Source organism: Lutjanus erythropterus, chromosome 5 (genome assembly GCF_056507025.1).
Source record: "Lutjanus erythropterus isolate fLutEry1 chromosome 5, fLutEry1.hap2, whole genome shotgun sequence".
Lineage (NCBI taxonomy): Eukaryota > Metazoa > Chordata > Actinopteri > Lutjaniformes > Lutjanidae > Lutjanus > Lutjanus erythropterus.
In genome coordinates this window covers 3,743,803-3,814,519 of record NC_139321.1, presented here as the reverse complement: position 1 = coordinate 3,814,519, position 70,717 = coordinate 3,743,803, and the positions used below count along the sequence as shown (strand labels likewise).

Below are 70,717 nucleotides of genomic sequence, written 5' to 3'. Positions count from 1 at the left end.
TGAGTACTTCTGGCCATCATTTCTTCAAGAAAAGTCAACATCAGGAGAAGGAACAAGGGAATTTACGGGCCATGTCAGTATATCTTTTCCTCTCTGGCAGATATAGAATGTTAAAAAATAATCCTCTCACATGCTGAAATCTATTGTTTTTAGCTAGCTATAGTCACTTTGTCACCCTTTCAGCCCTTGGTTGTATATGTGCCACTGATCATTTTTCTCCCTGTCGCGCTCTGTCTCTTTAAAAAAAAAGACACTGCAGAACCTGCCTGAGATCATCATGGTTTTAATAGCCTGTTTATGTTTGGCATTAACATGTGTCTTGGATAATCCATTCACAGGTGGGCATCTCTCTACATGGCCCAGTGGTGGTCCACAAAGCCCATGTACACTCTGCCCAAATACAGCAGTGAGTGCAGATCTAGTAGCCACATGGCCACCTTCTTCTCATCTTATCCTCTAATCCTCCCCTGTCAGAATTTCATGTGCAGGTGTCCTGGTAGCTCAGTTGGTAGAGAGTTTGTCCTGTGTACAGATGCTGTGAGTCCTCTGCAGCGAAACTGTGTTTGACTCCCACCGATGCCACTTTGCTACACGTCACCCCCCCGCCTTTCCATTTCCAAAAAATGTTTAAAATAAAGAACTGCATGTGCTGTAAAAAAAATAAAAATAAATAAATCATTGAAAAAGCCCAGATATGATCTTGGCTGAGATATGATTGTGTCATGGGCCGTAGGTGGCTACCAGATTTGGACCTGTGTCCCATAATTCATTGCTGTATTTGGCCAGCGTGTCAATGGGCCACACCAATTTCCTTTGGTTGTTTAATAGATCATCAATGTGAAAATTTACCTTTTCTTTCACGTTCTTCCGTCAATGGTTTGAATTCTCTGAAATTACACGACCACTCACACAGTCACACACACACAAACACACACTAGAGGAGGTTTAACGGTGATTTACACCACTGCACTCTGCAAATTGTAAGCAAAGAGGAGGCTGAGCCTTTAAGCTCAGTCGATTATATTCTCCCAGATATGGCTGTCAGTCTCCAGGTGTTTACCAACAGGGCTGATTAGTCACCTCCATCCTTCTTCTCACATCCATACACACACATGCAAATATAAGCTACACACACAGAGAGAACTTCTGAATCAATTTCCATTAGGTACAAACATCTGTCTGGAATCAGCAGTGTTTGTTTGTCCTTCTTCATTTGTCACTTTATATTCCCAACTTCACTTCTTTTCTAATCACTTTCTTTCCTTTCTCAGACTTCTCATTAACTGCCCTTCTTCACCTGTTACCTCATCCTGAAGAGGCTGCTCCTCCCCATGCCAAATCTTGTTGTCTCCATGCTTTTCTCTTCCAGTCTCTATTATTATGACAGATTTTTCAAATACTTTATTGTTATATGCACAACAGTTACAGTGAAGCAGTCAACGGCAGTGAAATTCTTAAGTCTCCAACAATGCTCAAACAGTAAAAATGAGAATCTAGGACATAAAATACCACCAGAGTTAAATATAGGAATAAAATATGATATATATGTGCACTTATTGCAAGGTTTCATATGGTAGCAAACTCTAATGAGTGCAATCGATCTACAAAAAAAGTACAACTTTAATCTATAATGAAAGGATCATATGCCATAAAGATGGAAAGAAGGGCGTGTGCATGAGGAGGTGTGTTTCTTTTCCTGGTAAATGACTCATTCTGACCACAGAGCCTTTCAGGGAGCCTACCTGGGCTCTTTCGGTTCATTAATTTAGAGTATGTGTCAGAATGCATACTGCTTTCACTGAACTTTAACAGAGTGATCCTCGCTCGCTCATTAACTGGTGTGAACGAGCTGGAGGTCCCAGCTGAGGCCTTGAAGTTATAGCAGAGGTGGATGAAGATGTAGGCCAATCTATATCACATATTCTCTGCTTACGCTAATGAATGTGTGCAGACTGCTGGTTGTTGGAGCTGCTCAGCATATAAGCAAGTTCATGTACCATGACCAAACTTTTGGTGAAAATGGTGAATTTCTTTAATGTCTTAAAAAGTAACTTCAAATTAAATGCACTTTTTGAGATGTTAAATTCAGTTCTGCATTTTAAACCTTAAAAACATCAAATTATGAAGCAAAATGTGCTTTAAATAGTCGTGCAATTAAATGTTCTCCACTGTGTTTTTACTATTATATGTGATGTCTTTGGATTAATAGTAGTGTCACAATGGATACTAAAAGACAACACCCGCCACAGCCTGTTCACCCTGCTGCTGTTTGTCAGGAGGAACAGAGGTATCTGCTGCTGTACCACTAGACTGAAGAGCAGCTTCTTTCCTCAGGCTGAGAAACATAAGAGAGAGAGTCATGTTAAATACCTTCATTTTAATGTTATCTCTTCAACCAGTCTGCTGTCTATAATTTTAAATGTTCTTTAAGAGGACACTAACATCGAAGTCCCACCATTCACTGTCATATAATGATAAATCTGTCATCAATCTGGTATCTTGTATGAATAAAATTGACTTGATATTTCAGAGCTTTTATTAGCTTGCAATAAATAAAATAATACTAATAATACAGATGCAATGACATATAGAATTTGCAGAAGGAAAATACCTTTCTCTTTAGAGTTTAGACGTGATAGTTTAGTTTAACTTACATCAATGCATCAAGAACCAAATCTCTGGTACCCTCACCTTTAAAGGAGCAGCATCAGGACTTCAGAGGCCCCGGGCTCCTCTACGTAGCTCTTTCTACATTATTTAGAAGAAGAGATTGCTCCTAAAATCATACATAAGAAATGCATGAAAAGCATTTTCAGCCAGCTGTTTCTGCAACAGGACATATTCCCTCTGGAGTTTACACTGAGAGCATTCAGAGTCAGACACTGAGAACGGTGACATCTTCTGGTCATGTGGCATTAGATGACCTCTCTTAAGTCATTCTGTTGTCTCTCTACTTTGGTGTGTGTGTGTGTGCGTGTGTGTGTGTGTGTGTGTGTGTGTGTGTGTGTGTGTGTGTGTGTGTGTGTGTAAGAGCTGTATCCCTGCCATTAAAAGCTCCAGAATTTAAAAATGATAAGCAGAACATTCACAGAAAATAACTTAAACTTATATTAATGATGAATCTCAATCAGCTATATTTGAAAACGATGCCTGTTTCACAGACTCCCACTGAAGAGCGAGGGCTGAGGAGGAAGTGAGTCACTAAAATCTGATTAGAGGCTGTTAATTTTTTTTTTTTAATATAAAATTTAATAACAGCAGTTGGCTGTATGTGAGCAGTGGCCCTGCAAAGCTCAGGTTGATTTAAAACAGTAGGTAGTGTCTTGCAATTTCCCAGGTGGGATCAATAAAGTACTATCTATCTATCTATCTATCTATCTATCTCTCTATCTATCTATCTATCTATCTATCTATCTATCTATAGTTTAATGTATTTCATCAGAGGACAGTGATATAATTTAGTTTACAGCTCAAAACTTTATGCAGTACCTCTTTTGTAGGGCTTACCTCATTTTTAAATAGCGAATGTAAAGCTTCGTGTGTTGTTCCGTGACCTTTGTCTTATTTAAATAGATATTATAAAATTTCTTGTGTTGTCCTGTGACCTTTGTTTTTTTGTTTGTGTGCAACTCAAACACTGAAACAGCTCAAAGTGAACCACAACACAACAGGAGGGTTAAGTAGGACTATGATTTCCTCCAGACATATGAGTTTACATGGATACAGGATAACATTAACACAGTGACTTCCATATATTACTTCCCTCTCAGTTCTTTTGTGTGTGTGTGTGTGTGTGTGTGTGTGTGTGTGTGTGTGTGTGTGTGTGTGTGTGTGTGTGTGTGTGTGTGTCTAAACAGTGGACGGAAACAACCTGATTCTACCCTGAAGGTCTATTAATGATCTCATTAGGCACACGCTGTCACAATCTATGTGCCCCGTCACTTCAACAGCTGCATCGGAGCAATAGGTAGAAAATTGACCATTTGCATTTCCCCCAGCGTTGGTTAAATCTGGTTAAGGTTCCTCTGCATGCTTGACCAGAGCTGATCGCAGTCGCTGCTCTGCATGTGTTTGTGAGCTCCGTCTGGGTCCCGGGCTGCGTTCGCTCCCTCTACCCTTTTCACAGGGCTTCACAATCAAACGCCATATGGCTGAATACACCCATCAGATGCTCTCACATCCCAGAGTGTTGGTGAAAAGTGCATGGCCCGGTGACGGGAACAAGCTCCGACAGTGTGGGGTCACATGGTCCCATGTGTGAATTAGGGGTTTGTGCATTTCACAAGATTAAATAGATTAGATAGCTCATTCTCATACGGGCTGTTGGCCACTGTTTACATGATCTCACAACACACACACACACACACACACACACACAGAGAGAGAGAGAGAGAGAGAGAGAGGTGTCTGATCGAACAGAAAATCATTCCACTCAAAAATAGATCCTCAGCCAACCGACACAGATAATAATCTTCAGCAGAAAGTGTGTAAACAGAGAGAGAAAAATGACAGTGTTGATACTAACTTCAGTGCCTGTTGGGGCTCCATTCAAACAGAATGATACTTTCACTTTCTACTCGATGAACCGAGTTTTTGTCTACATATTCCAGAGTATCATATTTTTGTAACATCATACATGAGCCTGACAGTTCATTTTCAACTATGGAAAAAAAGCAGTTGAGAAAAGAATCTCAATTTAAAGGGATAGTTCAGGTTTTCCGAGGATAGTGGGGTTGTATGAGGTATTTAATAGCCAGTATGTTACTTTTGCCCACCTAAAAACAATTAGTATCAGTTTACACTAGAATATTTTTACCACTTTGCCTCACTGTTAGTCTGGCACACCGGATGCACACTTCAGGTATAAGTCCTGTCATGTTAGGTTGACCACTTTAAGAATGTTTAAGATTTACCATCTGCAATCCATAATATCATTAAATGATATTATTGATTGAAATATTTAGAGAATCCAGAAAAATTCAAGTTTGGTTTTCAGAACCAACATTGAATGTTTGTGACCTTTGACCCCTCAGATGCACTTCATAACACATCGAGGCAAATGACTGACTTCAGTCCACCATTTCCACCTGTTATTATAGTAGTATGTCTATATATATATATATATATATATATAGACATAATAAAAACTGAGCAAATTTCATCTGCAAACGATGAAAAATCTTTCCAGAAAAATATTCTAAATGGGCCAAGAGTTAATTAATTGAATCATACTGCTGTTTCCAGGGAAACCTTTATTTTCAACAAATTTAGTTTAAGACACTGTAAGTGTTGTGTGGCCTTGGTTTTTGTTCAATTAACAGACAGACAGAAATGACTGTAACTACTTATAAACGGCCCGATGACTTGACAGTGTCAAAGAGCAATTCTGCTTTTGGTACAAAACAGGAATAAGGGGCTTTTTTCAGTGTAAGAGGCAAATGCTTTCAGAACCCCATGAGATAATAACAGAAATATGTCCAACCATATAATGTCTGTTAGGTTTTAGGGGACGGGAAGCATTTGGAAAAACACAAGCGCTAAATAAAGCACTGCAGTGTGAGAATGAGGCTACCAGCCACGTCCACCATCATCTTATTTGTATACAGTAATTACGCCAAGATAGTTCAGTTAATCTGATGATGATATATTGGTTTATGCAGCACCTCCTGTATAATGAATAAGCCTCTAACTCTTCACTGGCAGTATAGAATTATTCAGATAGAGCTTATCTATTCCCCTCCACAGCCCTGCTCTGCACTCCCCCATCTGCATGCCTCTCTTTTTCTTACTATTTAATTAATCATTTTTTAAAATAGATCGCGGCCACCGAAGATAAGAGTGCAAATGTTATTCTGTGTAACAGCTAAGTTATGACTTTCTCTGACATTTTTTAGAGAAAATTATTAAAAACCCTAGACAGATGGCCCCTTTCTTATGTAAAACTATGCAGATAAATGTCTTTTCTATTAGCATATATTAAAGTGTCGAAGACGGTGTCAGTGTGCCTCTCTGTGTGCTTCACCTGGCTCTGCATCCCTTTACTTTGCAGGCAGAGACAGACCTAATTACCTGCAACATTAGGCCGCACATAATAAGGTGACAACTTCTACTCCCAAAAAAGGAGGGAGGAGGAGGAGAGGTGGAATACTAAAGAGAGAGTTAGAGACAGATAATGGGGGTGATTTGATGGAGGAAATCCCCAAGTCGCTCCTCTCGTCTGAACAATGCTTGGTGCTTTAGAATCTGTTACTGAACATCTCCACACAGAGAGCACATCCCCTGACCTGCAGTACCTTTCATATTCATAGTTTTATACGCTACAGGTTATATATACGCTGATATACATCCTCAACACTCAAGCATGTCATACTCACCACTCTGCTGCTCTGATACTGAAATATGCTCAATGTAGTTTTGTTCACTTCTTATTTCCAGTTGCTTCTACTGTGTTCGGCAGTGTTTCTGATCCGTGCACACATGGTCCACTTGAAAAGTGGCTCAAATGACTTAATTCCTCTTTTCATTGATGGTGACTTTACAGCAGGGGTGGAAAAAACAAATTACAATGACTCACGTTACTGTAATAAAAGCATTTTTTGCAGTGTTGAGAAGTTTGTTAGAAGTTAGAAGTTAGAGGTGTGTCTGGTTACCTTTCAAATTCAATAAAGCTGTTACAATTACTGAATTGAAAAGGGCTTATTACTCTTTATGGGAGAAAGCTGAACACTTTAGAGGATTCTGGGTGGTTTTTTTTTTCTTATCCGACCTTTAATATCCTACCTTTATCAAGACTGTGCTCGCTGTGGCATTTGTCACAACCTTTGGCTGTAATAATGTCACACATGGCCCAAAAAAGAAAAATCACTAAATGTAATGTCTGCAGGGATAACGGACGCTGATCCTCCTTATCAAACTTTATCAGACACCTGACCGTGCACCTGGATGGTGAGTCAGTTTGTTAAGTTAATGTGAAAGTAATGTTAATGCGCCTGTGGATGGTTAGCAAACGTGTTTGGCTCAGTATGATCATCTGTATGATGTTAGTGTCCTATTTTGCAAAGTTGGAGAGTGTTTGTTTGGCACACCTGCGCACACAGAGGAATGGCGGTGGCTTTTTGGTCTTCTCCTGCTCTTTCATTTGGTTTTATCTGTAGGATGTCTCTGTTTTTCTGTGACTTAATCTGTACAAAGTGTTTTGTGATTGATATCAGGTCACTTTGTTGTGCACTCTGCTCTCCCTCCGCTCTGCTGGTGCATGGAGAGCTTGGTTTGTCCCAGTCTTATCTTCGCTGAACTGTTACAGTGCGTAACCTTTGTCTGCGCTTTCTCAGTCCAATCGGCTTTATTTGTTCCCAGTTCGTTAGATATTCTGCTGTGCTATACGACTTGGGCGCATATGGGGTTCTGTGATGCATCGTTGCATGATTTCATACTGCACTGCACTCGCCTGTTTAAATTTCAACTGGAACAGCCTCTGAAATCAGAGATCAGACTCAGAAAATTTAGGAACCTCTCCAACCCCCAACCTCAAAATCCAATATGGCTGCTCTGCACATTAACAGTAGTTAATCCGTTTATTCACACTTGTGTCTGATTAAATTAATTGTTCACATAATGTGGTCTGTTGACATGTTACTACACTGTTTGTGTGCACAAAATGCTGTGAAATGTGTTTTTATCAAGCTCAAAAAAGTTTTTTCCGACTTCTTGTACTGGGACGCAGTCCAACGTCTGACCTTCAAAGAAAATGGAACATACCATAAGTCCTTTTTTGAGACAGACTCATTAAAGACAGGCCTTGATGTCTGACTCATTTTTTTCTGCTTTACATTTGACTGTCTTAATAAAAGGTCTCCATGTTTTCTGCTCCACTCCTGTTTGAATTTGCTGTTGTTGCTGTTTGACGTTAACACAAACTTCTTCTTTGTTTACCTGTTGTCTATAAAAATAAATCTCAGTAATGTACATCTCCACAGCACTAATTAAGCAGTACAACAGCAGAATCAAGTCATGCTCACCACTCTGCTGCTCCCGCTGTCTCTTCTCTTTTCTCTCTGTTCTCTCACTTCACTACACATCTGTACAGATGTCTCACATTAAAAGCTTTCCAGCAGCTCTAACGACATAATCCCTCTGTTTTTTGTGCTAAATATATTCAATTATGAAGCACTTTGCAACTGTTGTGTTACATAATGTCTTATGTGTTACATAAATCCTTATTTTGGTACTTTATTTCATGTTTCCCTCCTAATAATTGTATCACAATACAGGAGAGAAGTCATAAGCCTACGTCACTTTCCTGCTGTCAGAAGGACCACGCCTCGTTTTACATGAAAACTGCTGCTAAATTAAAAAAAACTAGTGACACCATGCCTTTCTTAGCAGATCAGACAATCAAAATTGGAAAAAAAAAAAAAAAGTTTGCTATATTCTTCTTCCCCGTAGAGCGAAGGACAGTAAAAGACGAGATCTGTGGTCTCAGGACCTGCAGACAGGATGAAAATGTTAAACTGTGGGACCAGTCAGTCAATATATGTACGTCTGTGTCAAACACTTCATCACAGGTTAGTTAATGATGTTACTAATGTGAAATGATGTGTGCTGATTGTGCCTGTAGATCAGTAAAGTTTTTACTGTGAAAACATAAGGCCTTACCATAAGACACCTGCTTGCACATGTCTGTCTGGAGCCCGTCGGGAGCAGAGGGAATTATTCACATTAGTTGAGTTGTCTTACCTTCTAATAACGAACCTTGTAAACAGCAGGACGAAATGTAGGAGGAGCTAAAATTAACGTTTTTCTACTTTTCTCTGCTTGTAATGAAAGGTTGCCCACATAAACACAGACTTCTGTCACAGACAAACACAGTAAAGTGTCTTTTATGCTTTCACTAAAAAAAGGAGGCGGAGCATGAAACAAGGGCAAAGTTCTAAGTTGGGCTGCTCTGAACTTTTCTTTGATGGACTACAGTAAGGTTTTCCTATCTAACCAGTTACCCAGCTTGATTACCAGTACCACTGTTCCCACTTCGAATCAACTGCAAAGACAGTCTGCAGGTATGTGGCAGCACATTGTTGGAGTAGATCAACCTGAAAGGGAAAATGAAGAGCACGATGGAAAAACAGTAAAAAGAAAATGCATTGACAAGTGGCACTTCTCAGTTAAAGGACATGAGGAGAGATTAGCTTTTTTATGGGCTGCAACAAGAACTCAACTGACAGGAGCTGCTCATTTGTGTTTCTGTTTTTAATGACTGTATCTTATTCACTTTTATGGTCAGTTGAGAAATATTTTGAATGGTGAAAGTTTTTGGTTTAGACCTGAAAGTTAATTTTGGACCCTGACACTTCAACCCTATGATTAGATGACCTTCCACCTCCTAAGCCCCAATAAACCTGAAAAAGCTTTTATATGGCTCCACGCTGGTGACGGTTTTCAGGTGATATATCTCAAGAATACCTTGAGGGAATTTCTTCAAACTTGGCACAAACTCCGCTTGGAGTCAAGGATGAACTGATTAGATTTTGGTGGTCAAAGTTCAAAGGTCAAAGTCACAGTGACCTCACTACACACATTCTGGGTTTAGTGTCGGATTACTTCTACAGTACATATAGTGGTAAGTCCCATATCAGTCTTCACTACATACATCGTATGAGTCTGAACAGACATGGATGGAAACATGGCAGTTGTGGTGGCATCGCAGTAGGTGCTTCACCATCTGTTGCCCGGCAGGATCTGTGCTCCACTGTGTGACCTCTTCTACTTTATTCTTTAATTTAATTTTTGCTTTTTTTATTCCAGATTAATTTTTTTTTCACATTTTGTCCAATGACAGGCACTCTAAAGGACACTTTCTCCACATTTTGTTGACTGAAAGGCACTTTTTCACATTTTGTTCACTGAAGTGTCCACTGAAGGACAAAATAAAAGGTCTTTATCATGTTTCATCTACTATAGTGGCATCCAAGAGGGACTGGTGCTAAAATGAACAGAGATCACACTGAAGCTGTTTGACAGAACTACCTGCAATTAACGAAGGCTCTTGTTGTAACTTGGACCCGGTGTGTAATCCTCTCTGTGTGCTTTCAAGGCCTTTCCTTAAAAAGGGAAACAAACCTCTCTAGTCACCAGCAGCAGACAGCAGAGAAAAGAGCTGTGAAACTTTCCCTCCTGCTATCAGCTACAGCTAGAAGCGCACCCAATTCCGCCCGCTCTGTTTTCCTGCTGTCCCTGCTCAGTGCAGAGATGTGTGCTGTAAACAGTGGGAGGATGGAGGCAAGAGAGGAAAAGCCATTAGATGAGCCGTTTGTGTTTTTTGAGGTAGTGAAAGAAGGTTAAAGTGTCAGCTTCCTTGATGTGTTGCGGAAAAAGAAGCACAGCAGTGTAACGAGCTTGTAAAGAAGTTGTCTATAGGAAGCTGTTTAGAAGCGCCGCTCTGTAGCTGCACATGTGCTTTCAATGAACACACGGTGGAAAAACACTCCTTTGTGCTGTACACCACCCTGAAACATCTGCGGGATCAGGATTACATGATTCCTCTCAGCCTTACAGAGCAGCCAGCAACACTGGTGTATGAAAAGTCTGCTGCAGAGCCATGTCATGCTCACACCTCACCAGCTGAATGGCTCTGTGGAGAACTATCACTCAAGGTTGCATGAAGAACCGAAGTGGAGATTAACCAGTGGAGGAATGTAACAGAGTACATTTACTCAAGTACTACACTTGTGTCACAGTCTGCATTCAGCTCCTCTCCTCTTTTTCACCCACTCAGCCTCTGCCTCACTCCACCTGCCAGCCACTCCCACCTGATCACCCCACTCCACCCACCTGGTCTCACAGCTGTAGCTCATCAGCAATCAACCCACTATATAACCCACTCCAGTTCACTCACTTGTTATTTGATTGTTCTTTGTTTCCATGCAAGACTTTCCAGTGGTCATCTCCTGACTGATACCCTGTTGCCACCTCTGACTTGCCTGCTTCCTCCGTCTCCCCATAAACTTAACAGCATTTTCCTGCATTTTAAAAGGACCAGTGCATGGCACATAGTTCTGTGCAAACATCTTGTCTCACTTTCCCCTTCCAGCATGTAGGAATGTTTGCATAAAAGTTATTTTCATGCCTTTATTAGAACGGCTGAAGTTATGACAGGAACACTGAACCTTTAAACTAGATAGTCTTTAAAAACCCTCTTTGATTAACTGGAAGCTGCGTCGTCACAAAGCTGAAAACACAGAATATGATGCATTACTGCAGATTAAACTCTCCAACAGTATTTAAAGTAGTTAAAATAAGCTCGACCTCAGATTGATGCAGCGGTAATATTAAACTAAATACATAATTTTTCTGCACAGTGACTGTTTTTACTCATATTAAACTAATCTGTAATGGTTACTTTTATTCACTGACTCAATTCTGTACCAATGAATGAGTTATGACACTGTGAAAAGTGAGAGTGCAGAGGTTGGAGCGGCGAGTGGGGATAAAAGGCACTTGTGTTTGATAGCCTGTTTCTGTATCCTGTCTTTCATCACTTTTTTAAAAAGCTAACAGTGACTGTGATCTTTCCCTTATCTCTACCACATCTCTCTATATTTTTCTTACTGCCTATAAATCTAATGGAAAAGAGACGATGTCTTTTTCTTTGTATGGGCTCTGTATTATTATACTAGTGGTGGAAAGAGTACTGAAAATCTGCACTCGAGTACAAGTACTGTTAGATTACTGAAATATTACTCATTATGAGTAAAACAACTGGTGCTAAAAATACTTAAATACAAGTACAAAGTATTAATCTCAAAAACTACTCAGTTTCTTTTTGTTTAACGCATTATTAACAACAGCATTCAATCAAAGGAGTTTTTGTTCTCCAAATCTTAAATCTTACTGATTCCCAACTCTTCTGCTCTGTTCTGCTCAGTTGTCACACTCACCTCTCCAAACCTGAGCCTCCTGCAGCCTCTGTTTGTCCTGGTTTCTTTGGTCCATTTGTGATCTCACAGCCTTATTAACTAAAATGCAGATAAAAGGTTTGGATATTAATTCAAACCGCCTTCTCAGTGCTCACTTATGATTTTAAAAATACCTATGTAGATTATGTAGGGTCATGCACACTTAAGTACGAGTAAAATGACTTAATTACAGTAACATCACTACTTGTAATTATTTACTTCCACCCCTGCATTTATATTAAAAGTATAATTACGTATTAAAGTGCACTGTGTTGTGCACCTGGATGTGCATGTGCCCCTTTTCAGAATTAGCAGCAGAGTGCAAGTAGGAAAAGTCTTTTTAATGATATCTTAGTATCACAGTGAAAATATAATAGCTGTGTGAGCTGTCAGTGACTCTGTCCTCCTCCTCCATGTGGCCATGTGGGAGGCTTTTCTTTGCCTGTTTAATCTTGTTCATATCAGGACTTGAAAGAAGCGAGGGGGCACAGGACATGCCTCAGACAGCCAGTTCAGTTGAACAGGGCAGAAAGCTTCCTTCCCCTGGATCAGGAAACATCTCTTGTCCGCGCACGCCTCACAGAGCCACTGATAGGAGTGCTGAAGCATGCTAAGGCTGGACTCTGTGAGACTGTCAAGCATGAAACTGGATTATTAGCATTTTGGCACTGTGTGTACACACTGGCTTTTTGGCCGTATCAGCGCTGGAGCAGAGAGGTTAACAACGTGGCGAGGGAGACAGACTGAGGGCCAATGAAGCATCATCCATACCTCCCCCCTTTCACTGAGTCCATCTATCTGTCCAGATACCAACCATCTGCCCATGATGCATCGCTCCATGTCGCTGCTTCGCCTCCTCCATCTGCTCGTAGTCATCAGCATGTCTGCATTCTTTCACTGGGCTTTATCTGTTTAAATCAAAGCTTCCAGTGTTACACTGACAGGTCATATGTTCACGTTGTCTTGGACGAGAAAATGTACAGAATAACAGAGATCAATTATTGAAACATCACATTTCCTGCACCTTATTAGATAAGTAGGGGAGACCGGGGCTTGGTGAGCCAGAGGTTTTACAGTCGTACCAGAATGCACTGTTTCAACTCTTGTACCTGAACACTGTGTGTCACTCATTATAAAATGACCAAAAAATCACTAACAGGAAGCGTTATGTACCACTGTCATCTCTGAAGCAGCCTGTCGTATGTATTGAGTAATTCCAGGTGCATAAAATGAAACTAAAGTAATTCTAGTGATGCAAAACAAAACTATACATATTAAACTGATGATACCCAGTGCACCGTGATGAGCTTCTCTCCCGGGTGCCAGCTGCTGCACAGTAAACAAAAAAGTCAAAGTTCCAGGGCACACCATGACATTGAAAACAATAAAGGTGCTAATTTAAGTGTTTTGCATGCTGCTTCATCAGATTCGCTCTGTGCTTGATTGTCATCAGGTGTGCCTTTAAATAATCAAGTGCTGATTGACGGAGAATCCAACAGGTTCAAATCCTCCAAGATAAATGCACTTTAAAATTCAACAATAAAGGGTAATTCTACTGTGAAAAATATCAATATGACACATTTCCAAAGATTTATATCAGAGTACAAAACCTGGCTATTTAATATCCAATCTTACAGAAGATGAGTAGATCCAAAATACATACTTCTCCACAAGATACCATAAATATAAAGTAGCAGCACATGAATAGACTCATACTATGATTTATATTAAACACATTAATGTTAAAAGTACACTATCTGACTATTCCACCTCCAATACTACTAAGGATAAGCAGATCCAGGATGTTTATATTTACATTAAAAAACATAAATATGAATACCCATATAATAAGGCACATATAAAAAAAATAGTAGAAAAGACTGGAAAAAATGGACTGTATACATAAAGAAAGAAGCTCATATATAAAGTACCTAATACATGATCATACATAACAAAAGAGAAATAAATAAAATACTAAATAAAAATTCTAAAATATGACTTACAGAGGAGATACTAAATATGTTACTGGGTTATAATGACTTAACGTTACCTACATACCTTTGTTCATGTCTCATAATTCCAATTTTCTGCAGATATGCCCAGATATCCAACACTGATTTTATCCAAGAGGAATGTTTTATCATGTTCCCATCATTCCTATAATCCCTGTAATGTTTCTAAATTCACTTAACTGTTTTTTGTCTTAAATGGGACCATTTCTCTTCAGGAGAACATTCAGTTTCCCCACTGGGATCATTAAGGTTCAGCTTATCTTCCACTGAACATGTTGCCTCAGTCTGTAGACTTCTACTGCCCCCTGCAGGTAAAGCATCAGACCTCACTGTACTGTGCTGTAATGTGGGTATATCAGCCCAATTCTCTTTATGACAGTTTTCACAATCACTAAGTCACATTTCTCTGTACTCATTGAGTTTTATTTACCGACAGCAGCTTCAGCTCATCTCACATCTCAAACACACTAATGCCACCACATCACTCCACACACAACTCAGAATCAGCTTTAAACAACCAAGAAGAGTTTGCTGATGTTATCATGCTGACCTTTAATTTCAACAGAATTCAACTTGGAACCTTTCTTACAAAATGTTTTTGGAGCTTTTATGCCTTTATCTTATGTTTAGGACAGCTGGAGTGAGGACAGAGAAGGGGGAGAGAGAGTGGAGGGGGGTGACACACAGCAAATGGGCGGCATGAGCTTTTTTGGCCTCTGAAGGGGGGTCACACCAGAAAAAGTTTGGGAAGCACTGCTTCGGCTTATCATACCTGCCCTTTTCATATAACATGTTCTAATAGATAATGCTTTTACTACTGGGTTTAAACTACACAATTTTTAATTTTCAAAGTGAGCTTCTCATTCTTAATTCCTCGTCACAACCATTCCCCACCCCTTTGAAAGATATACATATTTTTTTCCATGTTTGTTCTCACCCTTTGTTTTTTAACAAGGGGGTTGAGTCAGTGATCTCAACACCAAGAGGAGATCCCGTGATGGAGCTCTCAGTGGTCTACCTGGCCAGAGTTGGTATGCACCCTTAACACACTCTCCCAACTGGCATTCCTCAAACTGAATCATGAAAGAAGAAAATGGCAACTGCATACACCTTAATGCTGCTCGATGCTCTTCCTGAGTACAGACGTGACTGTAGGAAGTGCAGAATCATGTGGACAGAACATGTGGCAGGGTCCAACTGCCTACAACAGCCTTAGAGTTGTAGGTTTTAAGTAGAAAATCTGACCACCTGCCCTGACCTGCCCTGATCAGTAGAAACCACAGTTCGCCAAGGGTTAACTGTAGGATTGCTGAAAACCAGTACCTCCTCCGCCACCTATTAACAGCATGTTTTAACACCCTGTGGTCACAATCACGTGGGATCAGAGGCAGTGGTGGAAAAATTGTACAACAAGCCTTTTGGCCGCTCTTAAGACAGAGTATCTGTGGGAGCCCCCTGATCCATAAGGGAGAACCAGTAGAGAAATGTGCCAGGGCCAGTTGAACTGCTCTCAACTCTAATACACTGATGTGCTCACCTTTCCAAGGGGACTTCCACACACCCCTCATCGTTCTTCCTCCCAAGACTGCTCCCCAACCTGTCAGGGAGGCATCTATAAATATCACTATCCCCTGTGATAGAGCACTTCTCCAGAGGGATTCAATGAATTAGAAAGGACCTGTTTTTCCAAGGTCACGGTGCCCAAATACAAGATTGTGTCACCTGGAGCTTCAAATGTTTTGTTCTGGATTGGGATTGATGGCCTTCAACCACCTCTGCAGTGGCTGAGCCCTCAGAGGTCCCAAAGGAGTCACTACTGAAATCATATCCAGCACCCTTTGAAACTGGGTCAGTTCCAGAAACCTACCCAACCAAAACTGTTCTAAGAGAATGAGCAACTTCATAACTGTCTGAGGGGAAAGGAAAGCTGTCATTGCAAGGGAATTCAGGCAGAGACCCACAAACATTGTATGCTGTCTTGGCTCAATATTGCACATCTTCATATTTACACTGAAACTTTGGGGGAATGCTTCCGCTGGGGTGCCCCCTGGGGTAACAGCAGGCCTGATACCCTTGTTGGTCCTGTAGTTGTTTTTTTTTGCACTATCAACGGAGGCTACAAAATCTGAGTAGAGTCAATTAGGCTCATGGTGTCATGGTCACCGGGTTGGCAGCCTCTGTAAAAGCTACCGACAAAATAGCCAAAGCATTAACTGGCATACTAAATGATCAGTCCTGCTGCATTCCTGGACTGGATAGTGTGGGTTGGCAGACACCCACTCTGGACCAAGAGACACTAGGGCTGCCATTTTTCTCCCAACTGGTGAAATATCTGCCAGCCCAGTCTCAGGTCCATAGTGGGGTCTTGTCAGTTTATGACAGCCTGTATTAAACTGTGTGGCCCAACACAGAAGTGCTCAAATAGGCCACTGGCAGCTGAAGTTGTTTTAGATGTTTTTGTGAGTATTACTCACCCATAGTGCCCGTGCACAGCTAATAAAAGAATTCCACACAGTCCACCTCGTCAGGCGTAGTCATTTTAGGATAGTTAGAGCGCCTAATTCCTGACTGGCCAAAGAGGATGCCAAACTGGTATACCCAAGAAAGCCGGTCCCAGATCAGTGGAGAGGCCCAGCAGCCAGCCTGTGTAATCACATTGATGCAGTCTGCACCACAATGCAAGTAGAGAGCTAATGGCCACTGCCTCCTCAGTATTGTCTGTGCATCCACTTGTATGCGTTCCTGCCATGTTTTAGGCACTATCGTGAGTCTGCCCATGTAAGCCAGACATGGACTGATTGAGCCTCAACATTGCATCAGTTGTCATCTTTACAATGCCCAGGTCTGGTGTCTCAGACACCCTGTGTACCCCAATAAACTCCTTGTGTGGGACAAGGTCAGTGTTGACATAGTGCAGACAGACAGAAATATTCTGACTACCATCAACAATGAAAACTGAACAATTAGAAGAGACCTCATTTTATTTGCAATGCATCAAATTGCTGTATTGGCACTGATGATAAGAATTTCATCCTGTGATTTGGGTTCTGTTGACACTATGGTACGGTTTCTTAACCACCTCAGTAAAATAGGGTCATCCTCTTCTGCCCTCAGTGTCAAGAGCTGATATAGATTACCACTTTCATTAGTGCTGCCTCTCAAGGCTTGACCCTGTCTCACCTGTCTGGATTTGGCTGATGTACACTCAGAGTCATGTAGTGGCAGTGAGCTTGGGTGTTTGGGTCTACTGTGAATTTCTTATTGGCTTTTTTTGCAGTTTCTTTAAGTATAGACAGGAAAGTGGGGGGTGACAGGCAGCAAAAGGCCACAGGCTAGAATGAAACCCATGCAGAGGACTGATAGTCTCACTACATGAGGTGTATGCTCTACCTACTGCCATGTCAGTGCCATTCTTGCTGACAGCTTTCAGGACAATCTGAGAGAGCATTGTTTGTTTGAAAAGTTCATATAATCCTTTAATCCGCTGGGTAAAATCAAAAAGTAAGAAATATCAATTCTGGCCCCTGCCATTAAGCTATCAAGGTAAGGTAAAAAGTTCAAGCAGCTAGCCAGGAAAGGGAGCAGTCTGACTCTGTAGCTATGCACAATCACAGTCAGACTGTTGAAACACTCTTTGAAAGTGTAGATGATGTCTTCAAGGCATCAATATGTCCTTGTTAAAATGCTGCTGGTCTTTAAAACCCGGTAGTCATTGCTACATGGCTTGGAATAAGCTAACTGGTCAGCTAGATGATCACACATTTTCGTTCGTAGCAGGTGCACTGCTAGCTGAGCAGGGAGGGAACGTCATGTGAGATTGAACAGCCGTAGACTGTAGGGCTGAGGCTGCCTCAGTGCTGACCAGTCAACACAGTATGAAACTGTGCATACACAAATCTACAAAAAATGTTGACCTTAGTGTGGACAGTGGCACAGACTCAAGATTCAAAGATTTAAGGTGTAAGCTGTGGCAAAAGGAGCATACTGTCAAAGGTGTAGCACTGCCAGAGAGTATTAGAATGACACTCTACCACTTCTTCACCTTTATTGAAATCCTCAGCATGTGAGCCAAACTGGGGAGCAGAAGAGTTCAAGCTAAGCAATGCACACACAGCAAAGTTCAATGGTTTGCAGCAGTACCATAGTAGAGCAGCCAGGAGACGGTGTTGAGGCAGAGGATCGAATAACCAGATAAGTACATAGTCCAGGCAAACACACCAGCAGGGAGCAGACAGAAGGTAAGTCGAGGCCAGGCAGAGAGTTGGGGAACCAGCGGATGAGGAGAATCGCTTACGTGGCGCACACACAGTGGCAGAGATTCCAGCGGTGAGGTGAGTAGATTCAATCCACAGGAACACACCGCCAGGAAAACAGGAAAACACACACTGTGATGTCATCAGCAGGAATCGTTCCTCAACCACAGGAACCGGCAGGTCAATACCCAGGACGTGTGGGCAGAGCTCATGGTCAGAACAGGAGGCTGAGGTGACTTCCGGGATTCAGGCGAAGCGGGTGAGTCAGAGACAAGAATAGTCACAACGTGGAATCAAGAGAGTCTTGCATCAAGGAAGGCGAAAGACAATCTGGCAATGAGTGGATGAGCTCAGGGGGTTTAAATACTGGTTTGTTTTGAGATGAGAAGGAGGTGCATGCACAGGTGAAAGGAGTGGGCTGATGAGGAAGGAGTGGATGGCAGGCAGAGAGGAGCAGAGGCACAGTGAATGGAAAAGAACTGAAATAGTTGAAATTCAGGACAGGAGAGTTGGGCGTCAACATGTCAGAAGCGCTTGAATAGCAAGTCATCACTAAAGTTTATGGTCCTAATGCATGTAAACTTGCCACCGTATGAACAGTGGTTAAATGACTCAAGTACGTACATAAGTACGTAAATTTAGAAAATTATCAATATGAAGAAATAATCACAGATCTCCACTGTCGTACCAGTATGTGGTGGAGAAGGTGGGCAGGATTATCCATAATGCATAAAAGTTTGTTCACCGTCTTCTTCTCCACCACTGCTTCAAATGTTGTCTTCTCTTCCTCTCTCATTTTCCTTTTGAAGGGCATCTATAACTCATTAAAATAAAAGTGTAAGTGTTTCTCACAGTTGGCTGTTATTTCACATGTAAAGGCAACCCTATTCTGGTTTGATTAACCTGCATTAATGACTTGGTGGGCTCCTGTGAACCCCAGTTTGTCCCACTTTCTGCAGAGTGCTCAGTTTTCTTATCATCAGAAATTATGTGGCTCAGGGTTTACTGTGAGACAATCTGATTCAATGCAAATTACTTTGGAAAATATGCAACATACAAGGGCAAAATCATCCGAAACTCTAAATGTCTTGAAACTACATTCTGGGTCCTTTAGTGGTGCATATTCTGATACCACAGTTTGATTCTGGGCTAAGGTTTAATTTTAGTTTTAATACTTTTGTTGAGAGGATTTGGGACATTTTCTGTACTAGTGAGTTACAGAACCTGAGTCAGACGACAGCAGCCAATCACCACTCAATAGGCCTTTTTTTTAGGCTTCACTCACACACCACAGCATGAAACCAGCAGCATGTGGGACACACCAAGAAGAATTTTTGGAATATTAAAGTTTATTTTTATATGATGTGATCTTCAAATTGTAGGCATAGGTGTTTTTGTGTCTATAATCTGTTTTTCCTTGCTTGAGGAGCACCTTGCTGGTCAAAATGTCAGTGCCAGTGCTAAAGAGAGTTGTTCACTTCTCAACAAAAGCACCATATTCACATAAAAAATAAGAATAAACATTTTTTTCTCAAAGCTATGATGATAAAATATATTAATACAAAAACACATTTTATTCAGAAATATAAAAAAATATGTTTGGTGACAAGAGGTGAAACATTTTTTGTAATTAATATAAATACAAGATTAATTCATAAATAGGTTTTACATCATTCAAAAGGTATAACATATTTGCAAAAATATACACGGTCTAAACAAGAATACAATATTTCACTTTTTGTTGACACTGAACCAAAGTGTGAATTAAGTGTGATGCCTGAGTTTGTGTGTGTGTGTGTGTGTGTGTGTGTGTGTGTGTGATCTCTTCAGTGTCTGTGTGTTCAGGGTTCAGACTTGGAGAGACACTGAAGTCCTGGGAACCTCCAGCGACGACTGTTGCTGTGGATCCTCAAGTCCAACCATTCCTGCTGAGCAGCACCCAGAACCAGACTGGAGAACAAAATAAAGACAATACAGTTCTTACTACTGAGTTCCATTACATCAGCGCTAACGGGTTTAGTTTGATTCCACAAAACACAGTACTAACACAGAACCATACCAGTCAACCAGGGAGAAGCATTAAAGGGACAGTATCACTGTGCAGAAGGAAGCGTGCATCTACTCATGGATGAGAGGCTTGTGGCTTCACAGGATGAAAACATTTCCTGTAGCCTCTCGTCCATGAGTAGATACATGCTTTGTGATCCGGTTGGTAGGTGTAGTTCAGCAGAAACAAAATAGTTCCCAAATGAAACTGCTCACGACAAGCTGTGCAGATTATCTTGAGGAACAGGGACATGATTGAATGTTTTTCAAATATATTTTTTGAGCGCCATCTGTTTCATCATTACAATGGAAAAAAGGCAGAAATCTCTATGTAATTTTTTATTTTGGGGGGAACTGTCCCTTTAAGCATATCACCTATTCCAAACCAGATCAGCACCTCCATGTAGGAGGTCACAGAACATACCTCGGAGCGAGGTAAGGTTCTCCGGGGGTGGATGGGTCCACTGGAGGGAGGTCAGTGGTCACCACCGAGGGGTCAGACTGGGTCAGGTCCTCGCCCTCCATAGACCTCAGGTTGGTTATACTGCTCCCCACCACCGCGTCAATGCTGTCTCTGCTCATGTTGGACGGACCTGAAGAGTCACACAAAACTTACTGCCACGGGCCTCCGTATTTTTTCTTAAACAAACTAATGAATTACTGCATCATTAAAGCTTTCAATCACCAAAACACGTCTGTTCTAATAAATTCATTACTGTAGAGACACTCTAGAAGGTCTCAAAGTTTTTGCTTTAACTTTTTTGAAGATGCGATCCACGCTGTTCATTGCCATATACTTAACTAGAATTGGAGTTGTCAAAATTATTTGAGGCGGGTGGAGGAGCGCTGCAAGTCGAGTCAGTACAAGGAACGCCACTTTTTGGAAGTGCAAATCAGGACACACTACAGCTTCATACCTGTCCAGCTCATGGACTTTTGAGGAAAACCAGCTGCATTTCTGTAGTCTTGGAAATCAGTCAGCTTCTGATTCTTTCCTTATTTTTCCCTTTTCTACACACTCCAGGTTAGGACTAGTACTGGATAATCAGCATTTAACCCCGAGACCTGACAGGTCTGTATCACAATACTGACCTGAAAAATGAATATTAGCAGAAGGAAGCGTGTAGCATCCCTGCACACACCTGTCACTGACAAATTAAATGCATCATTAAATATTAATTTTCAGTTGATTATCAATAGATACCAGGAGTGTCACAATTTCAACATTAAATCAAAAATCCATTGAAATGAGATTTCAACTTCAATAATGAAAACAAAGGCAGAATTGGCAATTCTCTCAGTATGATTTCTTTTCTCCGTCCATTCCTACAGCTTACCAGCCATTATATTACACATGATAACATGTCGTCTACATTTTTAAAGAAGAATTTGAAATTGTTTTCAGGGCATAAAACCAGTGATCTGTTGATCTTTACAAGTCAAGTTTCAATAGTCTAACAATGGCATCAGTGCAAAAAAAAAAGTTTAAATTAAAAAAATCGAATAGAATCGTGACCTTAAAATTGAAGGTCAAATCAAACTGTGACTCCCTTAATAGATACAGATATTTATAGACATTCACAAGAGAGTTTCATGCTCCAGAGATCCAAGCTGCTCTGGCAGAAAATAGAACATGGAGCCAGAACACGATGCAGCTGCTCGTGGTGGACACTGTGGGGGTTATGCAGCTCGTGATGCAGTCTGACAGTCTGAGACACGGGACAAGACTCATGTCCAGCAAGACAACAAGTCCAAACAAAGCCAGAAATACACTGGAACGGCTTCAAAACAGCACGAAACGTATTTGTTACTGGAGTGGTTACACCATAGTGTCAGTTACTGTCAAGTCCATGTCCTGGTGTGTGCAGCACACAGAAAAATGACATTTGAAAATCTTAAAAGCCTCATTACTCATAATAGATTTCTAATCCACAGAACACAGTCAGTGGTTTTCAGTGAACTGCTCTGTGCAGAATAAACAGTCTCAATGACCTGCAAAAAGTAGAAAAAATACAATTTCATTGGATGTCAAATCACTTTGCACCTATTTTCCAACTTCTAAAGTAAATGACCATGAATATGAAGTGTTATTCAGCTTCTGAAGTACCAGACTTTAAATATGGTTCAATTTCCTGACTTTCTCACTGACTTTGGCTACATTCAAATCACTACAGTTTGTTTTAAAACTGTTCTAAAATGAAAATCTCCATCCAGACAACCATTTTAGCACCGTTTCAGGAATAATCTGTCCATACTAACACACCTGAAAACATGCATCACATGACCATTCATATACACCGGGCATGCACATGCTACTGTTAACAGGAAGCAGTCAGTTAACAGGATAACAGGACATAAATGATGAGACAGAAAAACATGACTGCTCTTCATATAATCTTCTGAGATAATACTATTTAAAACAGTGGAAATGTTCCATTTTCCTTCATGCATTCATGCATTTTCAATGTGCGTTTGTGTCTACAGATGGTGGCTGAACCCACAACCAGCAGGCTAACCAAAGCTAGCAGCTACCATTTAGTAGCAAACTTTCAAACTTTGGTGCATCAAAACAAACCAGCACATTTTCATCTGAAACAACTCGTCCAGATGCATTAGTGGTTTTCTTGAGTCTTTCCTCATCACTCGGGTAATACAACAAGCATGCTAACTTTGTAAGTAACCTTTAGCTCCGTTAGCTGTATCATGATCCACACTGCAGCTGTCAGTGGCTCAAAACTGCCGGAATCAGACCCAGTAAGTCCAAGAGTGATGCTGAACTGTAGGTTGGATGTTGTTGTTCACCTTTACCTCAGAATAGATAAACGTCTCTTTTCTTGATAAAACGCCAGCAAAAGTAATGTTAGATCTAATGGTCTCTGGCTGCCATAGCCTGTAGCCTTCCAAATGTCTCCATTTTAGGTGTCCTGAAATAACAGGCTCGTGTGGTGACATAGCAGAACTTATGCATTTTAAAACAAAAACATAGGCCTTTGTCACTGAGTGGTGTGATACTCACAGCAGCGTGTGAACGGCTCCCAGGCTCTGGGCTGCAGGTAGGGTTTGGCTTGTGGCTGCTGCAGCAGACACACCACTGCTGAGTCCACCTGCTGAAAAACCCTGCAGACAGACAGAGAGAGGGATTACCCAGCCTGCTCACCAACAGTGAGGTGGACAGTGATTAGCACAGGTACAGGATCTCTTCACCTTCACCTTCAGATATTATCAGGAATGAAAGTGACCGGTTCAAATGAGTTAAAAAAAAAAAAAGCAATGAGAAAGCTTGTGACAATGAAACTAAAGAAAATAGACAAATCAGCTGCAGCAGAGGAGAAGCTGTTAGTGTGTGTGCGTGTGTGTGCGTGTGTGTGTGTGTGTGTGTGTGCGTGTGTGTGTGTGCGTGTGCGTGTGTGTGTGTGTGTGTGTTACAGCAGGAGGTCAGAGCTCCAGGTGACACTCTGGAGCCACTGCATTGCCTAGCAACACAGCAGAGTGTGTGTGTAACAACTGTGCTCTTTCTCCGTTGTAATGTGTGTCTGTGGGCTGCAGCTGGTGTAGAGTTTGTACTGTTTACACAGATCTGTGATGTTCCATCTACTGTTTGTTTATCTCCTGCAGCCGTTCCCAATCTTAAGAATGGCGTGGCCCATTGTGAAATCTGAAAATCTTCTGCAGCTCGCCCAACCCTTTAATCACTACTCTGATCAACACAGAAGACGAACTGTACCAATGACAAAATATAAGATACATTCTGGTGTTAATGGGTACTGGTGTCGAGTTTTATCCTGTATTTGGTGACCCATCACATTAAGTGACACTGATACCAACAGAGTGCTTCATACAAACCTTTTCTTTCATTTACGTGGCATTCTGGCGTGCTGAGATGCCAACTCTGCCAAATGCACCGCGCTCGACTTCATCATCACACTGTATGTAGCTGCTAGCTGTAGCTGCTGTAGTGAACCAATCACACGATGCACTGAACTGAAGAATGTCTGCAGTGATTGGCTGTAACCCTAACCATACAAACAGTCTTTTTTCAAGACCTGGGTACAAAAAGGATTGAATGCAGGCATGATTTGACTGGAGACGTTTCGATACTACTTGCTACTGATACCTTAAAGGTTTTGAGTACTGATACCCAGCTTTAACACCTGCTAAACTAGGTCAGATAAATTAAGAATAACACATTATTTAAATCCCATGGTTTTCTTTTTATAATTATGATTTTTTGAGGACAGCTTTCTAAGTGACCCAATAGAGAGGCCAAAGAGCTGGAGGTCAGAATGTTTCACTGCAGCAACAGTTTGATCATGTGTGAAGTGATGTGTCCTTAGATAAAGCAGCAGCAAACTGTGTGGTACATGGTACGACTGTGACACTTTCACAAACATGTAGGCCTTATTGATTGGACTCTTTCTTTAATGAAATATACTAAAACATGTTTGAACTTCACTTGAACATTCAGACTTCAGTTATAGAGAACAGCACTTCAGTAATCAATACAGGAGCCTGGTGTGGTGTCGGTGACCTAAGACTACATTACACTGAGGGGAGGGTTATTATGAACAGTTTAAGAACAGGATGTAAGACGTGTTGTGATACTGTACCGCAGGCTGAGCAGTCGCTGGTGGAGTTCAGCTGACAGGCCGTATCTGTCTGACTGGATCAGCTCTCTGATTGAGTCAAAGTCCTGCTTCAGCTGCAGAGCTCCCTGCACACTGAGGATCAACAACAGATCTACTGTGACTGAAGAACACATCAGGAACATGCTGCACCATGTACACTAAACACGCTGAGCGACAAGGAAACACACACACACACACACATATATGTACACAAAACATGCATTTATCAGGCAAGCATGCTGTTTGTTGCACAGGCTCACACTTTTCATAAACATTTTCTAATTGTTTTAGTTGCTAAAATTATGTTTTTAGTATATATTATATATTATTATTATATTTTTTTGCCTCCTGATCATTCATTCGTTCCTTTTTTTATTTTGAGCTTGCTTCTCTGCATGTTGCCTGTCTTCAGCAGTCAGTACAGACACACACCAGGAACATGCTGCAGTTTTTTTTTAAGTGCCTTCAATCATTCAGGTACATGTTGGTGGACATCAATGATTCTATGAGCAACAACATACCTGAACTTGATCTTCTGTCTCAGGATGTGTTCCATCCACGCCTCCATGAAAGCTGTCATCGTTATACTCAGTGCTTGGACGCGGGCATCGTCAGAGAAGGGCGCCACCCCCTCTAAAACCTGACCAATCACAGTCTGAGCTGCCAGACACGCATACTCGCTGGGACTGCTGGGAAAACCTGCGCACCGACAGAGAAATACACAGTCAAACGTTTGTATTGATGTTAACCTGCGGTGAGTATCAGGCTGGGCTGCTAGAAATCCTCCAGGTCCCATGACAGGCGACACCAGTCTCCAGCCCTGACCAAACTTTACTTAAGCTGCATTAACACTCAGAGAACAGAGCAGACACTCTGCTGCTAGACCCAGCTTTACATCTACAGTTTATCTGCTTAGGCTAAACTAGCATGGCCGCCCACATGAATGGCTTGAGAGGAAGTATCACCTGAACGTCAGGGCTCGCTCAGTCCATACACTATCACTGTCTACCTGGTTCCACTAGTCTTTTCATCAGTTATGCCCCTTGACCAGTTTTTCTCATTCACTTCAGCTCAGTTCTCAAATGAGAACAACTGAACTGAAATCATCAGACTCAAACTCTGATCAAAATCTGTCAGACTACATGCATATTTCATGAATATAATTTGCATGAAAGATCAAAGGTGATTTTTCTGTTTACAGTAAATGTAACACGGGTTTAGTGGAGGGTGAATCCAAGTAAACGCAATTTATCACCTCTTTAAAATCAGGCTGACAGTTTACTCATCTATTTTCAGATCAACTGGATCAAACAATGTGAGGGAAATGGTGGGGAAAAAATCAATATTTACCACTAAATCCCTCCATTTAACACATTAATACACAAGTAAATAAAAATACAAGTGCATATCCCTTTTCTGTGTATTACAGTTCTGTAAAATATTGACTCTTCCCTGTAAACTTTTACCTGTTTAAATCTGAATCGAAAACGCTCAGTGTGATGCATAATAAATGTCAGCAAGACAAAACTGGTATTCTTGTTTAATACAGTAAACAGTCGGTGTCAACAAAAAAGTAGAACAAGTGTAGAAAACAAGAACAGAGGGGACTGTCAAGGTGAAAAAACAGCTGATGAGACATCCACATAAAAATCCTTCGGAGCGGTCCTACATGGCTGTTCAAAATTGCTTGCTGCCTGACTTGCTCACCCTCACAACCAAACAAACAAAATCCAATCTTATTTTCCTTCACCACCTCCGGCGAGTTTACTCTCACTGTCTGCTGCTTGACTCAGTAATGTCTCCAGGTGTCTGATCCTCGAGACAGGCTCGTTTTACACCCCGACAGAATGTGCTGCAGCGAGGCTGTACCTCAACAAAGAGAACAAGTTACTCTTAGCATGAAGTTAATCCTGCCTGCCTCCACGCTCCACACTCCCCTCCAGCTAAGTTTCTTCTTTTCTATCATTTCCAGAATCATCCGCTGATCCTGCTGGATGTCTGAGAGGCCGCTGAGACGTCGAGCAGCCTGCTCTTACCTCTGAATCTCCTCTACGACCAGCTTCCTCCTGCTAACTGCTGTTGCTTTGCTCCTTGAAGCCTGTACTGTCCTCAGTCCCTGCTGTACCTGTCCAATATCCCGACAGTAAGTCTCAGCGCTGCCCGATCCTGTAAAACTACCTCTTTTATGGTCCATCACCTCCCGGCTGAGACTGTCGCCAAATTCAAAGACTCTGATTACATCTCCAGCTGTTCTTTAGCTTATTTAAATGCCTCTGTTAAACTGATTATAGGGAACACGATCAGCATTGTGCAAGTTCACACTTAAAAAGAGCGAGCTCACAGTTCAGTTCACAGGATTAAAATGATCTAGGTCACATTCATTTCTTTCATTTCTTTTTTAATTTCTAAATTCTAATAATAAGCATTTGCTTTGCTTAGAATTTGCTTTGAATGCAGATGATGCCTGACATCTAAAAGAATCTGAACCACAGAGAAAAAAACATAAGTAATATTATTAGATATCACAGCAGTTTGAGCTCAGTGTGATTATTCTGAGGTGTGCTTTTATTTGAGATACAGCGGATTAATATGACAGGTTTTTTCAGTGTTTCAACTGTCCTCACCAAAGGGACAATGCTCTGACGTTTTGTATGAAATTTAATATTACATTCTTGTCAGTATTAGTAGTAGTCTGTGAGTTATCAAGGATAATTTTACAAAGATGTTACAATTGCCCCAGGTCTCCCCTACCTTAAAATTTTGAATTAGTATCTCAAAATGATGACTTAGTATGTAATTTTGAGAAAGTTTCTCATTATTTTGACAGAAACTAAATGTTTTGAAATACTGAATCCTTACTTTGAGATTCCAAAACATTATTTTGCCAAAGTTTCTCATTGTTCTTTTTTTGGTCATATTGGCAGAAATATATGTCCATAGACAGAGATGTTTGGAGATGAGTGTGTAACATAGAACTATCTGTGTATCTGTGTGTAACAGACTCCAGCCTGCAGTGGAGTTCATACACTTCACTGATAAACCACAGAATTATAGATAAACACGAGGCTTCGTTAACAAAGAAAGATTTTATATCACGTCAACATATTCACACTCTCTCTAAGCTCTTTTACACAACACTGACTGTGCTAAGACAGCGTCAGGCTCCCAGCCACTCTTTGATGTAAAATAAAGTTCATCTTCCCTCCAATATGTGCTGGTGTCCCTCTGTCAGAGAATGTGTGTCAAAGCAATCGGCGTAGCATTTCTGTATTATGTAGTGACAAGTTGGGTTTACGCTGTTTATGAGTTTTAACCCCTGCAACAGTTCAGCACATATCTGTTGTTTGAGTTTCTGTGAAAGACTGTCCACTAAAAGCAGTCAGAGGTCAGTACCTGTCTTGAGTGTGGGTCTCCAGTGGACAGCAGAAGGCATGGTCTGTTCAAAGATCTCCCCCGACATCCTCTTACAGTCACTGGAGAAGGTCTTCAGCATCAGAGAGGAGAAGCTCTGAGAGACAACCACACAGAGGAGAGGAACGTTTCATGTCCCTGAACAGCCGTCAATAGTAGAAAATATTAAATACTACAATGAAAAATGGTCGATCCATACATGCTAGGGATGGAACAGATCAAGTTTGTCACAGTAGAGCTGAAGAACAGCATCAGATCTCAGTCAAAAAGGCTTGTGCAGAAACAAAACTTGAAATAAAGTTATCAGGGAAATAAAGCCTTGTTCATTCTTAGAAATAAGGGTTCAGAAAGGTTCTTCCTGAAGGGCCGAGGCTCTACCCAGAACCATTTGCTTCTGAAGAACATGTATTTAAAGAAAGTGTCCATTAAGAACCCTATTTGGAAGAAAGAGTTCTTCAAGCACTGTTGAAATCCCTGAAGAAATCATCAAGGGTTCCTTGTAAGACCAAGGGTTCTGTTAAGAACCTTTTCCATCCAAAGAACCCTGTTTTGATGAAAGAGTTCTTCAAAGAATGTTGAAATCCTTGAAGAAGTCTTTATCCAAGGGTTCATTGTACCGTAATATAAAAGGGTTCTCGGTAGAACCCCCTGGGTGGGTTCTATATCAAACCCTCAAAATATAAAAGGGTTTTCATAGGAACCTCTCATAGGGGGTTCTGGATGAAACGTGTCACAGATGGTTCTGGGTAAAACCCTTTACGTTGGGTTCTAGGTAGAAAGCGTTAAAGCGTTAAGAGTGGAATCTTTATAAAAAAGGTTCTACCAGGACCCAAAAGGGTTCTCCTATGGGGACAAGCCAAAGAACCCTTTATGGTTCTAGTTAGCAGTTTTCTTTCTAAGAGCCAATAACCCAGAGCAGCTTGTCTTGGACAAGGCAAGAGGAGACGGCAAAGAACAGCTACAGGATCAACTTTGCTTCTTTTTCATTTGAAGTCCATCATCTCTGCCTCTGATCAGCTGGAAACCCTCAAACACAGCTGGTGTGTTTGTGTTCTTGTTCTCTATTCCATGCAGTCCTGACTACTCTGACAGCATCCGCACAACAAAATGTGTGTCACCTGCAGCCTGGACACAGCTCTGTCCAGTGCCGCGAGCTGCTGCTTCAGCAGAAGCTGGTTGTGTTTCTGAAGAGTGGAATGATGGTCGCCATCTGACTTCATCATCAGTGACTTCATCTGATGCACCATCGCCTCTAATGACTGTCTGAGAACCTGCAGAGACAAACAGAGAACCCATCACAAAAACTGAAGCTGATTTCATTTCAAGTTTTTAAGGCAAAATTTTGGACTGGTGTCCTGAAATACAACTCAAAAGACAGCCATGGTCACTTCAGCTGACAGTATATTAGGACAGTCTGTTTCGAAGGAAAAACTTTTCACCTTTTTTGACATTTTAAAACTAACAACTATTAATTGATTAATTGGGAAAATAATCGACTGTGAAAGTAATCACTAGTTGCAGCCCGAATCAAGGCAAACTGTTTTCTTTCTGTTATTAAACTCTGATCCTTCATTGACTAAAACACAGAACAGTTTCTGAAAGAGTCACCTACTTTGAGGTCTCCCTGTGTGATGAGCAGGAACTTGTTGAGGCTCCATGAGGAGAGGAACTGGTAAGCCTTGGACATGACCCACACTGTGGACAGTTGTATTGTGGCTAACGCCAGGCTGACGGTCTGTCTCTGGAGGCTGAGCCTGGAGGGGAGGAGGCTAAAAGAACCTGGAGGGGCGGGGGACACAATATCATGGTGAGTTAGCCTTTACAGATAACCTAGAAGAAAAGCATGCATACCATTAGCACAGGAACAGAACCGACTTCACATTCCTGTGCATCCTGAGAAGCTTCTCAACACGCCCGCCCCTCCAGGATGCCACAGACACAAAAGCAGCAAAAGCTCACAGCTCATTTTCAACTCAATAAAATGCAACACTATCTAGTTTCATTGTATTTGAGAGAAGGAGAAGGAAGACATCTCTACAGCCGAAATCTCCAAAACTCTGCAACTCAGCTCTTACATAAGTTCTCATTAAGCTGTAGTAACATTTATACATAAAATATAAATAAAATTAATAAATAAAATTATTTTTACAGTTTTCTTCATTTTATTCTGGTTCAGATTACAGAGGCACAGCAGGCATCCTGGTTCATATTAATTATTAATTATTCACCCTGACGCTGGCTCTGTGATGATGCTGTTTCAGTGACAGACTGGCACACACTCAAGTCGAAACATTTTGATTTATACAGCCCAGTGTCACAAGTCACTTTAATAAATCAGTTGATAGTTAGTCACATCAGCAGCAGCAGCAGCAGCACGCCCTCCTGCGTTCTGACAGTGGAGGCGACACTGTATGTGTAATTTTACCTGAGGCCCGGCTGTTCGAGTGCTGGCAGCGCAGAGATGACAGCAGAGGAGGGGACAGCTGTAAGAAATGCTCCATGGTCACTGATTTCATCTCACATGATGGCATCGCAGGGCTGCTGCTGTGATTTACATCCATGAGACATTTATCTTTCAGAGCTGAACCTAAACTTCTGCACATCACTGAAGACAGACAGACAGACAGACAGACAGACAGGAGGAGGAGAGAGTGTGTGAGACAGTAGGTCAAAATAATACAAGAGACAGACTAAAAAGGGTTTGTTTATCTATAAAGGCTTTAGTTTCTAAGTTAGAATTAAATCAGAAGCATTAACCTTTGATCTGGACAGAAGATCATCACTTTCATTAAAGGCATTTTAGAAATAAACTTGAGTTTCTGCTGATAACCAATTATACAATGATAACATCAAATACACACATTCAAATATGTAAAAGCCAGTCGAACTGATTAGTATCTCTGCCTGTTACACTGAGACAGTTTCTGTTTCTACAACAGATCTGCCTCCAAGAACATTTTCCCCAGGAGTGGTTTGCACATATGTGTGTGTATTTGTGTGTGTTCTCACCATGGTCCCACTGAGCACGTGCTGTAATGGCTAACAGATAAACACTGAAGTCCTCCAGCATGGCTCTGCACTCCTTTGGAACCAGATCTACACAAACAAAAGCACAAAACTAGTTATTTGTGTTAAGCAGTTTATCCAACAATTCACAATCTCACAATCACAAGAAGTAAATACAAATTCTACAAATCCCCTCAGTATTTTATATGGCAACAACATTGTTTTTAAGCATTACTTTTATTGCAAGCAAACAAAAAGTTTTTATTATTTCAACTTTATTCTCGACAATTCCACTCCATCCTCAAGGCGGATCAGTTGGTTCACAACATTTTGACTTTATCCTCAACTTTTCAGCTTCACTCTAAACATTTTGACTTTAGTCTTAAGAATTTCGACTTTGTTTGACTTTATTCTCAACACTTCGACTTTACTCTCACGACATGTCAACTTTATTCTTAACATTTCAACTTCGTTTTTGACTTAAGTCTCAAAAGTTTTGTCTTATTCGACTTTATTCTCAATTCTCAACATTTTCACTTTGTTTTCAATTTTATTCTCAACATTTTCACTTTATTCTCTACAGAATAAAATTCAGACATATAAAACAAAAACAAAAACTCACAGAACACTGTACATGGTGCAAGTAATGAATAAAATACAGATAAACAAAGAAATAAGACATGGCTGTTAGCTATATAGCAGCAGCTACAGGCGACTGTGTTGTAAGACATGTTGACTTGACTTGACATGATCGTCTTACCCGTCTCTGAAGCTTCACTGATCCTGTGCAGGATTTGGAACACCCCGTGGCTGTCTTGCAGATTGATGCTTCCTGCGGTGTTTCCTGCCTGCGGCACATGCAGCCGCAGCCACAGGGCTCTGCCGCACAGAGTCCACAGCAGGCTGCGGTACCGTCCAAACAGGTCAGCAAAAACCAGCGACTGACCGAGGTCCAACCACTGCACAGAGTGAGGCCAGCGAAGACAGCCTGACTCTGCCGCTGTCCCTTCTGCTCCCAGAGTCTCTTCCTTCTCCGACTCTCCATCGGCCCCAAACCCTGAGCTGAAAGACACAAACTGTGTGTAGTGATCACACAGGGACTGACTCCCTGTATATCCCTTGGTAATGAAGCATGCTAATAATGAACACAACAGACAGTGGTCAGTACTGACATTACCTGACAGTGGCTTCTGGCCTGGCTGTTATTTCTAGTTCAGTCCAGTCCTGCTGAGCTCCGTCCACATGTTGCTCCTTGTTCATTTCAGTGCTCTGTCTCTTCGGTTCCACTGAATCAGCTGTATTTATGATTGCAGAAGTGTCAGTGTTTCCATTTGATGATAACACATCAGTCACTGTATTTTGGAGCAGCTGTTCAGTTGGTGCCTCTGGTTTAGGTGGAAATGATGCCAGTGGAGCGAGCAGGTCATTGGAGGAAACAAGGAGCTGAAACAGGAGCTCTACTGAGGACTGATCCTGTTGGCAAAGCCCTGACAGAGGCAGGACAGAGCAGGTGGCTGAAGGTGGGGAAATGGTCTGGAACGGTTTACAGTTCTCTAAACTGGTCTGTGTTTCTAGCTTTGGTTGGACAGAGACCAAGGCGTCCACACTGGTCTGGGCTACACCAGTCTGGGACATGTGTGTTTGGCACTGACTGGTTCGGTCTTTGTTAGAGGCTTCTGTTCCATGTTGGACGACGGCGGACTTGGCAAATGCAGGATGGTGGTTTTCTAAACTGGTCCTGTCCAGATGAAGGTCAGGGGTGCAGAGAGGAGGAGTTTTATGGCAGCTGTGATGAGAAGATGAGCGATGATTAACAGAGAACAGAGGGGAGGACATGAGGTAGGTATGCTGAAGTTGTTCCCAGCTCCACTCAGAGGTCCCACAGTGGGCTCTGCCCCCCTGACTAACAGAGCTACGAGAACATGCGTAGGCCTCGCGGTTGGTGTGGAGCTGACAGATGCGATGGCTCTGCTCAGAGGCCCAGCAGTGCAGCTGTTTGGCTGCCGTGTCTGCACGATGCAGAGTTAAAATCATCATCAGCTCTTTGACTGAGAAGGCAGCAGGGTGAGGTCCTTTGTGGTGTGGAAGACTAAAATCCAGAGTTGAATAATGTGCAGCTTGTTGCAGCACTGCAGTCCTCAGCTGGGTGCTGCTGTGCTGCGCTCTCTCCCACACTGCCTGGTTATAGAGGTCCGTACCCACCACAATGTCCTCCAGGACCTCTCTGGGTACACAGTCTAACTCAGTCTGGGCCACAGCAGACAGAATGACAGACACATAACGTTCCATCAGAACCAGCGCCTGCAGACCCAGTAAGTCCAGAGTCTGTTTGATTTCCAGCAGCAGCCTGCTCTGCTGGACCAGAGCGGCTCTCAGGTGGTGGTCAGACTGGACTTTGGAGAACAGACAAGACCAGTGGTTGAGATGGACACGGAGCTCCTGGTTCAGCGAGACGAGACAAACCCTGAACGAAGACCAGCCAGACGGGGTCTGGAAAGGAGAAGAGAGGAGAATCCTCGTGTTTCACTGTGCAAACTGATTTATAAAATAAAGGTCTCAAATGTTTAACACTGTCTAAACTACAGCTGCAACAATTCATTGATTATTAATCGATTATAAAATGAATCACAAACTATTTTGAAAAACAATTAATCAGTTTGAGAAAAAGAAAAAGTTCTCAGATTCCAGCTTCTTAAATGTGAATATTTTCAGGTTCTTTCACTCCTTATGACAGTAAACTGAATATTTTTGGATTGTGGACAAAGCAGGACATTTGAGGACGTCATCTTTGGCTTTGGAAAACACTGATTAGCATTTTTTCACCATTTTCTGACATATTACAGCCCAAATAACCAATCGATTAATTGAGAAAATAATTGACAAACAATGAAAACAATCATTAGTTACCTCAAACACTCATGCAAGAACTTTGTCACCAATAAAATATGGTTTAAAACTGTCTTTGAGTCAAAAAGAAATCAATTGCTTCCTAGTCTGCCTCGAAGAGGTGGTCTCAGACTGCTGTCCACGAAAATCTCCCCCCAAAAGAAACAAAATATGTTATTGATGTTATATATTTATGTTATCTTCAAACACTGTAGTTTGTGTTGTTTGTGTTTTCAAGGATTTCCAGGATGTTCCTCTCAGGTTGTACATCCTATTGTACAAATGGCCAGAAGTGTCACTGGACAGCTCAGTTACTTTCTGTAGTGTAGCTGTGGCTGTCAGGAGTGAACTCTCTGGGTCTGTGTGACGGGGCAATTAGTGCTTTTTTACTGACGTTTACAGTTTAGTCTAACCTCGCCGAGCGTCAGGTGTGGTTTCCTCTGATGGTCCTCCAGCAGCTGGCTCACTCTGGATATGTACGCTGCGGCTATGCGAGCCCTCCTGGTGTACTCGTGTACGAAGAGCAGCAGAGACCGCTGCTCCAGGAGCCTCAACAGAGCTCTGTAGTTCCCCTGCAGGGAGGAGGAGGAGGAGGGCAGGAAGAGAACACCACCCTCTGCCGGGAGGTCTTTGTAATACACCTGAGGGGGCAGGAAGAGAAAAGGTACAGACTCTCACATTCTGACACTGCTTTTACATCTTTTTTATCTTCACGTTTCCTCAGTTTATACAAATTGTTCTGCTAACTCACAGAACCACACAGGACGACCTGAGCTGCTTGGTCTCTAAACCACACCAGTGCAGCATCTCACATCATTCCAGTTTTAACCTACATAATTCTGAGGCTAATGTTGTTCATTGTTTCCTCCTCCTGTTTAAGTTCAGCTTCCCTGTGATCCCTGGAACTCACCTGGGGAGACCCCATCTGTGCCCCGCTGACCAGCTGCCACTGAGGGGCGACGGTCAGAAGAGCCTGCTGCAGACGCAGGAGGCGTGCAGAGGAGCGGGACGCCAGGTTGTGAGCGACTACAAAGTTTCCCTCCTCGTCTTCCTCATCCTGACTGCGGCCCTGGAACAGCCACTTCAGGCTGGGGTTGAAGGTGCTTCTGATCAAAGTCTCAGCTCGCTGCAGGGAACGGGAGATGGACCTCTGGGACCAGGAAGCTGGAAGGACACACGTTAGGCATTAACAAGTTGTGAAGATGTTCGACACACTGGTGAAACTAAAAGAGACAACTGAATGCATCATTCTGAAAAATGTTAAAATGTGAGCAAAGGGCTGAATGAGGTGGATGTGGTGCACAGGACAGAGCTAACCAGACAGTGTCAGTCTGGAGTTGTAGCCATGCTGTTAATCATCATCAAGGGAAAGAATACAGTCTGGTGGAGCTGTCATCAAAAGTCTGAACCATTGTACCAGAATCGAAAAAAAATACTAAGTAGATGTTTAGCAAAACGTAGTGTTAACTCCTGTGAATGATGACACCATTGTATTTACTTTATTTTTCCTTTCTTCTGTCCAGCACCCAGTGTCTATCACGTCTGGATGTGTGTGTGTTTGTAACCTCTTTACGTGTGTACACAGTACCATCAGTGGTCGGATCCTCTGTCACCACGCAGGAGCTGCATCTCCTCTGAAAGACAAAAAGGAAAAAATGCAAAAAAAATATTACTGGCCTTAGTTTAGTTCTCAAATATGTTACATGTAGGATTTTTTTTCTTTAATATGCAAACTTTATATTCAGGCTGAAGGTGTTTGTGCGCATGTGTGTGTTAATGAAATGGCTTTAAAACGGCAATTTCTTTTCAGAATTACAGCCAGACCAGTTTGAACTTATGACAGATATAGAGCTCCAAAAAATCCGACATGGTGTGTGTTGGAGCCACAATGTACTATGAAAGATGGTTGAGCTTGGTAAGTTTTATGCAGGATGATGATGGTGAAATTAGTATTCAAACCTGCCATGTTAAAGAGGGTTAAATAGGAAGTACGTTTATATACAAATGTTGTACGGATGATATTTCTGTATTTTTATGCCTTGTTGTGAGAACATACTACAGCTACAACAATTCAGTGATTATTAAATGGTTATTAAATTAACTGCCATCTGTTTTTTACAATCAATTTAGTTTAAGAAAAAAGGTCAAAGGTCTTTTACTTCAGCTTCTTAAATGTGAATTTTGTCTTTACTCCTCTCTGACAGTAAACTGAATATCTTTGGGCTTTGGGCAAATCAAGACATTTGCAGACGTCATCTTGAGCTTCAGGGAACACTGATCAACATTTTTCATCTGTTTCTGACATTTTACAGACCCAAAAACTAATCAGTCGATCATAAAAATAATCAAAGCAAATTGACACATCAGTCTGATCAGAACATAGAGCACATCTGTGAACAGCATATTGTTTAGTTTTGTTTTCATTTACATATATTTATTTCTATTTTATAGTGTTTTACCTCTTTTTAAGTCTGTATTTGAAGTCTGTTGTTGTTGTGCGTGTGTGTGTGTGTGTGTGTGTGTGTGTGTGTGTGTGTGTGTGTGTGTGCGTGTGTCTCCACCACAGCTAGACTCTAACTTAGTACATGAGCTGTTTGGAGCTGAACAGGTAGTGCACAGTGGATTTACCGGAGCTTTTTCATTGATCTGTGCAAACATGCAACCAAACCTCTGAGCTGTACGATGCTAAAGAGCTCAGCAGAGCTGCAGGCTGAGGCATCAACACAAGAAACACCACAGAAAGAGCAACCAATTGATGGATTAAAGTAAAATATAAATTGGTACTTAGAGCTTTGTACAAAAAAAAAAATCCAAACTGACCTGCTCCTTCTCTGGACAGCATGACTCAGAATTATCACAGTCTGAAAGAAAGAAAGAGACAAACAAAACCCTCAACCATCACATATCTGGAACAAAAAAAACTAACTAAAAAGCATCACACTGTCACCACTGGATGGACATGTTCATGCACCGCGGTTTGTATGTTGGCACTTCTCTTCTCCTCTCCCTTTCTTCTGTAGTGTTGTGTGGTCATGATGTAAATATCTGTCATGTAATGTAATTTATATCTATATTTTTAGATTGAAATATGCCGTCTGTCACTATGTACATGCGTGTGTGTGTGTGTGTGTGTGTGTGTGTGTGTGTGTGTGTGTGTGTGTGTGTATCACCTGCTGTCAGACCAGGTTCTCCACCAGGATCTTTGAGAATCTCTGGATTGTTGTGATCCATGCAGACAACACCGCTAACCTGTCATCAACAGACAACATATAAATTACCCAGGAGAGGGAAGTTTATGGATCATATAGGTCGTGACTGACAACATGGTCTGTACTCCAAAGGCTGGAGGTGGCTAAGGTGATAAAATAAATTTGCTGTATTACCAGTAGGTGATATAGACAAAATAACAGATCGTATTTTTGTCCAAATACAATAATATCATGATATCAATACTGCAGCAATATTGCAGTTATGACTACTGCTGCTTTCACACAATATTTACAGTAGGTTTGCAAATTTTGTGCATTTTCCTTAATCGAAAGTTGAAAGTAGAAACAATCAATTAATCATCAAGATACATAACGCATGTTTTTTTTCTTATTTTCATTATTTTCTCTTTTTCTTTTTATTTTAAGATCAAGCTTAAGTTTTCTTATTCAACAACTTCACTGGCCAGACAAAACAATGTCAAATTAGGCACAATTACTACCATTTCTAGACTATTGTTTAATTAGATTAATAAATGAATTGTTACAGCTATATTGTCCATATAGTCCAGCCATGATTTCTACATTGTTGCAGTGCTTCTTTTTCTTAAAGTAAAGGATGTGAATATTAATGCAGCTCTCAGGAGGAGATAAACAGACTCTTCTGAACACTGATTTATGTTCTTGAATAAGAAGCTGGTGGTTTAGTGTTTGTTCTCTCCAGCAGCAGCAGTCTTAACTCAGTTAGCAATTGTTAGCTAAGCTAACGGTGTTTTTTAAATCTGTGTCTGCGTGTCTTCGTGTTTATCACATTCCTTCAGTGAAACGGACACAGAGAAACAGCTCTGGTATTATTGACTTACGCCTTTTTTGTCCCCGTTAATCCAGAGCTCAGGGGAAGTGTGGTTTAAAATAGCTGCTGTTAGCCAGGCCTGAAAACAGCATGTAAACGGCGCCCAATCAGAAGAGAGCGTCCCCGGTTGTTATGGAAAACAGAGGAGGCGTCTTCAGCCGCACGAGTCCGTGTTCTCCTTCAACATCACTTCATCCGATAGATGCTTCATCTCCGCTGCAGGGCTCCGCTCCGCTCCGCTCACAAGGACGCGTTCTGTTTAGGTTTCCCATTGGCAAAAGCCGTTGGTAGTACGGAGGTAGTATCACCTCAGACTGATGCTCTGAGCCAGCCAGGAAGGCGGAGTTACAACACTGCAGAGCGCTGATTGGTCAGAGAGAATCGTCACTAACTTGAACAAAAAAACTTTATTGAACATGCTCAAATGACAAACAGGCGTTATTATGGCATACTATAACAAGGAGGAAGAAGAGAAAATCGATGGAGAAAAGAAAATCAAACTAACATTGTTCAGGCTTTCAAAGTAGGAGCCTTTGATTGTCTGTCTGGCAGTGTTGAAAATATATACACGTTATAATGAGTAATAGACTGAGTTAACACATTATCTCGTTGTTTTTATTTCCTCTCATCAGGAAAGGAAATAGAAAATTTCATAAATTAGACAAAATAAGTGCATTATTTTTGCTCTCATCGGTGATACAATGTACACATTTTAAATGCTTAATAAAAGGCGCACTGTTTGTTGACACAAACCTTAAATTTGCAGAGGTTTTTTTTATCCATAGTCTACATATTTGGCGACCCAAATAAAATCTCCTGTGACCTGCCTGTGAGTCTCTTGGAACTATGGGATCAAATTACATAATCATGATACCATACTGTCTTACAAAGGAAATAGGCAGAACCTCCCAGCAGAACCAGAAAAAAAAAGTTTTTAAAGTTTACTTAAGTCTCCAGCCAAAATACTTGTTGGTAGATAATTGGATATGTGGCAGTTTTATAGATTTATATTAGGTAATTATTTCTATATATTAATCCTGACTTCTGATTTGACCTTTGCAGAACTTACCAAAAATATTTGGTAATACAAAAGCACACTTCTATTAATGAGCACCTTCCATTTTATCTGATCACTTCAGCTTTAAAAAGCAGTATGACAAATATGATACAAATCCCTAGTCTGATAATTATAAAAAATGAAATTGCATCTTTTACTGTTATTCTTTACATTATTGTTAATATTATTATTATTTATTTAAAACAATTAGTATTATATCATAGTACATTTGTGATATTACAATTAACTTTTAAAAACAAATTATTTCAATGGTTTTAGGATTTTTCTGAGCATCTGAAGCTACTAATATTTATGTTATGATAAAATAAAATTGAAATTTTAAATATAAAAAGCAATATGCTACAACAGGAAAAAATAGTAAACGCCATCAAACAATTTCTTATAAAATATAACACTGATTGCTAAATTTAAACACAATCCATTTTCACACCTGGGATCAGAGTTGTTGTAGTGGTGAATCTGAGATTATGACTTATACTGTTGTTATATAATGCACATAGTCCACATTTCTTAATTTTTTTGCATATATTTTACATGTTAGAATAGTTTACTTTGGTTTATCCAGGGCTTTTTTTTCAGTTACTGTGATTACAACCCCTTATTTTATAAAAAAAAATAAATAAATAAATAAATAAAACACATTTGAGAGAAGATATTTGTCCACATGACAGAGGATGTCTTAAATGTCACAAAAATTATTATTAAATAATTTTTGACAAAGAAAAAAAAAGTTACTGCCTTCGTCCTTTGTAGGGCAGCACAGACAAACTGTATCCTAATTATGTAATCATGTTACATGTAATCTGTTACTTTCCAAGCCTGATAATTTGAGAATAACGGGAATATTAGATAGATTTTATTTTTTTCCCCCTGTCAACCTGCTGCTTCACGCTCCAGTCCAGTAGGCGGCGATAATGTACCTGTAAGCTGCTTTACCAACCGCCATTAAATCTCAAAGAAGAAGAAGCACAGCTTCTGCAGCTGCAGTTTTTTTGACACTGCCCCCTGCTGCTCCAGCGGATCATCTATCTGAGCTACGTATCTCCTGCTCATTTACATTTACGACAGCCCTTTCCGGTCACATGACTTGTTGGATTGTTTGGGGTCGCGCGTCTTTCGGTGTTGGCGGGTATCTGGAGTCTGTGGGTAGACCGAGCAGCTGTAGATCCTCTCTGTCCCTCACAGAAACACCTCACCGCCGCAGACACTTAGTACTACAATTATAATTATTGCTGTTATTATCAAGAACATGTCGGAGTGGGCCACAGACAGACGACGTGATGCTCACAGGAGCGGACATGAGAGCAGGTACGTTTGGATTTTAGTAGTTTCACTTACTTCGCTAGCTAATACACCGGTTCGACCTTACTAGCTTCTGCTGAGTCTTTGTCCACTTGATGGACGGCGCAAAGTCAAGCTAAGTTAGCTAAAGCCCTTGTGTTCAAAGATTTTTGAAGATGTCTCCTTGCAGGTAACATATAGGAGGCCATTTGTATGACTCAACTCTGAACCGCTTCATGTTCCATGTTTAAATGTTTGTCTGCTTGTACACCTTCTCTCTCTTGTGCTAGCTTGTAGTTAACTGCTGCTATATTAACTTATTGTTAGCTAAGTTACTTCTGGCTACTAAGGAGTTTCCTCTTTTTGGTGTGTTTTGGTAACATTGGGACAAACACACAGGCTGTTGTTCAGTTGTTGGTGGTGGAAAAAAAAAGAGGGAAGAGAGGCTGAGAAACAAAGAGGCGGTAAACTCAAACCTCGAGAGTTCAACGGGTTGCATTATCATTTGCCATTATGTGTATAGAAATCTATGATTTAAGCATCGTGATAGGAGGACTGCACATAAGACGAACAGTAAAAACAGCGGGACTTAGTGTAGTTAATCTTGGTTCGACTGAATTATCTTAAATTAAAGTGCTTTCATCGAGACCACCGTACCCGCCCTGATCGATGTCTGATAGCTAAACAAGAACTAACAGATGGATGAACAGAGGGTCAGGACATTCAGAAGAACAAAGTACTCGGCGGGAGAAACTTTTCAGCTGATTACTTCTATTCCATTAAACATAATAAAGCTAATTTAAGTAGGATTTCAACTAGCTGTGGCTCTTGTGTATTAGCACACATTCGGCTCACAGACGGTGTTGCCAGATCTCGCGAGAGGAAAAAAAAGCTTCCAGTTATATGGAAACGAAACCTAACTGGAGATGAGCCACAAGATCAATTTATATATGCATCTCTTAGCGATCAGTCATAAACAACAAGATATCGTGTTGGCTGTATTTACAGTAATAGTGCTGTGGTTCTTGAACATGATGTGCTCGTATTTCACAGAATCTGCTCGCTTTCTTTGAATCACCCCCACTTGATGAGAGTCCAGCCTTTCACTCCACTTTCTTCCTCCGACTCTTTGTCGCATTTTTTTCCTCATATTTCACCCTGTCAGTCCCTGGCATTGTTGGTGAACTACCTAAAGAAACTTAAGAAGGATCCTAACGGGACAAGCAATCATGCAGGTGTAGTGGAGAGAAACAGGAGACACTTCAGGAACAAGCCTGAAAAAAAAATGCAGCCAGCAATTACCAGTACTTGTAAGGGACCTTGCAGAAAAACACACCCAAAGTTGCTTATAATAAGTTGGGCTTGGCAGCTGTGGTGGCAGAGGCACATTAGGCATAGACACTATTATTGTGCTGTACTAGTTCAGTACTTTGTCACACACAGGTAGAAATATTCTCTTGAGATATTCTTGTAACAAGGATCTAATCAAATGAAGATGAACATATGTTTAAATCTAATTCTCTCCTGTGTTTTCCCTGTGTTGCAGCTACGGCCCGTCTCGGTGGTCCCACTGCAGGAAGAGAGGCGTCGATGGAAGTCTGCGGGACAAAAGAGAGGCAGATGATAAAGACAGAGAAAACAGTGGCCACTCTGACAAAAGACATGACAGGTAAGAGCACAAACCGACAACAGAGGTAGATTCACATTTATATACTGTCTTTTTAAATAAATCTGCACTCATTTATCTAGTAAATAGTGATGGGGTTTTCTTTCCATGAGGTATTTGAGGCTTTTTTGCTTTAAACTTATCAAGCACGGTGGCATCTGGTAGCTTACAAAACCTATAGCGGCCCTTCAAGATGCCTGAACCACCACAACTCCTCCAATTACCGTCAGCCAATTACAACTGCTGGCACTGTGGCAACCAGACCTTCATATTTATTGCCCCCATTGTGTTCATGCTTGTACCCACCCCCAGTTTCACCACCCCCGAGAGCGCAGGGCCGGTGTCCCGCTGTGGAAGACAGGCTGACTGGGGCAGCCAGGTGGAGGACGATGAGATAAGGAGAGGTGTACACAGAGACATGCAACGGTAACTAGAATCTGTTTCTATTTCACTCGTTTAATCTCTGAGTCACTGAAAGCAGCTTTTTAATTTGATTCCAATCTTCACTGATGGTGTGTTCAGTTACAGGAGGAGGATACTGGGTGCAGAAGTCACCCAGAGAGAGAGAAAGACCTCCTCTGGCTCTTCTGGGAGGTACGTCCCCCTCTCTCATATTTTCTCTTTATGAGCATTTAACTCAGAATATTCACTTTCTGAAAAAAACTCAGGCTGACATGCTGTAGAGTACAGTCATCAAAAAGTTGAGACGTTATGTAAAATAAAAACAGCATGCAGCAACTATATATACTAATATACAGTACAAGGACAAGATATTTAATGTTCAAACTGACACTTGTTTGGAACATTCAAAAGGCAAACAGGTTTATTGGTAACATGACTGGGTGTTAAAGAGGGCATCAGTGAAAGACTCAGTCATTCAGGCGATGTGGTGAGGTCCAAACATTGTCTTTTTTTCAGAGATGTCCCTGCTTATTTCAGTGAGACATCGCCAAGACACATTGTACCCGTGTTCCAACAGCGTGTCTTCATAGTAAAAGAGTTCAGGTACTAGACTGACCTGCCTGCAGCCCAAACCTGGTTCACTGTGAAGCACAAAATACAACAACAGAGACCTCGGACTGTTTAGCACCTGAAGTCATGTATCAAGGAAGAATTTCACTTTCAAAACTTCAAAAATTAGTGTCTTCAGTTCTCAAACGCTTACTGAGTGTTGTTGAAAGTAAAGCTGATGTGTCACATGCTCCTATCCCGACTTTTTTGAAGTATGTTACAGGCATCTAATTCAGTACAAAAATAATCAAATTAATCAGTTTAAAATTTAAATATCTTGTCTTTGTACTGTACTCAATTGAATATAGGTCAAAAAGTTTTTCAATTCTGTTTGTATTTGTTTTACACAACATCCCAACTGTTTTGGAACTGGGGTTGTACATTACTAAAGACCTAATCCCAGATAATGGCAGCCTGTCGTGCCTTTATTGTCTGAGCGTGTACCTGTGAGCTGTGAGTGGGTGGTAAGCCTGTCACTCTTCTGCAGCTGTGACTCCAAAGAGGGAGAAAACATAGAAACAGATGAAGCTGTGTTGCTACGACGCCAGAAACAGATCAACTACGGCAAGAACACACTGGCCTACGACCGATACATCAAAGAAGTGCCGAAGTAAGTCTAGACACTCACTCCATACAGCTTGGAAACTATTATGAGCACATATTGTGTGAAATTTAAAGCCTCATAGTAGAGAGTTACTGTTGCAAAGGCAGTGAGGCTTACTGTAAGAGGAACACATGAAGGTCTGCCTGCACTATCACATGTTAATATAATAAATAAGAATGTTTTGCAATAAATAAGTAAAACTTTAACTTATCAGTTCCTCTTGTGTTTTTTTCTCTCCCCCTTTGTGTTTGCAGACACATGCGTCAGCCTGGTGTTCATCCAAAGACTCCTAACAAGTTCAGGAAGTACAGCCGTCGCTCATGGGACCAGCAGATCAAACTGTGGAAGGTCAAACTGCACGCATGGGACCCCCCAACAGAGAAAGGCCAAGACAAAGTCCTCGACGACACGTAAGAAGATCTTTGACCTTCACCAAGATCCCTGCTACCTTGAGAGCTATAAAGACCACATCCTCTCCTCGTTCTGTCTCGTTTCAATCAGCTGTCTAATGCTTGTGTGTTTGTTAATCGTTCCTCCAGCGACGAGCTCGGCCTTGATGATGTAATGGACATCGAGCTGGACTTCCCAACCTTGGATGCCCCGGCCTCTCTTGGCACACACGGCCTTTCACTGGAGGTGAGTTTGACTGTTCAGCAGAATTATAGCACATCTGTTTGACCACAGGGGAAACCGTAGACACAGGGTTGATTTATAACAGCATTAGAAATCTTCACACATCTATTACGATCTATAACAGAAAGTTTTTCTCACTTTCCAGTATTATAAGCCACTTAATGTTTAGGGAGGAATTACTTACTTATTTGAGGGGTCTCTGATTTCTTTGATAATTCCTCAACACTCTCTCAGAAGGTGTCCAGGAAACAACGTATTTACAAGCTATGGCTACACAATTAATCGCAATAAAAAACAGCTTTATAATGAGGTACTGTAGTGCTGCATAGATCTTGTTCTCCAGATGAAAGAAAGCATGTTTGTTTGGTACAGACCTTAATAAATATCACATCATCACATTTTCTAAGACATTACAGACCTGTAAAATAACATTTTGACATTTCTTACCATACAGAAATCCCTGTTGTTTAGTTAAATTAGATAAGCATGTCATTTTCCCTGTAAAACATGATTTAAAACTTTTTTTAAGGATAACGAAGACTTTGTAATGAAGATGGAACAGCAGACACACAGTGTGCAGTCTTTTAATCTGTTATAGCTTTTATATGTTGAAGTAAATCTGTGGAGAAAATACTTTATGACATGATTTCTGTATTGAACCTGTTTTTCTGTGCTCTCTCGCTCAGGCTGAAGACTGTTCAGGTACTCCAGTTAAAGTACAGAAGACAGAAAGCACAGCGGAGCCTGACATGGCATAGCTAATTATCAGCCCTCTCAAACAAAATCCAACATGTTCACACACTTCTCAAATCCCCCCCGACATGTTCACTTCTCACAGCCCTTCATGTTATCCAGACCAACTCTGTTTCAGGTACCGGCGATTTGATCTGCTCAGAGCTTCACAATGTGCGTCTCAGCTGGTAGTTGTTAGTTCAACACTGTAACGTGTGTAGTATTCTTCCTCCACTCACTCCAGTGCTTCTTATCTCTTAGGTTGGGGTGTTTTACAAATGACTAATCTACTCAGGGAGTCGTCTTTTATGTGAAGATTGTACAGCTGCATGTTTAATAAAGCTTCAGTCAGTTTAAATGGTTTAGGAAACTCTTCTAGCACTGATCTGTGGCCTGGGATAGCAGACATCAGTCGCGTGCACCCTGTCTGTACTTGCTTCATAGAATGCAAGAACACACAGAGACTGACTGAAGTCGAAAGCTTCTCTGAACAGTTGAAAGGAGACGGGCAAACCAAAGGCAAACAATTTTCCTTTTAATGATTCATCCTTTTTCAAGTGTGTACAATTTTATGTACTGAAGAGCATTACTTCAGTTCTGTTGGGCTGTGCTTTGTTTTTACATTGGTTGTTTTTTTTTAAATGTGTTTATTATTGCTGTTTACTTCATGGTGAAGAATTTCAAATAAAAAAAAACAAACTTGAACATCTGATTGTCCTTTATGATGAGCGGCTGATGAGTCGAATAAAGGAATTAATATATAATTCATAAATTGTCTTGACATGGGCTCGGTATCATTTAGAAATTTTGAAACCAGTATCAATACCAGTAAGCTTAAAGTGATTCTGATTGAGTACATCATTCAGTATTTTTTTGACTTGCCTACTTTGAAAAGTTTTAGTGCCTTCTCGGTCAAATGTGCAGTGCTCAACTTCACCGCCATTTAGCTGCAGCTGCAGTAATGAGCCAATCACACGTCATATTAAAATGAAGAACGGTAGCCGTGATTGGCTGTGAGGAAAACCATACAGCTGCCCTTTTTTTTTTACTCGATCTGGGTACAAAAATGATTGAATGCAGGCATCTTATGACTGAGGAAGCTTTGATAGTAATTGGTACTGGGTTAGCTCAGTTGATAGGCTTAAAGGGATAGTTCACCCAAAAATGAAAATTCAGTCATTATCCATAGTTTCACAGGAAAACAGCATTGCAAAACCTCCCAAATAATGCAAGTGAATGGTGACCAGTTTTCAAATGTAAAAAAAAAAAGTGCAATAAAAACATAAAATGCCTCCATACTGCTCATGTGGTGTAACCCAAGTCTCCTAAAGCCCCAACATGTCAAGTTGACTAAAAAAAACTAAAAACTTACACAACGTTTTTAGCCTGAATCTTCACTGTAGGACTTCAGGAAACTTGGACGCATTTTATATTTATTGTATGGTTGTTTCCAGCAGGGTTTTGCAGACTAACAAAATAAACCCAACCATGTGTTGGCATGAAAGTTGGTAGATCATTATAATGAATTTGGGTGAACTATCCCTTTAAAGGTATTGGGTACAGGTAAAAGGTAGGAAACAGATTAATGCAAATAAATATATAGATAAATACACTAATAATAAATACACAATAGATAAATCAATAAAGAAATAGATAAATCTCAATTAAAAGTCAGGCTAAAAAGGTAGGTCTTGAGTTTGCTTTTAAAAACATAAACACATATTATTACCCAACTCAAATGAGACATGCCTCTTTTTATTTTATTTTAATGCTGCGTCTATTTTATCTGGGTCATTTTCTGTTTTGTTTTTTTCCCTAGTACCTTATGTCATAAGATCCAGTGACAAACCTGTGCGTTAATGTCTACTTTTGACTGTAGGGGGCAGTACTGCGCACCCGAGCGTTTAAAATACCCCAGTCACAAAGAAGAAGAGGGGGCAGGAAAAGAAAACGAAAAGAAGGAGAGAAGAGCTGCTGCCGTAAAGGTTAAATTGATTGGGATTTGGAGAAGAAGTGACTGAGGACCATGCTTAGGGCTTGTCTGAGAGGAGCTAATGCCACAGCCCGGGTAAGACTCGCGCTTAAACACGTCGTGAACCACAGCGAGCTTCCATGTTGGCTTGAACGTGCTGTCATTCAGTGACCCACAGCCTGGCTCAAGGTGTCACAGCGGGATTTATTGTGAACAAAGTGTACTGTTAGCCCGTTTGTGCCATTTCACGTTACATTTTAAAATTAACGCCCCTCCTTATTTGTATCAGCTAATGAAAACGGTGCACGATGTCAGTGCTAGCTGGTTAGCTTCCACTGACAGATGGCTAATGCTATTTGAAACATCGGCAAGTCGTCTTTAGAGGGGAACCCTCATAAACTCTCGCGAGGTTTGAATGTATTTTTAATTTATTGTGCTTATTGTATAAACCTCTTATGACAAAACATGTGGCTATGCTCCGTTGTATATTTAAGGGACCAAAACACATTGTTATGGATAGAGAAATATCATTGCTTGGGTTAAATTAATCAATCTCGCGAGACCTTTACCGGATCTGGGGTTCCCTTCTATACCAGAAAGAAAGCTAACGATCTGTGCTAACGCAAAGTTTCATGTCGAGTCAAACGCCCATCTACCAAGTTCACTGTTATCTCGCAATAGACGCAACTGTCATCCCGTCTCTTTTTATTTTATTTTTGCTATTATTTGTGTCAGTAGTAAAGAAAGCGGCTAATATGTTTCATAATAACAATTAGAACATTTTTAAATATGGCTAACACTATTAAAACGTCTTTTTGACAGAAATATTCGATATGTTAGCCCGGGAGGCTGATTGAACGAGTTACATTAATGTTTAATCTAATGCCATTTGTAAGCTCCCTGCAGACTTGTGTGTCCCTCACTCCTTCATGTGTGCGGTTTCTTATCATCTGCATGTGTGAAAAAGATCCAGAGTCAAATTCCTCAAAAGTCACAGCAGTTCAGCAGCAGGGAGTTGGTGCTGTAATATCACACGGCTCAGGTCAACGTTAACGGCCAGGAAAGCTCCAGCACACATATGTCAATACGGGCGTATTCATCCGCCTCACTGTAAAAACTGATGATGGCATTACTGCAAAGCAAAATATGTAGTCTTTATACTATAATAAATATATGACGTAATGAAGGCCCACAGGTCTTGTTTTAAATTAATACTGTGATGATTTGACATAAACTGTTATGACAAAATATTATGTGTATTACAAGTGTTTGAGGGATACATTTGTGCACCACTTGCCTCTGCTTTGCTGAAACATAGGTCACATCCTATAGAAAAGCATAGAATAACACTAATCTGTCAACCAGAATGAAATTTTCTTAAGTCTACAAAGCATGAAACCAGCAGCAGAACATGCAGCATGTCAAACAAATAATGTAAATGTAGGAGGTGCAAAATTTTAAATATAGATTTTTTTATAGATATTTTTCACTACTGATACTACAACTGTTAATTACCGGGATTTCATGGCACATTTTTGTGTTTTTTAAAGAAGTTCTTATAACTTGCAGTTTATGCACACCTAGAGGCAAGAAAAGCTAAGATGCAGAGAGCTAAATTGGATGATTTAATAATCCATCGCTCTGAATAATTTACGTTATCGTAATTGCAGTATGGTCTGCTGCCACTTCCAAATCGCAGGAGGTGCAATATTTAATAAGAGATTCTGCAGATTTAAGAAAACATCTTTGTAAGGCTGCAACTAACAATGATTTTCATTATCAATTATTCTGTTAATCGTTTTTATGTTTAACTGATCCGTTGTTTGGTCCATAAAATGTCAGAAAATGTTGATCAGAATGGCTGCCAAGAAATTTAATAGTTAACAAGTTCTACATCATTTGCTACTGATCGCCTGCAAAAATTAGACCTTTAATATGTTTTTGAGAATAATGATTCAAAAGACCACATTACAGCTGATCTCTATAAACCCTCTCTCTGAGGCACGTTCCCATCAACCCGATCGTTCAGTGTAGGGTGATAAATCTCATTCCAAGCTGTCTGTTGACTTTCTTCCTCACTCACTCTGCCTACATTTCTGCTCTCTAGAAAAACTTCGGGGGAGCCCGTCTCACCAATCTGCAACACTCCCGGCAATACACATCAGGAGAGCCCAGGTAACCCACACTGTACAACGATGAGTCAAATGTGGAGTTTGCAGATTACATTCGACCCCGTGGATGATAGCCAGACCATCATCTCAGAGCACATCCTGACATCAGACTCACGTCTGTCCTCTGCTGTCCTCTTCCACAGCGGTGCTGCTAAAGTGGTAGCTGCCGGCTTGCTGACGGTAGGCGGTGGCATCGGAGGTACAATAATCTACGCCAAATGGGACCCCAAGTTCAGAGCAGCGGTGGAAAAAAATGTCCCGTATTCAGACCAGCTGTTGGGTCTGGCTTTGGGACCCGCTCCTCAAGATGGCGGCCTCCCCACCAAGAAACAGGTCAGCATGGATTCACAGCATGTTTGTCTGCTCAGGCTGGCTCCACTTCCTCCCAGTGTACAAAAATAAAGCCAAAACATCCCAGATACAAGCGCTGCCATCTTGTGCTGGTGATGTCATTTGGAGTCAGAATCTGTGCAGTAGTGATTAGTGTTGTACTTACATTTTTTTAAGCTTGGTTCATGTCAATTTGCTAATGTTGAGGGGGCGGGGTTTAGGACTTGTACTGCAGCCAGCCACCAGGTGGCAATCCAGATGTTTTGGCTTCACTGTCATGTCCTCCAGCTTTATATATGTTGATGACTCTGACATTCAGATTGTCAGAAGGTTAAAAATTAATGAATCTGTTATCTCTTCACTCTTTTACTTATTATTAAATATCAGCAAGCGGCTTCTTAGTTTTAGCCAGAGCGGACATCAGTTTTACTGGTTAAAATGTCGTCACCAGCAGCTATATCAGCTGTAACTGAGAGCAGGACGACCCTACTTTGTATTATTAATATAAATTACTTAAAATAATTGGTTGTGGTTTATATTTAAAACCTTTGATCCAGAGACTGTTTAGAGAAGTGATTGTGATGTGTGGTTCTGTACAAAAGCATTCTGAGACTTCAGTTAAAAAGGCTGCATGTTCCTGCTGTTTAGATGGAGCTGGCGCAGCCTCCCTCCATGATGGAAAAACAGATGAAGACGTCTAAAGCCAAGTCAGATAAAAAGGTGAAGGAAGCAGCCGAGGCTCCAGTCAGTGAGACGAGTCCTGCCCCAGCACAGCCTGCACAGAGCCTAGAGGGTAAGTTCCTCATCTGGTCTGGACTCAGACATTATGCACCAAAGGTCTTTTGAGTCACTGTCAGCTGCTGATACAGAAGTCATTCATTTCAGTCTACCATCCTGTTTCCATGAGGCACTTTGTACCTCAGCAGACACTAGAGGGCAGCACCATGTCACTCTAATACCATCAGCCCTATTTCCAGTGTCACCTCAGAGATCACTATACGTATTTATTATTTATCTTGTCCACATTCTTTTCCTAACATTAACCAAGTGGCTTTTGTTGCCTTAACTTAACCACATGCAATTATTATTAAATATGTGTGGACCTATTTGGCAGAGAACAAAGGCTGCACAGTTAAAAGAACTCCTCGCTCTTGCTTTAATGCAAATGAGTGTCATGTGGCCGTCTACAGATACTGTGGTAACGGTGCCATGCAAAGCTGTTGCCGATTCTGGACAATAAAATAAGAGGCTACTGTAGCTTCTGCTTTGGCGAATACATGCAGTATGTCATTAATGCTTTATAGCTTTACTGTCATAGCAACTATCTTAAAGTGTCAAATGCACACATTTCTTAAAAAAACAAAAACAAAGAAAGATATTATTTTTGCACAGACATGCAGAGTAATAACAGTATGTGCTTTAAAATATTAGGATGAAATATTCCTTGTTGCATTCAGGCAAAGATGCAGGCTTCTTTTTAGGGAGTCAACTCCATGTGCTGAGGGCTCCACAGTCATCCAGAGGGAAAGTTCCACCTGACTCATCTTCCACAAAGCTTCCAAGAACGTTGTTCGGCATGTAAAACAACTTTTAGAGCACAGCTGTTATTGTGTTTGTGAACAGATTCACAACAATGTTTTCCTGAGCAGGATCCAGAACAGTCAGCTTGTGGTCACATGCCTTTTGCCTCAGACCAAGTTAGAGTAGTCACGTGCACAAAACCTCAGTGGGATAGATGCCAAATACAAAACATGAATGAAATTGCACTGTAAGGAGTGTCCACACAGTGGGCTCACAGCTCCCTTTAACTTTATCAGAAATGTTTCAACCAATGACAGGTCTTCCTCAGGTCACCTTAGACCACTAGGCCACTGGGGAGTAGTGTTGTCACAATACTGGAATTTCCAATTTTAATACAATACCTTGAAAAGTATCTGTTTGATGCTAATTTTGTACCACGGGGGAAAAATTGACTCAACACTGAGGGCATAACCCTAAGCCTAACATTTTTATTAAAAGACATATAACATGACAACAGATACAGCTAATGAGACGAGTGACGAGCAGAATGCGGCACTGTGGGTAAATGAGAAGATTTGGGATTATGTGGGCACTGCAGTGGTGTGTGTCAGCTGATCTATATTCACATGCACTCTTTTGCATGTTGCGTTTCTGCACACACATGAACCAAAATAGAAGATTAGAATGCTGTGGTGACCTACTGCCTTCCACTTGGCATTTATTATTCAGATTTCAACACGTGCTTTTGCACCCTCGTAGAATGGGGCCTGACTGGAAGCCCCAAAACACTGGCTGATTCCTTTACATTTTGTTTGCTCTGCAATTAATAAATGCTTGTTTGAAGAAGCAAAGGGCAAACGTGATCTTTACATTTTAAGTATTATGAAGTATTGAATTAGAAAACAGTCATAAACATGGGCAGAGATAGACAGAGTAACGTTTGGACCAGTCCTGCAGGAGGCTAAATGTTGACTGAAATGCTGCTGACTGGATTATGTTTACCTCAGTTCACAGGTCAGTGACATCTTTCTAAATTAGGTATTCTCATGTTGAAGCTAGCGACTCAACCAGGAGGGTTAGAGGACAGTGTGCTTTGTAAGCTGCTGACTGTTCCTGATAAGATTTTTCTCAAAGGTTCACACCAGCCTACAGGTGAGGACAGCCTGAAGGACCCAAGAAGCAGAAAGACTGATCTGTAATGTTAGATCCTACAATGCATTGTTATTGCATAAATGATTAAGTTTGGTGACGTGTTTAATGTGCGCTGTGTTGTTTGTTTGCACTCACAGAGGTCTCTGAGGGTAAGCTGTCTTCTGTCCTACTGTAGCTGTCCCGTAGAAGTCTCTGCTCCTGTCCCCTCACTAGACTGTAGAGCTGAAACCATGAAGGGCAACACACATGTGCAGTGTCACGGAGCGATTTGGTGCTCTAAATACACATTCTTGACAAACTCCAGATTGGACTGTTTTCAGCCGATCCGTCACTGTGGAAACAGAATGGACACACAGAACCACAAACACAACGATCAAATCTAGAGGAACAGCTTAACAGTCACTAACGTCTGTTAACTTGATGCCAGCTATCAGTTTGATGCCAGCTGTGGTCATGTGGACGCACGTTGTCCACCATTGGTGTGTGCTGCCCTTTTGTCCTTTAAGTGATAAGTTGATGGGAAATTAATTGGCAACTACCTTGGTAACCGATTAATTTTCTTTTTCTACAAAGACATGTTTTGTTTTGTTTTTTGTTTTGTTTTGGTTTTTTTTGTATACTTTTTGGCCTTATTTAAGTTTATGATTGGAGTTTTTTAGTTCTTGCTTTAATTTAAATACAACTAAGGAATCCCAACATGTTATAGTTAACTCAAAATGACCCTCAAAAGTTTGTGTATCACAATCCAACACATTAAAGCCAAAACATTTGACTGTAATTTCAGACATTCAGTGTTTACAGTCATCTCATCTCTTTGTAGAGTTGTTGCAGTTTGTTCCATTGAATTGTTGAAGCGCTCATGAAAGGTCACTCAGATACATGCAACCTCACACACTGTGTCTGTCTGTACTTGTGTTTAATCCAGAGGCTTCAGCGGAGGCGACTCATATCATCTCAGCCATCAGTGAGGTCCCATCAGTCCCTGCTCCGTGTGACACAGAGGCAGCAGTCAAAGGTAACACCTGTCCACCACTGATAAAAAACCTTTGGGACATTTGCATCAAGGTCTGCATGGATAAATGTTTTTTTTTCTGTTTGCTAGAAATCAAAGTATCAATACTTAATATTTGATCATTATTAATAAATAGATTGGCACTGACTTGGTGACAGTCTCTGTGAGCTCTGAGACTCTTGGCCTCATTCACTGTGTGTGTGTGTGTGTGTGTGTGTGTGTGTGTGTGTGTGTGTGTGTGTTTTCAGACGAGTGCAAAGAATGTCATGAACATAAGGAAGCCCCGGTGGCAGCAGCAGCTCTCCCACACACAGAGTCCCCTGCAGAATCAGAACCACTCAAAGAACGTCCAGTAGAAGAAGTGGCAGCTATACTGGCTCAACAAGACCTGGAGGAACAGGACGTCCTGACAGGTAGGCTGCCAACAACACACACACACACACACAGTGAGAAGTAATAGTAAACAGTGAATTTAAGCATGTTTAGCACAGTGCAGCTCGCCCTGTTAGCTTTCAGAAGAAGAAGATACGAACATTCCTCTGCTTCAACTTCGAATTCTCTTTTAACTCCTCTTCTCCTCTCCACCCCCCCCCCCCCCTCCATCTACACTCTCTGTCTATGTCCGTCTGTCTGTCTTGCAGCTGTATCAGGCAGTCTTGAAGAGTCACTGGCCAGCTCGGCCAAAGCTACACTGCAGGCTATTGGAGCTCAGGAAGCAGCCCTGCAGGCCATCGCGCAGCACACACTTAAACTGAAGGAAGCCATGGAAGCAGAGGTACACAACGCGAGTGTGGCTGAAACACGTTGTAGTCATCAAATTCAGAATGAGTGTATATTTACAAAAAGTTAATCAGTTTGAACATTAACTATTTTGTCTTTGTACTAAAATCTGTTGAGTATAGATGCAAAAGTTGTTTCAAATCATTGTATTTTGTTTTCATTTACATTTTACACAACGTCCCAACTGTTGGGGAATTCGAGAATTTAGTTTAACATTATTTAGCGGACCTGCTCTGCCTCTCCTTTTGTTTTACAAGTTGTCCATGCGGTACAAAATTTAATCCATGAGAGTGATGATATTTGTTCTTCATGCAGGTTCCACCACAGGAGAAGTCGGCTCAGTGGAAGGAACTAGAAGCTGCTCTTGCTGATAGAGCTTCTGCAGTGAACGATGCTGGAGCTGCTCTGTCAAAAGCCAAGTAAGACATACGACTAAACACACACACATGCACACACTCCATGTAACAATGTTTTTTTCTGTGTGCTCCATGTTTGCCCATTCATAGGTCAGACACACACCAGATTAGACTATATTGTTGTTTGAGAAGTCATGTGAACATGTATGAATCCAGTGAACAGCTGGTTCATCCTGTATATCTATCAGCGGCATGTGAAACTTCTCAAACTGTGTTCCTCCTCCCCCCCGTCTCTGTCGGTCCCTGCAGTGAAGCGTTGGACAGTCTCAAGGCTGTGATCGACAAGTCTAAAGACCTGAAGGTCGCTGCTGTTCGTCCGCTGGTTTTAGCAGCAGAGGAGAATCTCCATAACATGGTGGTGGACTTGGACAAAGTGGTCACTAAGGTCAGTACGATCAGCTGATCTGTGTTCTGATGTTCATACCGATACCACCCATGTCTGCAGGTAAATATGAAGCTACAGTCAGTTATCTTAGCTTAGCATGATAATTGGATACAGAGGGAAGCAGCTGAATCATAACCTGATGTGCAAATGTGTGTTAAACAACCTGTCAGAGCTCTAATCAGTGATGCTTTTGGCTGCTTGAGTACATGCAGTACATGAGTACACACAACTCACACACCCTACACACCAGACACTTCTATATGTACTGTCATTCTTCTGGCAGTTAGGCAGAATTGCTTTTCAGTACATAACATTACTAACGGTGTGTGTGTGTGTCTGTGTGTCTGTGTGTCTGTGTGTGTGTGTGTGTGTGTGTAGGTTCAGTCTGCAGAGTCAGAAGCTAAGATCGTCTCTCAGTACAGTGATCTGGTGAATGAAGCCAAACTACAGTTCCAGAGGGAAGTAAGCAGCCTGACTCCAGAGATCCAGGCCAACTGGAAGGGACTCAGTAAGGACACACACACACACACACACACAGGCAGTATTAGATTCAGTATGATGTCACTTTTTTCCATTATTGGATAGTTGTCAATGGAGAGAGACAGAAAAGACATGATATTTGATATAGTCCAGTCCAAAATGGAACAGGAGACACTGTAGTTGGTTGTCACAGTAAAGGGCCGAACACACCGAGAACAATAACTGAAATTATAAATGTAGCTGCAAGCGGCAATGAACAGGGTCCAAGCAAGTTGCAGAAACAAGCACTGACAGGACACACAAGACACAGTCATGCTGAGGTTGTCACATTATTGACAAGTGGGACTTGGTCACATGTAGATTTGAACCTGTGACCTTTGGATCCTCAGAGAAGGGGACTGAAAGATTGCACCACAGGGGAGGTGTGGTTTCCACACACTCTTTTACAGGTTCAGGCAGTAACATCAGATGTGCTAAACTGTTTAAATCTGTTTAAACTTAAATGCTTACAAAAGTCAAAATCTTGGTGGTAAAATTCTGAAAAAAAAAGTCACAAGTTGTGCTGGTTTCAGGTGTTTTTTCAATTTGCAACCCACCTGCCAATATTGGTGAAATTTTGTCTTACAGTTTTTGCTGAACACACACGTTTAGCAGAGAAAAATGAGAAAGAAATATTAATCAGAACAAAAACAACAGGGGTCCACAGTGAGTGACGCTGCCTGGACCTCTAAGTATATCGTTTTAAAAACTGTGGAGTCCACAAAACAAATATAACGACAATAACAGTGGAGAATGATATCCTTCAGATCACTTCCAGAACGCTTTGATGAACAATAGAAACAGTGGCAGCCAAGTAAAATCCATTTCGGATACACAAAGTATAGCCTTCAACTTTGAAGAGCTTCATGAACCTTTCCTTCTGCTTTCTTCTTATTTTTCCAATTATTATGGTTATTATTATAGTTATTGTTGGTGTTAAGCAACTTTTCACTTTTAGTTCACCTGATATTTTATATTCAGCTGTTCTGCTACAGGTGTTTCCATGTTAACGGATAAAAATGATTGTGACACATGAAGAAATCATGCAAAATGGAATATTATGTCAAATTAAACATATTGTTGGGGCTCTGGTGGCCTCTGGCTGCTGAACTGCAGTGTCTCCAATTCATAGCAAGCTTTAGACTTGTGTTACATGTTATTATCCATCCCTGTCTTCCTCCCCTCATGTCCTCTCATGTCTCCATTATCCTCGACTCACTACCCAGTAAATACATTTTTCAAATTTTACTATAAGGGACATTCATATTGTGTTGTTTTGGAGCCCTCCTGTGGACAAAAGCAGTAGTGTTTCCACTGGAAGAACTGTTCATATAGGAGATAAGTTGAGGCATTTGCACTCACCCTGATCAACATAAACACCTGAAATGTAGTTATTTCTTAAAGAGACATGTTTGCAAAATAATGTTGTGTGTTTGTGTGCCGACAGCTGGTAAACTCTCAGCGGACGACCTGAACTCCCTGATCGCCCACGCACACCGTCGCATCGACCAGCTGAATCGAGAGCTGGCTGAGCAGAGGGTCAGAGAGCAGATCCACATCGACACTGCACTGGAGCAGCAGAAGCTGGAGGACCAGAAAGCCCTGGACAAAGCTGTCAACACCACCCTGCAGCACGTCAAGGAGGAGGCGCGGCTGGAGCAGGAGAAGAAGGTATGGAGGGGATGGAAGGTGGTGCGGGGTTTGCTCACAGTGCTACGCCACATACAGTACATGTTACAGTCACTTTAACTGACCAACTGTACAGTATCATAATAAGTCTGTGTGTGTGTGTGTGTGTGTGTGTGTGTGTGTGTGTGTGTGTGTTTGTGTGTGTGTGTGTATGTGCGCGCGCGCGCGCACATGTAGCTGGCTGAGTTGAGGGAAGTGATGGAGGCTGAGATGAGGACTCAGCTCCGACGTCAGGCAGCTGCTCACACAGACCACGTCCGAGATGTCCTCAAAGTCCAGGAGCAGGAGCTGAGAGCTGATGCTGAGCAGGTGAGCACACAGAACCTCATTCTACACACACACGCATGCACGCACGCACACACACTTCAAAGTGTGAGCAGACAGATGAGTACAGTGCGTGTGTGTACGGCTGTCTACTGAGCATCACTACTTTCGTATCGTATCACAAACTCCAGCATACTGTAAGTTGATAGGAAATGCGTATGTGAAAATGTTCTCATTTTGATCATATCCTACCTCATTAAATCATTTAAAGGGTCACTTCACTCCCAAATCAAAAATACATATTTTACCTCTGGTCTATAGTGTTATTTATCCATCTAGATTTTTTTGGTATGAGTTGCAGAGTTTTGGAGATATCGTCCATAGAGATGTCTGCCTTCACACAAATATAATAGGACTGAATGCTGCTCGGCTAGTGGTGCTTAATCGACCAACTGTAAAAGTAATGGTTAGATTAATTGATGACAGCCTGCCTAGTTGCAAACATTCCTCTAAAGCTCTGCTCGGGTTGTTTGCAGGTCCTGAGCACTAAGATGCTGGAACAGGAGACCCGCTATCGTCAGCTGAGCCAGGAACAGCTGGATAACTTCACTCTGGATATGAACACTGCCTACGCAAGACTGAAGGGCATGGAGGAGGCCATAGACAGTAAGACACACACACACACACACACACACACACACACACACACCACTTTATGCCATACCAGTGGAGAACATGACCATTGGAATGAACTTTATACCATGAGATACCAATACTGTTTGAATAGAGTAAGTGTGTGTGTGTGTGTGTGTGTGTGTGTGTGTGTGTGTGTGTGTGTGTGTTGTGCTTTGCACACTACATGACTGATCAGAGACAGGGGGTCACTAACTCCAAGATCATTTTTGGTCACAAAAACATACTAGAAGTGACATTAGGTTATTAATACTGAAGCCTCAGTATGCGGCATGTTACTGTTGTGTTCGCACAACCAGAGCTATATGGCCTGGATATGAAGTGTCATAGCAACCCATAAAATACTTACAGTGAAGATGAAGCCCCTTTCTTCTCTGTTTGTATGCTTCGCTCGTAAGTGTGTTAATTAATCTGGATATGAAGTGTTCATGGCGCAAAATAATATAAATTAGTTCCTCCTCTCCTCTCCTCGCCTCTGGAAAGAAGTGTTGTCAGCAGAGCACCGTCACTTCTAGTGAAACTACGTGTTGTCATGAAAACATGCTGGAAGTGACGTTAGATTTTAATAGGGAAGCATCAGTTCTGCTGGAGGAGGAGCTTGTTAACTGCAGCTTTAGAAATACTTTTTTTTGCTCATTTTTAGATATAGATCTGTATAAAAGTTGCAGTAGTTATGTTTGGGCTTCTTTGTCTGCTGCTCCTCTGCTCTTCCATCTCTCCTCTCTCTGCTGTGTTTGCAGCTTGAAGCCTGTGTGCTGTGTCTGCTCTCATCAGCGGAGCTGCTGCCTGGCTCCTCGTGTTGATATTAAACCTGCTTGATATCTGTCTCGGCATTGGAGAGTGAGCTCTCACCGAGCTCTGGATCACACCTTTGAACAGTTCACACATCACAATCCTTGCTCTTAGGGACATGCAGCAATTTGCCTCTGATCAGGAGGAGTTTGTCGGCGATTTCCAGTTTTTGTTGGCAACCATGAGATCAGGGCTAAAATCAGTTAGTGTGGCTCTGGCGTGAGACACAGTGTTGTCAACTTTGCAGCTTTTCTTATTTAACAAAGCTATAAACTAGGGGTGGGGGAAATTTCCGATTCTTAGATGCATCGCGATTCGGACGTGGACGAATCTGAATCGATTCACAAACGTCCAAATTTCGATTATTTAAATCTGTTAATTAAAGTGATACAGAACCTTCTAAATAATGTGGAACTAAGAAGCGCGGTACGCGTCATCGCCGGGACACTTTGGGACGCGCACCTGGAGCGACATGCGCACAGCGGAAAACAAACATGGCCGACCGGCAGCCACCTCGCCATGAGGTCCGAACAGCTCCTTCTAATTTAAAAGCAGCCGTGTCGAAACACTTCGGCTTCTACAACGTCGACGGCGGAAGCGAACTGGACAAGAGCCACGTTATATGTAAGTTGTGTCGAGCTAAAATAAAATACTTTGGCAACACAACAAACATGAGAAGCCGTAACTCGATTCCACCCGACGGAGGAGTCGGGGAGACGGCAGGCTGCTGTTGCTGCGGCTACTAGTGGCTACTGTTGGTACTTTCCAGTTTGCACATATTTCCAATAGTTTAATAAAATATAATCGAAATGAATTCTTATTACAAATGCGCTGTTTTTAAAAATTGCAAGTGACGAATGCTTATTCAGTGAGACAAAAAGAAATGTGTTTGTGAAAAAGTGCATCAATATACATAAAGATGCATCAATAATCGTTTTATAATCGAATCGTAGCCCCTGAATCGTAATCGTAATCGAATCGGCAGGTGCCCAAAGATTCCCACCCCTACTATAAACAGTATATACACAATGTTCAGTGGTGTAACGAGTAGTTTAGATCTATAGAAAGTATGTAAAGGTATGGTCTTGGGTCAGAATAGGAGTTTTAAAAGTATAATATCTTGGTGTTAAAGGTGCTGTTATGTTAACCCCTTCCTGTCTTGTGACTGCAGGCCATGTGATAGCAGAGGAGGAGGCCCGTAAAGCTCACCAGCTCTGGCTCTCTGTGGAGGCTCTCAACTTCACCTTAAAGACTGCTGACGCTGATTCTCCCACGGTGCCTCTGGAGAGCGCTGCTAAGGCTGTGCGAGACAGTTGCCACGACAATGACTTTGCCTTGGCTCTGTCATCTGCTCTTCCAGAACAATCCCTGCAGCGGGGTGTGTACAGCGAGGCCTCTCTACGTGCACGCTTCAACTCCCTACGATCGCTCGTACGCCGGGTTGCCCTGATTGACGAATCCCACAACTCCTTGTACCAGTACTTCCTGTCCTACCTCCAGGCTGTGCTGCTGTTTGAGGATAAACAGGAGGTCCCACCTGCCCAGCTGAGCAGCGAGGATTTAGACCCCTTCAAGCTTCTGTCGTACGCAAGCTACTGCTTAGAGCACGGGGATCTGGAGTTAGCAGCTAAACTGGTGAACCAGCTGAGAGGAGAGGCCCGGAGAGTGGTGGAGGACTGGCTGACTGAAGCCAGACTCACGCTGGAGACCAGGCAGGTGATTGGTTTGCTGTCTGCTTATGCAAACGCTGTGGGCTTGGGGACCACCCAGGCTCCATAGGCTGCCACGCTCATTTAACCTCATGTAACCCTTAAAGGAAAATCTCTTTCATCGTCCCCCTGTATGCTTGAAGGGTAGCTTGTAGAGGGTGTAGCTTCCATCTGTGTGGAGGAAAGCTGGGATTCACTACAGCAAGGCAGCGTGTTCGATACTCACTTTTCAGTGTTGTATTCCTTTAAGTGAACTGAAGTTGATGATGTTAAGTTTATTTGTTATAAAGCACTAAGTCACTGTGGACAATTACGTGTAAAACTCTGATGCACCCTCTCAATCTAGTCTTGTCAATTCAGACCCACAGCTTTGATTCAGGTATTTATTTCTGGAAAATGAATCCTAACATTGATGAAAGAATTTGTCATGCTGCATTGTATTTTTGTCAGTACTGCACGTCACAATAAATCATGAACAGAAAAGCTGGCTATTGGATTTCTTTATTCCTCCCTCACAACTGTTACAAGGACTAAATTTTAAGTGCAAACTTGAGATTTGTCTTCTTCCCTGTTACTTACAGGTCAGACCACAAACATCTTCAAACTCAGCCGTCATTTTGACCTCAGCTACGCGCCTGTAGAGTATAGTAACTGCATCTTCTGCAGCTGTGATGCCACGGTTACACTGGCAGAGGCTAAACCCCAGCAGGTCCAAACCAGCTAGACAGGCTACAGAGGTTCTGACAGACCTGCTCAAAAACACCTAGGACAGAAATGTCATTCCTGAAGACTGCATCAAAGGTCTGATTGTCAAAATTCCAAAGAAAGGCAAATTTATAAAACTCCCAACAACTATTGAGGCAACGCATTGCTATCCTCATGTTGAAGAAAAAGATTGTTTCAGGTCCAAAATCTTTGGCTGGTTCGAGATGAGTTTTATTCACTTTGAAGCGGAGACAGCCTCAGAACATGGTGGCATGATACTGTCTGCTGGAGCAGGGTTGTTTGTCATGTTATATACAGTTTTACAGGAAATAACAGTGAAATCAGAAAGGAGGAAACAAGCATCCTGAACTCAAATGTGAACTAGGTGCTAAACCAGTGGGAGTGTGTCTGAGAAACCCAGTGTGAAAGTCTGTGTAATTACAATAGCAATGAGCTCAAGAAGGATACAACTTGCATTGTAAAGCCACAGACGAAAAGGGGAGAGCGGCTGGAGATGGGTAAGGTGTGTTTCAGGGGACAACTGCGCCAACAGATGGTTTATTCACAGAGGTATGTTAGTTAATGCAAAAAGAAAACATCTCAAGGTAAGAATGAAACTAGAAAGAAATAAAATACTTTTCTTCTACACATACCATCCAGGGTCTTCTGCAGAGTCTTGCTGGAGCTGCCCCTAAATATTAGCAAAGAGCACAACTTTACTGATAGCAACACTGAATCTGCTTCATGTTTTGCACGTTTGTCCATTAGAGTCTCCACTCACAGCTGTGTCGATGTCACATTAGTGTTCTTGGTTTGGTGCGTATTAACAGTTCATGCAAACATTGCCTACGGTGCTGGTTAACGTGTAATTGGGCGAAAACATTTCAACTTGCAGCAGAGCGTTCCACCATGGTCCACCGTGTCCAACAGGTCGATCCGACCAAACCTCGGCCTTGACTTTGTTCATCGTCGTTGAGAGTTCTGATCTTAAAACGTCATATCCTAGGAAGAAAGTGTGTCATGGTCATGGTGGGTGTGACCCGGTTGCCTCTCTTGGTTTTGCCGGTCTTGCTGAGGCCGATGTACATGCCAGGGTACGCAGCTGATTCGTAGGCGTTGTAGTTGTTGGCCAGGAGATTCTCCTTGAACTTGGATTCATCGTTGAAGTGGCCCTACGGAGAGGAAGGAAAAAACAAAACAGTCATTCAGTAGTCATTTCTAATCATCGTTTCAGTTTCTTGAATTTGAGCATTTCTTTATTTTGATTTTGTGACTGTTTGTAAGACGCCACGTCCACCTTTGCTCAGGACAGACAGGAGTCATAATTCATACTAGAGGTCTATGTCCATTGCTCTGTGAATAAAAGCCAGATGCTGTTTTGTTTCAGTGAAGATGTTCCTATATTGGTCTTGTGTTTAGCTACCAGTCATGTATGATTTTCTGCTAATGACACCAATTTATCTAGTCTTTTTCCTCATTTCTTGTAGCCCACATTAAGTTTGTTTCACAAACAAAACGATTCACACCTGAAGCAGTTCAACTGGCTGTTGGTACAACACGAGTGTCTGTGATTATTGATGATGATGATGATGATGATGATTATTATTATCATAGGACTTTTTGCCTTTATTTGATTGCACAGCTGAAAACAGACAAGAGAGGGGATGATGTGCTCCACCAAGTTAACTACCAGGACACTCCAGACCAGGGGTCAGCAGCCTTCACCTTTGAAAGAGCCAGTTTTGGTCAGAAAAAGAAAAAGAAAATCTCTTTGGAGCTGCAACAATTAAATTCTCTGCTTTTTTTTCTTTTGCATTTGGCGAAGTATATATTTTTTTAAACTAATTTGGCCAATTTCCACAAGTAGAGGATGTAAGAATCACTTTGGGCCAGCAACAGTTACAAATTACTAAATAATAATAAATAATCAATAAGAACTGTTATTCATTTCTACTTCATTTTTTGGCAAAGTCACAGGGAGCCACTGGAGAGGAGCAGGAGAGCCACATGTGGCTCTGGAGCTGCAGACACCCCCCCAAAACACATGAATCACTGAATGTCAGAGCAACACTTTCCCTGAACTGGAGAATCAGTAGTTTTACTGAAGTACTTCACTTAAATCTTAAAATTGTTACAACGTGGGTTTATTATTTATGTATTTAAGACAATCATTGGCAAATGTATTTTTGCATCAGTGACTGTGTGCATCAAGGAGATGACAGACAGAAACAACAGTCTAACATTAGTTTAAGCCATTTTCTCTCTCATACATGGAAAATATAAAATGGCAGAACAGTGTTAGATAAAGCGTGGTATGACGTTATGTTAACACCAGCAGTGTAGAAATTACTTTAAACATGGGGGTGATGAAGAAATATTTAGGAAATCTGACTTCTGGCACTTCCTTGGAGCCCCAAAATACAGATCAGTTCATCTGGTCTAGATCAGATGAACAGTTCTCGAGAAAAGCGATTTACATACAGAGAGATTCATTGATTTATGATTACATACTCAAGAAAATTAATTTATTGTTCATTGTTCGTAATGAAATACAGAAATTTATCCCCCCCCCCCCCCCACAAGCCCGCCTGCTTCACCAGTATCAGTGTACTTGTGTACTGAATTTCAGTTCTGTTCGCACATCTTACCGAACCATAGAGTTTCCCTTTGTCACTCATGGCGATGAAGAGACCACTTCTCACCCCGAACAGCGTCACCACTCCTCTCTCCACTGGAGAAATTTCTAGAAGGCCTGAGAGGAAACGTGGAAATCAGCAGCTGATAGAATACATCACAAAAATAAAAGATAGAATCTGAGTAATATTAAAACATTTGGGGCGGCTGTGGCTCAGTGGCGGAGCCGGTCATCCATTAATCGGATGATCAGGTTTGATGGTGCACAAATGATGCACTGAAAAACTTAAAAAAAAAAAAGTCCTGTATGCCTCAAGAATATAAAACAAGTGAAAACAAAATGTCAGTCCAGTTTTTAGAAGCTCTTTTGCCCTCCTCACAGATCTGATACATTTCCGACGCTCACATCACACATATCATAGCTGCTGTCTCTAATAATAATTTCAATTAAAAAATATAAAATATAACCACTGTTGTCTGTCAATGTTTGGTCGATATTAGTGAGATTCAGCACCTGAGCTAATTAAAGATTATTATAGAGTTAGAGAACAATGTGTCTTTATGTTTTGAAAGAAAAAAGTTCCTAAAAAGTGAGTTTGTTAAATTTTGAGTTGGGTTTTCTAAGTCTTTATATTTTGTTTAACTTGTTGGATATACTGTACATATACACATAAATCACTGCTAATTAAAAAGTACTGATAATAACTGATATTAATGGGCCTAATTTTATTCAAAAGTCATCAAGTCCTCCCAGAGGAAAGGAAAAGTTTTACATAAGATGTCGTCTTTGTCTAGCTTCTGTCTCCTAGACATAAATTAGCTCAATTTAAGACCAATATGAGACATCAACCATTTTCTCATACTTCTTAAATTTGGCTCCTGAGAAAACGCCTTTGTGTCATCTCAGATTAAGACTAATTTGAGCCCAATGAAGATCTTAAAATGTTCTTTTTTTTCTCTCACTGTATTGATCATAAATTTGTCTCAAATAATCAGCTCTTCAGATAACACTGAGATCTAAAAGAAAACTTGTCTGTCTTAAATGAGATCTTAAATTTGTCTCAGTGGTCAAATTAAAGTCTTGTTGCTTCATATGGTTGTCGAGGAGAAACCTCTTGCTCCATTTTTTTCTCCCAAGGCAGGGTTTAGGAGAAACAGATGAGACTTCAGTGAGCTCAAAATAAGAATAAGAAGGTGACTGTGAGAAACAAAATTTTCCTCTGGAGTGATCTTTGCCATTTTCCTAACATAAAACTAAAGTTAAATTTGTGCACTAACTGGTAATGATCAATTGCCCAGATATCTGCCTGATTTACGGCAGGGAAAGACAAAGCACTTACTGTATCTGTTTTCATTGTGCACGCCTGTGATCTTCCCGTTTGGTAAGACCTGAATGTGGAAGCCGATGCCAACATTACAGTAAAGTCTTCTCAGTCTCTTTATCCCCAGCAGGTATTCTCCATCTCTAGCCGTCACCTCCCTCTTGTCCCAGGAGCTGCCGCTGGCCCAAGCCAGTGACCCAGCATTGCGTATGGTCTGTCTCTTACTGCTGATGACTGGGAGAGGAGCAAAGGAGCTGCACAGGAGGATCCCATACAGGAGCAGAGGGATCTTGGACCTTGACGATGACATCCTCTGCTCGCCAGTCCCAGGAACACAACTACTGTGTATTTATGAGTCAAATTAAAAGAAGACTTAGTGTGAACAGAGATGGTCATAAAATCTTTCCAGCTTCAGCCTCGCATGAAGAAAATGCCTCAACTTCTGCACTCGTTAAAGCCCAGAGAAAAGTTTCAGTGTGCATATTTAGACATCTCTAAAAGCTTGGACCGGTTAGGGGTCCTGTTTGCCAGCGATTTGTCTCCTGGTCCTCCTCAGGTAGATATCCAGCAGACAGACAGCAGACTTATATGTGCCCCATATTACATCACACACCACCTGCTGTCTTGTTTGTCTGTGAGTCACAGATGCTGTAGAAGCACACAAACTGAGAAATACATAAAACACATAGTGACAGAAAACAAAGAGGGACACGCAAGTACACAGAAACATAGAGTAGTAAATCATTCATTCTCTTTAATAATTCAAGAAATTTGATAGAGAGACGGACGGAAAGATCCCCTTCGCTAATGTTCGTCCAGTGTTACCAGAACGTAGGTGCTTGAATACAAACATTATGTCTAGCCAGTTGTCTCTAGTGCCATCTCACATTGACCTTTACCAGTAGCAGAAGACATCATGGTGATTTTAACGTTCCTCACCATAAGCTGGACTCAGCAGCATCACAGTAGAGGCACATTATAGGTGGTACATCTTGTACGCTGCAGCTCTATCCAATCAAATCAGTCGGCACACGTTCTGTCATGTCAGGTTCATCGAGCCATCGGTTAAATAGATTTTGATGTCTTTCTGCGCCAGCATCTACCACTTCTGGGAACCTCAGAATTGCGTCTTTGCTCTTTGCAGATGATGTGGTTCTGCTGGTTTCATCAAACCGACATTCAGCACAGACTTTCAGTAACGTGAAGCAGCCAGGATGAGAGTCAGCAACTCCAAATCTGAGGACGTGGCTCTCTGCAGGAAAACAGTGGATTGACAGTAAAACAGAGCGTGAGATCAACAAGTGGATGGATGTGATGTCAGCTGTAATGTGGGCGTTGTATTGGACCATGGTGAAGAGGGAAGGCAAAGCTTTTCGATAATACCAGTCGATCTACGTTTCCAGGAATGAGATCACAGATACAGTTGGCCAAAACAAGTTTTCTCTATATGATGACTGGGCTCGGCCTTAGAGGTAGTTTGAGGAGTTCAGACATCCAGAGGGACCTCGGAGTGGAGCTGCTGCTCCTTCATATCAAAAGGAGCCAGTTGAGGTGGTTTGGGCATCTGGATAGGATAGAGTAGACCCCAAACTCACTGCTTTGGTTGCTTTGAGTGGATCTTTCATTCCACGGTTGTTGGGGACAAAAACGTGGCGTGGCTGATGAGTCAGTTTGTTTGTGGTGAGTGGACAAAATGAACTGAGTGAACTATTATGTTCTCTACCAACCTGCCTTGTTATCCTTCTGTGTTGTCTGTCTGCTCTTCTGTTGCCTCCTGTCACAAAGTTGCAGAGCAACAGAGACACTAAATGCCCCCATAAGCATACTAGGAGCCATCAGTCTCCTGCCCGGGGTTCACAGTACAAAGGGAGACGGAGAGACACTGATGCTGCTGCCAGAGGAGTGCTGACTGAGATTACAGCATGCATAAGAATACATTTATCACTTCCCCCCGATGGTCTGAGTAATTGTTTCATTCATATAGTAAAATTTTGAAACTAAAAAGCAGCCCATGGCTGTTGGTACTGTAAGTAGTGGACCAAACCACTGCGAGGTATTTTAGGGAGGAAGCATGCAAGCTTTCAAAACTTGAAAACATATTGTTTTGTTTCTATAATTAATTCCAGTTCCTGGTCTTTCTTCCCTCCAAGTGGCCACTGCCCGTCATTTTCCAATCCATAATGGTGAAAAGCAAGACAAAAGACTGTCCTGTTTGTTTTGCAGTGATCTCAGCAGGACTGCCAGATCGAATCAGTGGAGCATCAAAGGCTCTTTTTTTCTAGGTGTTCTGCCCTCATTAGACCCTTAAACCATTTTTGTCTCTGACTCCAGCAACGATGGACGACTGGGGCAAAACAATACATGTAACAGATGCAGTAAAGGTTCTTTTTTTTCCTCCTCGGTTCCTGAAAACGTGTTACGGCAGCATCAATTATACAAAGCACCAAAACTTTAAATAGTGACTGTTGTTTTTGTGAATTAATTGAATTAACTGCTCACACCTATTTCCAGTCCTGTTTGAACTCAGCTCTGCATCACTAATGTTCAGTGTCTGAACAGTTCACTACGCAGTTCACATTACTACTTCTGTCAAGTCCTCAAGTAGTTGAGTCTAGTTTTCTCTCATCATCATGTGGTCGAGCAGCAGACAGAGTAAGACAAACAAAAGAAACATCTTTAAACTGCCAGAGCCAGAGGACGGTGACAGGATGGTATTTTTTTTTCTTCTGTTTTCCTTTACATGGACTAAAAGTTTTAAATGACAGCATTTATAATATCATACGATACAGGTTTTTTGTACAGTCTTTTTTCCTGTTTAAAGCTCTCATACATCAAGTCGTGCTGCTGGTGGGAAGCATAGAAATAACTCAAGCATAAAGACACATTGTAAACAACAATATGATTCATACAAACAAATGTTGGCCTCTCCAGTCTGCACATAATACAGCAGCAGAGGAGGGTTGATATCATGTGACATGTGGTGCGTCAGAGCGCTGCTCATGTAGTGCTGGGAGAGAGAGAGGGAGAAGCAGAGGCGGCAATAGATCATGTGTGTACACATGTGAAGAGCCGCTCCTCTCACTGGGAGAAAACCCCATAGTAGTTATGACGTGAGTAACCGTTTATCAACATGTGCTCTGACATCAAACCTGGTCGACAGAGTTTCCCCCGAGCCGTGTGGGGGAACTGTGACACTGGCAGGCCTAGAAAATCTTCGTAATCTGGTTCACACACAGTTTTCCTTGTAATTTATTACAGGTATAGATGTTCTCATTCATCTCCTTTTGTTTTTTTGGTTTTTTTTCCCTGTGATTTGTCTCTTACAGCTCACATGTAAAGGCCGTATGATTTACGTTTCGTTTTATAAATGATTAACAGAGTTCAGACATATTTCTGCTTCTCTGTCTTAGTTTCATCAAAAATTGAAAAAGAAAAGTTCAAGTCAGATTTCTATTTTTTATTAATGATATTAATATTTAGACATAGAGACACACAGGCGACATACACAAACAGTCCAGTCACAGGAGGCGGGCAAAACGTAGCATGTATGCAGACAAAAGCTAAATCTGCAATGTGCCATAAATAACCCTAATGTCATACTGATTCAGAAAACAGTCTATGGACATTCCTCTGGAAAAAAAACATTCAAAGGTTTATTTCTCAACCTCAGTGAGTGGTGTTAAATTCAAATTCAAATTCAAAGATCTGAAATATAATATGTTATCCGATATTCAAGTATATGTGTTTAATGTGTGGCCTTCATGTCTTAATGCTGTCAGTGAGTTTGCATGAAGTTGCTGTGGTAATAAAGCTTTGATTGAGGAGGAAAAAAACACATTTGATGTTTGATATGAGCAACATTTTTATGTTTTTTCATGATGATTGCTTGATGAATTGATCATTAATGTTACAAGCGATCGATTAAGGAAAGTGTTTGCAATTTGTAATCCTAGTTGAGAAATTTGTAGAGAATTTTATCCAAAAAAAATCGTAACTCCCCTGTTTACATGTGTTTGCTCACAGGTCAGTCTTATCCTGTCCAATATGGCGGCGATTTTGGCGTAATGCAGCAACAAGCCGAAGTGCTTTTTTTTCCTTTTTGTTACTGTTGTTTGTTTGCAAATGTCTTTAGAGAAATTTAGAGTGGAGAAATCAACCGTAGATTCTGAATAATGGCAGTTTTACGAAACTTGATGACAAATCAAAAATGTGCTCCGGTGTTATCAGAGTTGGAAAAACTCCTCAAGTTCCTGCGGGGGTAGCGAGCCGGTCAGTCACGCTCACAGAGAGTGAAGTGTGACTCACTGGATGAACTCTGCAGGTATAAATCTGCCGTTGGTCGCTTGATTCAAGCATTTTCAAAGTCCCCGGGAGACAACAGACGACTCACGAGTTGCAACCTACACTCTTAAAATGTAAACAGCAATTGTTCATAAAATAAAATATAATGGAAAAGATACTTTAGTAACAGGCAGGGTCACTGTTTTAATGTTTTTGAATATTTATTTATTTTCGGTAACAGATATTGCCCAAATTCTGCCATTTGGGGTTTTTCCCACAGAATAGTTTTGCAGAACGCTGCCTGCAGGGTTTCAGTCGTATTTTTGTCTGATTTTTCACCAGTCAGTTTGTTGTAATGGGCTCCATACCTCACTGCCATACAATGCAACTGACTCTATAACTTTTAAATCAGTTACAGAGTTATTTTGAGCCATGATTTCATTTGAACTTAACACTTGATGGCATAGAAAAAGTCCTTTGAGTCTCTGAGTTCAAAGCAGAGCAGGAGTTTGTACACCAAGATAAGTTTATGCATTTATTTGTTCTGTTGGAGTCGCACCTATTTTTAAATGTTGGGTTATTTCTCTGTAGCCTTGATCCCGTTTTAGACGGTGATCATTTTGGTCTGTGTTAACTATCAGGGTGATGATGAAGAAGGTCCAGTCTCTGATAAAAACCGTCTTCTCTGCAGAAATCAGACACTGCTATCCTCTTCTCTTGGTACTTTTTTAAAACAATCTTATTGAACAACAACATATAACAAATAATTACAGACATTAGTAATAAATAAAAGTACAAAAATACTCATCTCATAACAGTCGTACAAGCATTGACAATTTGACAGTCATAGTTTTAAATCTTTGTGTAATTTAATTGCAGACACAGTTTTTTACAACATTTCAGACACTCAATGAAGGAATAATTCTCAAATAATAGTACTTTAAAGTGTGGTTTGGATTTTTGAAATTTTGACTCATGAATATGATATTTTCCCAATAATATCATAATGTTAATAAATCTTTTCAAGAATACATCTTTGTAATCAAAACCGGTGACAACAGTCTTACATTCAACTTTAAGTTGTGTCTTAGTTTTGCATAATTTAAATTTGACCAA

The 70,717-nt window shown here is 41.3% G+C and overlaps 4 protein-coding genes across 5 annotated transcripts; 2 read left to right on the top strand and 2 right to left on the bottom strand.

The window, feature by feature from the left end:
• Positions 1 to 19,701: 19,701 nt before the first annotated feature.
• On the bottom strand, positions 19,702 to 38,567 carry ccdc142 (coiled-coil domain containing 142). The gene is made up of 18 exons (XM_084718574.1): positions 38,260 to 38,567; positions 37,361 to 37,439; positions 37,011 to 37,051; positions 35,779 to 35,824; positions 35,101 to 35,354; positions 34,604 to 34,831; positions 32,482 to 33,794; positions 32,065 to 32,366; positions 31,308 to 31,394; positions 30,724 to 30,903; positions 29,911 to 30,077; positions 29,417 to 29,569; positions 28,281 to 28,395; positions 25,409 to 25,586; positions 24,870 to 24,980; positions 23,279 to 23,379; positions 20,687 to 20,855; positions 19,702 to 20,166 (listed from the first exon to the last, which is right to left on the bottom strand). Exons 2-18 carry the CDS (start codon positions 37,419 to 37,421, stop codon positions 20,058 to 20,060), a joined length of 3,615 nt encoding a protein of 1,204 aa, XP_084574700.1. The 5' UTR covers positions 37,422 to 37,439; positions 38,260 to 38,567; the 3' UTR covers positions 19,702 to 20,057.
• A 1,852-nt stretch (positions 38,568 to 40,419) lies between these two features.
• On the top strand, positions 40,420 to 45,959 carry slbp (stem-loop histone mRNA binding protein). Of its 2 annotated transcripts, none has more exons than XM_084718573.1 (8): positions 40,420 to 40,635; positions 42,155 to 42,277; positions 42,587 to 42,700; positions 42,803 to 42,868; positions 43,773 to 43,895; positions 44,144 to 44,299; positions 44,429 to 44,525; positions 45,209 to 45,959. In XM_084718573.1, exons 1-8 carry the CDS (start codon positions 40,577 to 40,579, stop codon positions 45,278 to 45,280), a joined length of 810 nt encoding a protein of 269 aa, XP_084574699.1. In that variant the 5' UTR covers positions 40,420 to 40,576; the 3' UTR covers positions 45,281 to 45,959. The 2 variants fall into 2 exon arrangements, with proteins under 2 accessions (XP_084574699.1, XP_084574698.1); XM_084718572.1 differs by having other exon boundaries at positions 40,421 to 40,635; positions 42,797 to 42,868.
• A 1,199-nt stretch (positions 45,960 to 47,158) lies between these two features.
• immt (inner membrane protein, mitochondrial (mitofilin)) lies at positions 47,159 to 61,142 on the top strand. The gene is made up of 14 exons (XM_084718571.1): positions 47,159 to 47,322; positions 49,334 to 49,401; positions 49,541 to 49,730; positions 50,376 to 50,520; positions 53,326 to 53,415; positions 53,661 to 53,825; positions 54,054 to 54,187; positions 54,508 to 54,611; positions 54,858 to 54,993; positions 55,372 to 55,501; positions 56,960 to 57,183; positions 57,379 to 57,510; positions 58,002 to 58,131; positions 60,122 to 61,142. Exons 1-14 carry the CDS (start codon positions 47,281 to 47,283, stop codon positions 60,727 to 60,729), a joined length of 2,298 nt encoding a protein of 765 aa, XP_084574697.1. The 5' UTR covers positions 47,159 to 47,280; the 3' UTR covers positions 60,730 to 61,142.
• Positions 61,143 to 62,152: 1,010 nt separating this feature from the next.
• Positions 62,153 to 65,735, bottom strand: LOC146326329 (fibroblast growth factor 4-like). Its single transcript, XM_084718325.1, has 3 exons — positions 65,339 to 65,735; positions 64,013 to 64,116; positions 62,153 to 62,536 (listed from the first exon to the last, which is right to left on the bottom strand). Exons 1-3 carry the CDS (start codon positions 65,628 to 65,630, stop codon positions 62,360 to 62,362), a joined length of 573 nt encoding a protein of 190 aa, XP_084574451.1. The 5' UTR covers positions 65,631 to 65,735; the 3' UTR covers positions 62,153 to 62,359.
• Positions 65,736 to 70,717: the final 4,982 nt, after the last annotated feature.

What these genes read in the sequence shown, in the direction of transcription:
- ccdc142 (XM_084718574.1), bottom strand. Translation starts at nt 37,421, where the DNA reads ATGGATCACAACAATCCAGAGATTCTCAAAGATCCTGGTGGAGAACCT. An exon ending in CAGTGAAGCTTCAGAGACGG is followed by an intron (nt 31,395 to 32,064) that starts GTAAGACGATCA and finishes TTGTTTGTGTAG; the next exon opens with ATCTGGTTCCAAAGGAGTGC. An exon ending in TCACACAGGGAGACCTCAAA is followed by an intron (nt 29,570 to 29,910) that starts GTAGGTGACTCT and finishes TTGTCTCTGCAG; the next exon opens with GTTCTCAGACAGTCATTAGA.
- slbp (XM_084718572.1), top strand. Translation starts at nt 40,577, where the DNA reads ATGTCGGAGTGGGCCACAGACAGACGACGTGATGCTCACAGGAGCGGA. An exon ending in AGGAGCGGACATGAGAGCAG is followed by an intron (nt 40,636 to 42,154) that starts GTACGTTTGGAT and finishes CCTGTGTTGCAG; the next exon opens with CTACGGCCCGTCTCGGTGGT. An exon ending in CACACGGCCTTTCACTGGAG is followed by an intron (nt 44,526 to 45,208) that starts GTGAGTTTGACT and finishes TCTCTCGCTCAG; the next exon opens with GCTGAAGACTGTTCAGGTAC.
- immt (XM_084718571.1), top strand. Translation starts at nt 47,281, where the DNA reads ATGCTTAGGGCTTGTCTGAGAGGAGCTAATGCCACAGCCCGG. An exon ending in CACAGAGGCAGCAGTCAAAG is followed by an intron (nt 53,416 to 53,660) that starts GTAACACCTGTC and finishes GTGTGTTTTCAG; the next exon opens with ACGAGTGCAAAGAATGTCAT. An exon ending in TGAGAGCTGATGCTGAGCAG is followed by an intron (nt 57,511 to 58,001) that starts GTGAGCACACAG and finishes GGTTGTTTGCAG; the next exon opens with GTCCTGAGCACTAAGATGCT.
- LOC146326329 (XM_084718325.1), bottom strand. Translation starts at nt 65,630, where the DNA reads ATGTCATCGTCAAGGTCCAAGATCCCTCTGCTCCTGTATGGGATCCTC. An exon ending in GCACAATGAAAACAGATACA is followed by an intron (nt 64,117 to 65,338) that starts GTAAGTGCTTTG and finishes GTTTCCTCTCAG; the next exon opens with GCCTTCTAGAAATTTCTCCA. An exon ending in AAGGGAAACTCTATGGTTCG is followed by an intron (nt 62,537 to 64,012) that starts GTAAGATGTGCG and finishes TCCTCTCCGTAG; the next exon opens with GGCCACTTCAACGATGAATC.